The 72,089-nt window shown below is 38.1% G+C and overlaps 1 long non-coding RNA gene across 1 annotated transcript; it reads right to left on the reverse strand.

Moving 5' to 3' along the window:
- Positions 1-21,159: 21,159 nt before the first annotated feature.
- Positions 21,160-36,069, reverse strand: LOC148049739 (uncharacterized). Its single transcript, XR_015698248.1, has 4 exons — positions 35,998-36,069; positions 29,023-29,154; positions 25,875-26,154; positions 21,160-21,989 (listed from the first exon to the last, which is right to left on the reverse strand). It is a non-coding gene; the product is annotated as an uncharacterized LOC148049739 (long non-coding RNA).
- Between the last annotated feature and the right edge of the window lie 36,020 nt (positions 36,070-72,089).

Here is a 72,089-nt window from a genome sequence, read left to right on the forward strand (position 1 = left end):
GTTGCACAGCTGGTCATCAGAACTTTTAAAAAACTTTTTAAAGCATTTTTTTTACTACCAGTTTGGGTGAACCAGTAGTAAAAAATGCTAAAAAAGAGTAAAAAAAAGAACTTCTAATGATCAGCTGTGCGACCATAAGCTATGCCATGCAATCATCAGAACTTTTTTTTAAGTTTCTTTAAAAAAAGTTCCGATGATCACGTCACACAGTTAATCATCAGAACTCTTTTAAAACGTTTTTTAGCACCTGCCTTTTCCTTTACTCCCTTCTCATTGGCTACTATTTTTTTCTTTGCTTTCCCAAATGTCTACACACAGAGATACCTTTACACTCCCTTCCCATGGTCTCTCATTTCAACTAACATCTTCCTCTTTCTTTCTTTTTCTCCCCTATTGAGCCATTTTTACTCTTATTCTACTGTGCTTGTGTTTGTTTCATCATAGATTTATAAAAGTTGGAAGCAATGACAAAATCATGGTTCAAGTATGCAGAGGAATGTCCTGTGAAACACAAATTGGTTTAACATGGTACCAGTAGTGAAAAGCAAGTCCTAACAGTGAGAAGCAGCAACACCTTTTTATAGAATTACACTATAGTATAAATGTGGTTGGATAGAATAACAATGTACCTAATTGGGTATAACACAAAGTGTTTAGCAAGGTCAGTCAGGAGAGGAGGAGGAGGAGGAGGAGGAGGAGGAGGAGGAGGAGGAGGAGGAGGAGGAGGAGGAGGAGGAGGAGGAGGAGGAATGTTTTTCACCAGACATTGAAGTGAATCATGATAGACCACAGTCACTAGGAAAGACTTAAAGTGACTCATGATGGAAAATGGTACTTTTAAAACTGGGGATTAGAGTTGTTTGCATGTCTTCATTCAAAAAATGGGTTAAGAATAAAATATGGATCTGGCCCTTATCACCAGAGGTCAAGTTCAAATCTTTCCCTAATATAATCTCAAGTTGGTGATCATACATTATCTTAATGAGAGATTTAAAATTTTAACATGTAAAGTGCAAATAACATAAACGAATCACTTGCATATCATATCATAATAATTGTTTGGGCATAATATTCAGTGCTCCTCCTTGTGTCCCAATATGATGCTAGAAAGTTGATCAATATTATTTTGTCTTATAACACATGAAACAGCTTTGGTCTGCCTCAGTAGCAATCTTAATGTAGTGGAAGCAGGATGCTCTACTTAAGCAGATGAAATGCTTTGTAGTGGTGAATTGCTAGTGGACCATTTAATGTGGATCAGCCACTTTGATTTTCAAACAGAGGTTTCTGTGGACTTCATCTCAGAAGCCATAAAGCAAAATCCCAATCACAGTTGTAGAGTAACTGAAATGCTTGAAATGATCCTGGTGGGAAGGGTTAAATCTTACATTGACCTTAAAAAAACTTGCAAACATGTTGTAGTTTATGTCAAGCAAACTCTAGTATCCTCTTTTTTAATGCTGTGTCTTCATGATGTTACTATCATATGATCCCAGCCCATAAGTGACACAGCCTTAAGTTATCCTTAATTGTATTGGTTTTAAAATATTTTGTCCCTTATCTTGGCATGGTTTCAATCCTGAAACTGGCCTGACTGAGGCCATTTTGAGATTTCAGTACTGACACATTGTAGCCAATGGACAGGGAGGAGGGAATAAATAGTTGGGGTAACGTAGTTAAAACAAAATACTTTCTCTTGGGAACCAAGGACATTCCTGCAGGTGTTCCGAAGGAGGTGACTAATGTGATTAGAAACTGGACTGTATCCTGATTGGACCATGTGACTGGTTGTTTTGGGAAAGTGACAAGGTTTTAATTTTAGGTGAAAACCACCAGAATATTCAGAGTTGGTTTTCACCAGCCTGTGCCAATATGATATATCCAATAAACTTATTCTTTGAGGAATCTACCTGCCTCACAGTTTTGTTTGCTATGGGTATGTTACTTGGAATCTTGACACATGGGTTTGGACATGCATATAATCTAATGTGCTTCAAGCATTCTGTTTCTCATGCAATCATGTGATTTCTAGTTGGTGAGATTACTACTGGGCACTTAGGCCTGGTTCAGACATATGCTTCCTTGCTTTTGGTCCCTGAGTGCTTTCTTACAGGGTCATTCTGCTTTGAGTTGCAGAAGAGTCTACTTCTGTAAGTTAATCATCAGGCTTCCTTTGTATTTACCTGCACAAAACATTTGGGCACAACATGAACAGTTTTGACAGATAGTTAAACCCATGATTCCAGGCATCTGTCAGAGCTCATCTTGTGTATATTCCCATTCCATGTTAAGTAGAGTGATTGGTGGATATATTTCTGTTAGCTTTGGTGGGAAGGAAAGAAAAGAAAGGCCATGAAATCTGCCAATCTTTGTCCTTAATGAGCACTGTATACTGCAAATGAGGATAGCATTATTTGCCAGCATCAGACATGTACAGAATAGAGATCATCAAATGGGGAAAACCAATTTTATGCTTCGAATAGTTTTCTGCCAACTCAAAGTCTCATGGATAATATTTTTCTCAGTTTTCAGGAAGAGCCTTTATCTTCACATTCAAGTAATTACATCTGGTTGACTTCATGCAATTCTCACTTGAGGAAAGTGTTTTAAACCAGTTTAATTTGTATGCATAAATATATCCCATGTGCCTTAGAAAGTCTGTTTTTAACTTATCTACATGTTAAAAGCATTATCTTAATCCTTCCTTTTAAGAGAAAATAATGCTTAAATCAATAAAAAAATAACGTTACCCAAAACCAGTTACCAATCAGCCAAAACCAGTGCTTCATAACACTTACATAACAGCTTTTATTCATATTGACAATGGGCAGCTAGCTATCTTATGTGGTGATGAATTTCTTAGTTACTGACTGCTGATCTGTTCTCTCTTATTGCTTGAACCAACAAGTAGGTATCAAGAGCAATAGCTTTGCTATTGCATTCCCAAAAGAAAGTCCCTTTGCCAAAATGTAATCTTTGCTTCAAAAGAAAGCTGTCTATGTAACCAAGGATCTGACTGCCAATTATAGCTTGGGCAGTTTAATCCTATGGATTAACTGCAGCTCTTTCCGCATAAATTCTCTGCTGGTTTAATGATGCCAAGACATCCGATCATGTTCACTGGGTTTAAACTCTCAATTACTTTAGGGTAGTGGCAAAACACAGTTATCCAGTTGCAGGATCAATAAACAGCTCAGCATTTGCTGTCTTTGTGGTCTTTACTACTTTTTTCTCCATTGTAAATCATGGATGGGTCATCAAATGAAAAAAAAAATCCCAATGGTTTTGCATCAACCATAATATCAAAAGATTTTGACATAAATGCTTAGGGACATTTGTCCCTTGGCACTAATAGCTATATGTACAATCAATCAGAAAGAGTATCTGTTTTACTGAATCCAAAAGTTTTATCAAAGACACTCAATCACTTTTGATCAAGGAAGTGCAATTCAAAAATCTTTATGCAGCATATGAAGCAACAGTCTGCAAGAAACCCCACAAAACAAAATAAAACCACCCTTTATAGCATTGCCTCCAGCACTTACTTCACTTCACTGTCAAATACCTTTTTATTGCTGTTTTGAGGGCCTTCCCAGGTTGAGCATATATAGACAATCTACTGTGACTGACAATGAAGCACAGTGGCTGTCCATGCACATGGATATAGAAACGGTTTAGCAAAATCTTCAAGTCCTATCCAAAATTCCAGAGTATTTATCTACCATTCAGAATTCCAGTTCTCAGATCTTCTTACTAGATCTCAGAACTAGAATATGATAGCCACACTATTCTCTGTCATCATCAGAAAAGGCTCATCACTTGCACCATTCAGCTATGGCATCAGGTAAGATTTTCAGTGTGTCCTTATATCGATGCATTTTTAGTATTTGACTCCTTGGGATACTTATGAAAAGCTTGAAAATCAGAGAAAAGGGAACAATTAACATATCAGTTTATTTTGACAAGTACATAGCATCCAAATACTGAAAGAAGGAGCTAATTATAAAAAAATGATGGAGGCAATACAAAGAAAAAAAGAATTACAGGAAGAGAATTTATATTTTATTTCTCAAGTTCAGTTCATAGAGGACAAGAACAATGTCCAAAATAGCTTTAAAAGGGTTACCTTAGATTCACAAACTATTTTTACTTTACTCATTTTACATCCTTGTGTAGGATAGCTTTTCCCATTCCTCATATTAATTTATAATTTGGCAGGTGATGTTAGGCAAACCTCAGGTCCTACTGTTTATATAAAAAACAATTTCCTCCAGATTTTGTTTGAATTCCTTTTTTTAATGCTAAGGACCACACAAAGACTTTTGCAAATATATTTATTTTTCCCTCATTTGGTATGCAGTCAAATTTAACTTTTCAACTGTTTTTCCCCAATAAGCTCAATCTTCTACTTCAGGACTTCTAAATAAATGCTGCCTATTGTTGATTTGTGGCTGGAAAGCATTTTGTCCAAATGCCAAGGCTTTTTCAGGTTTGGGTCCTGTTCTGGCAATTGGTCTGGAGGAGACTGACATGCTATTAATACAAATAAATAGGAAATTATGAATAAGAATTAAAAAAGTGATTCCCATTACCCATTCCTTGGCCTCTTTCCTCCAAAAGTTATCATAGTAGGACAAAATATAAGTACAAGTAAACCTGGTTGGCATCATCATTTTTGCAAACAAAATAAAATAAAATCATGGACAAATTTGAGTATTTTTTTAAAGGCTGAAGGATCTATTTCACTTGGCTGCCTGAACAATCCAGAAAGCATCTATCAAGAAAAGAAGTCTATAAAACTCTTAATTCTGCTGTAAAATATTCTCATCTTTTTATAAATTCATAAATTAATGAGGGTAGACAAAAATCCCTTGACAAATTAGCATATTTTAAAAGAGTAAACAACTCACATAGCCATACATCTCTGATAGAGTCAGAAAGAGATTCTTGTAATACTTAACAGTGTTACATTTGTATTCTTACTTATCCAGAGAATCGGAATTCATAGAAACAATTTGTTTCATTTTCTGAAGGAAAAATGTTTAAACCCTTCATGATTATGTATGTATGCATGTATGCATGTAGGATGTGTATGAATGAACACACTCATATATCCAATTTAAATTCTAGCTGGCTGAGATAGGTTTGAATTCCACAAAACTTTATATAAAGATTATGCACTATTCAATTCCCATCCACGTACCTTTGCTTGACCCTTTTTTCATGCATTTTGGTAATTTTCAGTTTGAATGTAATAATCCATTTGGAAACCATCTTCTGTTTGGGGAACAGTTGCTCATTTTGGTTTTTTTTTGTTGGTTTGTTTTTAGTTAGGAATATTCATTAATTCTAGAATTTTTCCATCTACTGCAAAAGCTAAAGCCTATCCTTCTTTTCTATGGCCTGCTTTGATCAGGTCACATATGCTCCATACTTGGTTTATTCATATCTTCATATAAATTACATTGCACAATTTATTTAGAAGCTAAAGAAGTACAAATCAATATAGCTATTCTAGTGACATTGTAATGACAAATGCTGAGTAGTGGAGTTTTATCTGGGAATTCTGATCATGAGCCTTTCTTCCAAATAATATGTATGAGAATGATAATTTGAAACAGAGGAATGATGTTTGCCTTCTAAAAATCCTTACAAAGTAGTCAGACGTGTGCATAATCTGACGACACTGTCAAAATGACAAAACTGTTACACTGTCTTAATGCAAGTGTCATACTGTACACATACAGAAGCGATAGAGGCTGCATTCCTATGATTTGATGCTAATTTTGTCATTTGCTTTCCCTTATTCTCCACATGGACACCTCTGCTAATTATTTTGTCTCTAAACATCAATACTGTAGCAAAAAAATCTAATACTCCCTAGTTGAAACTCTAAATCAATGCACTGGTAGGAAAAGATTCCATCAATGATCAACCTAAAGGAGAAAATATCAAAGGGAAATCAAATCTATGTTTTCTGTATCTTCTTTATGCTCCATTTCAATACAGCACCCTCAAGGATTTCATTTCTCACATTTAATGCATAGTCCACTTTCAGGGTTTTTTTGTGGGGGGGGGTATGAATTTTCATACAATGTTGGGGACAAATTGGAATAAGGAGAGGGAAATCAGCTTCTGTGAGAAACTCTTTTGTTCAGTAGGGCAGTATGAGACTTCAGTTCATTTCTGGGACAGTTTGAGTTGCATTGTGCTTAAATGACACTGTCTATATTGTGATTACATGGCTTTTTAAAAAAATTTGCAGTGACGTCTTCTGCTTATCCAATAGTAATTTAAATATTTACTTGCCTGTCTCTGCTCTTAAATAAAGTGAGGTAAACATACTTGACTAATTTGTTTCAGATGTGTGTTTCTTATACCAAAGGAAAGAGAGAGGGAGAGGGATAAGAGAGGGAGAAAGAGGGAGAGGGAGGAGATGGGGAATTAAATGGTAAATGCAGGGAAGCAACCCAGCTTCATAGAAGAACATGTATGCTAGACTGACACCAGCTGACCTTGACTGATTTTAAAACTAGAACAATAAACCTGAAGCTGGAAGGAGACACAGTGTAAAATTTCTCTTTTAAATATAAAATACCAACCTATAAGACATCAGGAAATTGGGAGAGTCTATTCACACCAGTTTTATGGATGGCTGTGCCTGAACTGTAGGAAAAGGTAATGTAGACATAATGAGATAGATAATTAATTGCTCATATAGTTCCAGATGACTCAACATAAGCTGCTGGTGAAGATGCAGGAGACAAATAGTTCCAAAACTCTGCAGTGTCTTGCTTCTGTTTATTAAAGGAAGCCAACTCAAACAGCAAGGAATCCTTTCATCTTAAAATAAGTGTAGTCAGCAGAACTGAGTCATTAATAACTCATTTTTTCAAAGATTTCCTCATCTGGTGTGAGTCTACACTATTTCATGAGGTATAGAAAATGTAAATAGTGAGGAAAAAATAGAAACAAAGCTGTGTATAATAAAAAATAAAGCTGGTTGATCATAGAGTTGAAAGAAGTATGGTTACTGCAGTCTTCCCCACTGCTGATTTAACTATATAATTGTGGTTGCATCTTGACCCTTGTGAACAGAGCTAAACTCCTGTGCATATTATTTATTTTATTGTATACATATTGCTACCCATCTATCAATATGACCATGGGCAGGCAAAATAATTTTAAAGAACCATCTATTCCAAACAAATGCAAAGCCAGCAACCAATATAAGCAACCAAATGCCTTCAGTACAGTTTGCATAAATAAATAAGCACATTTTTCACTAAAATTCCCAACATCTTCCTGGATTTCATCAGCCCAGAGCATGAGTATGAAGCCAGGAGGTGTTAGTGACAACTAGACCAAAGCAGTATCTAGCATATTTCATACAATTTGAATGTCCTGCAGAGTAAAACTGGAGGTGGGACAGACTTGTGTAATCTCTTTTCATCCTTTAGCCTCAGGTGTGACTGAGGCTTTGGGAAACATTCATATACTTTCCAAAAATAGCTTGAAATGATGCCACCAAAAGTGTTACTTTGAGACGCAGAGAAGCTACATAGGACCTTCCTCACATAATTCAAATCTATAGTTTGAATTACAGTTTATTACAGTACCAAAGAAATACTAATAATAAAAAAAACACACAAACCACAATTGTACTTGATATCTTCAAAATTTAAGCCATACATTGCCTTTGTTTTTAAAATAAAGGGCCCCATAACTGAGGGTTTGTTTACTTATTTTTTTCTGGTAAATATAGTGAATTGGTCCACTTTATCAAATTCAAACATAAAGTAGGCTTCAGAGCTGTACATACTAAATGCCCAAATTGTAAGGTCACAACCACTACCTTTTCACAGAGCATTTCCTTTGTTCGCAAGATCAAGTCTGGGTCAGTCAACAGGACCAGAGGTTTAGTTTCTTTTGCTTGTTTGTTGTATATATAACTAGCTGAGGACCCAGTATTGCCTGGGTATTTATAGGGGAAAAATGTCCGGACCAAATGTAATTTCTAATGTTGGATTTTCCCCCTTACCAGAGGGAGCCCCCTTGTGGAGTACTGTGAAGCCATTACCATGGCAACACCACTTCGATGTACAGAAGAAGCCATTTTAAGGCACAACAGGCTGTATCTTAACAGAACACATACCCCAAAGGGTGTTAGGGGTGACTTACCCCCCACAATATTTCTTTTTCAAGAGAGTAAGTCATCCGTGTACCAAGTTTGGTTGAAATTGCTTGAGGCGTTCAAGAGTTATGCTGGAACATATGCACCAGTGGTGGGTTGCAGGCGGTATGCCCCGGTACGAATGTACTGGAGCCTGCCCAGAGCACCGGATACCATTCCAGTACAGTTTTCCGGAGGGCCTGCCCGCCTGCCTGAGCTCCTTACCATTTTTTAAAGTCTTCTGTGCTTCTGGGCACGTGCATGGTGCATACAGCGCCTGCTGAGCAGCTGGAGCATCGCAAATGCTCCGCTTAGCAGCTGGAGCATTGCGAAGGCTCGCGAAGGCACTAAGATGCATGCGCGTGCACTGCGTGTGCATATGTGGATGTCGCCGGGCCCATTGCAACTGTACCGGTTGGAACGTTATCTGGAAGCCATCACTGATACACACACACACATACGAACACAGTGCCATTTAGATAGGTAGATGGATGGATGGATGGATGGATGGATGGATGGATGCAAGTTATCCAGTCTAAACTTCTTTAGCTTCTCTTGGTTTTTTAGCTGTATGAATAAACAACTGTTAATTAACCCTAGACTGCACATTTTAAGATATTAAGGCAAAATTAACCCCTTACTTTATCACATGCTGTTATTATCAGAGCGATTAAGGCTATAAGAGGAATTCTGCTGTGACAATCCAATCTTCTGTTTCCTATAATGGCCAGAAAGATGCTAAAGGAAGCAGCATCTGAATGAAATAGGAGATGGTCCGTCCACAAATATCAACAATACAGAGTCTTTGTTTTTAGATAACCAGTTGTGTCTAATCCTCAATGAAGATCCATAATCTTCTTTGTATCTCTCAAGTGAGACAAAACTCACCAATTAAAATGTTTTGTTTTGTTTTTAACACGTCTCACAGAAGCAAAATAGTTCAGAAGGAATTGGAGGTACTTAACTATGTGCTATAGTTAGTACAAAGCCAAAGTACCAAAGAGATCTATACCATGGTTTTTCTGCAACTTTAAGACTGGCTTATGTCCCAGGACATTTGAATAACTTGATCAAGTTAAAAGACAAGAAAGAATAAAAATGTAATAAACTGCAATAGAAAACATGTTTCTGTTTTATGCCATGAGGGATTACAATATTATTTTATGTACTTTGCCAACTGGAAAGAAAACACAGGCAAAAAAAACAGAGGGAAAGGATTGGGAAAATATCTGTTTTTATATCTCAAAATATGAAGAGATCTTTTTTTTTGGGGGGGGGGAGAATATTGATTTGAAATGAAGGAAGGCAGCTTTCATGTATTGAACTCATTGAATACCAGAAAACCTCAGCTTTGGCATATGGATTCAAACTGTGGAGTCTTGTTTTAAAAAAGAAAAGGCAAGAGGGAACACTTATCTGTGGCTGTAAATCTAGAAAGCAACTTAAAGACAGCATATTTTTTACACTTATTTTATATGACAGAATCTTGTTTGAAAGCAATTTTCTCTCCCATGACTTTATGCTAACATCCCTGCAAATCTTAGAGATGCTTCTAATAAATATAGTAGAACTGATCAATTAGAGGAATGGAATTATTGGATTTTTTAAAAAAAAAAATTGCAGCATTTCTTGCAATTGTAACAGGATGAGAAGTCTCATCTTTTATACTTTTTCAAAAAGACATGCACTCAAAAGCTAACTTGAGTATTTCCTCTGCTTATAGATGGATGATTATTTCTCAAGCCATTTAATGGAAAGTAAAGTCACTAGCACAGAGATACAGAATACAGTACATGCTACTTGCAAAAAGTCTTAGATTCAATTCCTAGCATTTCCAGGGCTGCATGTAACCTGAGACACTGGATTTTGCAGATAGCACTTAGTAATAGCACTTACACTTTTACACCACCCCATAGTGCTTTACAGCACTCTCTACGTGATTACAGAGTCAGCATATCGTGACCCGTCAAAAGCGCGGACGACAAAAGCGCGATCGACAAAATCGCGCCTTTGACGTCATCACAGCGCGACGAAAAAGATCGAAAAATTCAAATAAAAATTAATAAAAATTAAATTAAAGCAAGCCGATTCACATAAAGGTAAGGGTTAGGGTTAGGGTTAGGGTTAGGGTAAGGGTAAGGGTTAGGGTTAGCTTTAGAGCGTTAGCGTTAGCGTTAGGGTTAGGATAAGGGTTAGCGTTACGTTTTTCGTTACTTTAACGGTTAGGTTTAGGGTTAGGTTTAGGGTTAGGTTAAGAGTTAGGGTTAGGGTTAGGTTTAGGGTTAGGTTTGGGGGGGTTAGGGGAAGGTTTTAGCTTTATTTTTACATTTTTTCGATCTTTTTCGTCGCGCTGTGATGACGTCACAGCGCGCTTTTGTCGAGCGCGATTTTGTCCTACGCGCTTTTGTGGTGGAACCCAGCATATTGCCCCCCAAAATCTGGATCCTCATTTTACTGACCTCGCAAGGAGGGAAGGCTGAGTCAACCTTGAGCCCATCAGTATTGAACTCCTGACAGTGGACAGAGTTAGCCTGCAATACTGCAGTCTACTAACCACTGAATCACTATGGTTCATCTAGATCATCTAGATCATCAAGATAGTCCTACAAATCTATTACTACACATCCCTGATAAATGGCTACCCACCAATGTTTGAACACTTGCAGAAGAAGAGAGTAGACACTTCTTAAATCAATCTACTTCATTCCTGAACAGCTCATAGATCAGTGCTGGATCAGTGCTGAACAGCTCATAGATCAATGCTGGTTTCTTTGTTAACTCATATGAATAAACCAATGAAATCTGCACTTGATAATGAGAAAGATAGAGTCAATATGGATGAATTTTGCATCATTATAGAGTCATCCCAATTCCCAATTCTCACAGGAAGAGAAACTGCTGAACTAAATTAATTTACCACAGTTATTTTAAGGCTCCACCCGTTAAATTTTATTGTAATTAAGATATATTCTTTATAATGTTTTCCTCTTTATCAAACTGGCATGAATACATACATAGGTAACACAGAATAATCTTAATCAGAGATATACATATAGAGCAGATTTGGGTCCTATGTCTCCAGAAAACTTTTCAGGGACCTCTCCCTAAATCAGTTATTCACAAAAACAAAGAATCCAAGTAATTAATTTTCACAGGATATTCCTTTCTATGATCTCTCAACATATATTTAAAATAATTATACTAAAAATACATATTTTCCTGTACATTTATTGTTATATTCTAATTCCACTAATTGTGTGTCATAGCTAATATTGGTTGATTTTCCACTTCATGATTTGAGCTCTACCTAAGGACTTAGAAACTATAAAAGTATCATCTTATTATCTAAGAGCCAAGGTGGCGCAGTGGTTAAATGCAGCACTGCAGGCTACTGCTAGATCAGCAGGTCAGCGGTTCAAATCTCACCGGCTCAGGGTTGACTCAGCCTTCCATCCTTCCGAGGTGGGTAAAATGAGGACCCAGATTGTTGGGGGCAATATGCTGACTCTCTGTAAACCGCTTAGAGAGGCCTGAAAGGCCTATGAAGCGGTATATAAGTCTACTGCTTTTGCTATTGCTATTGCTACTGCTAAGAACTGCTCAGTATTGCTGTTATTTGTAGTTGGGTTATGATAAGGTGGTTTTTTTTTCCAAATTAAGACAATGTATATTTTAGATCTTTGTGCCCCTACATCTATTTGTCCAAAACCAATTGGTCCTACAAGTGAATGATTCCCCCCACCAAATATTTGTGATTTTTACAGTATTTGCACATCTTAATATTTTATATTTTTTTAAGTCCTTTGTCTTCAACATTACTTTATCTTATGGTTATCAATACACTAAACATGGCTGTTTCTAATGCCAGTTGCATTAGTTGTGTTGTATCTGTTCCAAGTGTCAAGCAGTCTGGATTTTAAACTCCTATAAAATATTTATTCTCACTTTCAATGATCACTTTCTGTGATGTCATGTTCCCAGTAATCCTTATTGATTGTGAATCCATATTTTTGACATATATGCCAATATATCTTTACAACTCTATCATGCCATTATCTTGCTTAGATAAACTTAGATAATAAGATGCTAGTTTCCAAGTCCTTAGGTAGAGTTATTACACGATCAACTGTTTCATTTTATCTCAACACAACCCACATTTGCTACACAAAGTAGTATTTTCTATCTTTGCCTTGATGACATTTGATGTAATGCTGGTTCTTGAGCAGCCAAAAAGATTTTTTTTGCTTTATATGTACCATTTTATATGTACCATTTTAAGGAACTGCCATGTTCTCACATAATGTGGTTTTCTTAGAGTATCATTCAAAAAATGTCCATGGAATACTTGATTTTCCAATTTTTAAACCTCTTTTCAAGCTGTTCCTTTTTATTGTCATATTTAGATCACATTTCTGCAAATATCACCTCTTGTAGAGATTTTGTCAATAAAGTTTATTTACTCCTCTTGACATTACTGTTGTTGTAATTGTTGTTATTGTGCTTTACAATGGAATTTAAAAAGAAGGTCTCAGCCAGTGGTGGAATTCAGCCAGTTCACACCTATTCAGGAGAACCGGTTGTTAACTTTTTCAGAGTTTCAGAGACCCAGTTGTTGAAAGAAATTTCATTTTGTTTTTTTTCCACTTTACAGGTCTAATCCTGTAAGGAAGGCAGGAAGGAAACATTATGGTGTTGTTTCTTGCCTAATCTTTATTGCCCTGCTTACAGAAACTGCCTCTTTGGTTAACCCTTATTACTTTGTAACAGCTAAAGCGAAGTGCCAATCGACCTGAGTGACATTGAGTTGGCCATGCCCACACAGTCACAAGACCACTGAGTGAACCTACCCAGCTGGTCATTAGGGCAGAGAACCAGTTGTTAAATTATTTGAATCCCACCACTGATATGAGCCATGGACTCTAGATAATGTCAATCAAAGCATAGTCAATGTTGCTAGGTTTCAGTAATCTTTGGGGATAGAGGGAATACAATAATTTTCAATGATCTTCCAAAACTATAGTTATTAGAGGGCAGAGACAACAACTACAAACCAGAAGGAAGCCCTGCAAAGAGTTGCTGCATCAGGGGGATGAAAGATGTGTATCCAAAGCCTCCAAGACATTGTAATCCTTTCTCTGCTTTGCCTGTTCCTAATAATTATTATTTGGGACTGCCTGGAGGGAGAGAGAATGGGTTTTGAGAGAAATGCACACTTTGAAGAGCTGCAGGTTTTGCAGGCCAAAGCAAAAGATTTGCAACCACCACCACAGCAACAACAAAAAAGAATTGCAGCACCTTATCAATTTGTTTCAGAGTTATCATTTCCTGGAACTTGTCCTGTTTCTGCAGCTGTGTGAAGCACATTCACTTGGATTATCCCAAGTGCAAGCTTATCTTATCCTTATTTTGTTTCAATAAGATGCAAGGGAGTTGTACCAAGAGTTTAGCAACCTGGCAGTGATCTCTGCACCAGGTGCTGCTTTTTTTCTCTCACCCCCTGCTCAGAAATGAAGGACAAAACCCTCAAAATGTATACATTTCAAAAATCTTGAAATAGCTTGGAAGCTGCTGCTTTTATATGTTTGCTATTGTGACCAATGTGAGTTCTTGGGAAGCATTAATGTGCCACAAGAAACCTTTCAGATTATTCCTATTTTCCCTTTCTGAATTGCTGATAGTTCAACAGTACAATAAAAGCAATTCTCAGCATGTAATAACCTTGAAAGTTCTCTATGTGCACATTTTTTTAAAAAAATAATTGATCTTTTCCACCTCCAAGCAGGATACGTTTCTAAGGAGTTTTTTTCACTTTTAGAAAGGTGACAATTGTCTTTTGCATGTTCAGGAATAACTTCATATTTAAGATGAAAGCCTAGGAGAGCAAGTAATGACCCTTTGTGACCCACATGGGGCCCCTTTTCCCCACAGCCTTCAATGAACCATCTTTGTGTAGCAGGAAAAAAATAATTCTCCTGTGACCATTGAATTTCTCCCCAGTCATTCTTGTGCAGCCAATACCTCTATTTTTGTGTTCCTAATAGTTATCTTAGCTGTACCAAGAGCAAAGTTAAACAGCATAACTCTACTAATAACAAATAGGCATAACAATCACTGGAACAGTGATTTTGGCTGTATTGAGAAGGTTCTAGAGAGAATTAAGCTTCAATGACCTGCAGTTCATCCTGGTTATCTCTGTTTTGATGGAAGTCAAGTAAAGAGAATCTTAGAAAGTCCATGTTTTAAAGGTTTTTCTTTAATGCTCTTGGATGGATAGCAGACCAGGGGTGAAATGCTACCGATTCAGACCGGTTCGTCTGAACCAGTAGTAAAAAAATGCTTTTAAAAGGTTTTTAAAAGTTCCAAAAATCACATGGTACGGCTGATTGTCACACAGCTGATCATCGAAACTTTTAAAAAACTTTTAAAGCATTTTTTTTACTATCTGTTCGCCCAAACCAGTGATAAAAAATGCTTTAAAAGGGTAAAAAAAAAGTTCCAAGGATCAGCCATTTAACAATCAGCTGTACCATGCGATTTGTATTTGCTAGAAATCAGGAAACCCTGCTTTCTAGCTAATCTAAATCAGGTGGCACAGCTGTTTTCCCTCTCGCTGTTCTACTTACCTTTGCAAACTCAGAAAAGGCTTCTTAGGAGCTGCGGTGTGCATGTGTGCAAAGCGAACCAGTAACAGACTTCAGAGCATTTGACCCCTGTAGCAGACTCTTGCTCATCATCCAAGTATGGGAAGCCTTTGAAAGGCAGAAACATTTTGTTTTGTCACTATAATCCTTATTTTCAAAAATATTATAGTACACCAAGAGAGAGGCTTAAGTCTTACCTTCACCGTAAACGTTCTGGAGGGAGGAATCTGTATAGCTGGAATTGAGTCTGGGTACCCTCAGGTAAGAAATGGGGAAGGGAATTTTTGCTTTCAGTGAAATACATAAAAACTAACTGAAACATATGCTATAAAATAATGAAAATAATCTGCCTAGAACAAATGTAATATGTAATTGCATGAAACAGTATAATTCAGCAGAACATTTTAAAGCATATTCCTATTAGCATATTTAAATAGGATGCAACATGGACATAGAAGCCTTCAGTGACCCCAGAACCATTAGAGGTAATGGGGTGTAAGTTTTAGTCTATGAATAACAGAAAACAAATTCCTGGTCAAAGCTGAAGCTGGAACATTTCCATTACTGCATCAGTATCAATAGAGGAAACATAACTAATACCACTTCTCATTTGCATAATAGATGAGAGAGCAGCAGCAGCTCCAGATGGCAGATCTGCACCTGGAGCCAAAAGGTTTTTCACTGAAATGTTGATGAGCACATGCATATATAAAGAGCATTTCAGTACAAAAAGATGGTGTGATAACTACTTTCAACAGGTCACAATTCAGAACCTCAGCAGATTCGTACACAGAAAGACTTTGGTTCAGTCTCTATGTACAACTTTAGGTAGAAAGTCTAAGAAATGTCTTTAATAGCTGATTATAGTGGACTGAACTAGATAGACCAGTGGTTTGTTCAATGAAATACAACAAACAGAATACAGAAGTAGAGATGAGGACTGGTTACCTTCAGTTTTATAAATAGTAGGAAAGCTCAAATATACACTATTATCATATGAATTAGGAATGACATATGCTTATTTACACAGACAAATTTGCCAAGTTCATTATTATTTGTGAACTACACATTGAATTGGACATGTCAATTTTGGCTTTTTATCTCCCCATTATTTGTTATGTTGTGCTACCCTCATGATTTCTTTCTTTTTTAAAACTAAAATCTATCTTGTTAGCAACAGCAGGGTAAATATAAGGACAATACTAGCTGACTAGCTGAGTTAAAGCAGTCATATACCTCATCCGATGGATGAAGAATTGAGACTGACAGATTATCCAAATCCAGAAAGTGAGATCTGAATAGGAAATCCTTATATTTTATCTGGTATTCACCAGATTTGTTATGTTCTTTGCCCATTTCAATTATTTTTATCTGCCTTCTTGCTCAAAAATAACCCTCAAAAGAGAGTTCACTTAATCTGCCAAAAACACACAGGTAAAAACTCTTATCATTTGTCTGTCTCCCTACTTCTCTCTCTGGTTCTCCCTCTCTCTCCCCCCAACCATCTGTCTAAAATATAGAATGCACAAACAGAAGATCAATGAGCTAATTATTGTCATCTGTATGTTTACTGGAACAATATGGTCATAACTTGAATTTGGAAGATCACCAGCAGTAGATTGTAACACTATAGCAATAGTTTTCTCCATCTCTTTCTTATTTGGAAACCAATCTTCCCAGAAGATTATCTACAAGATATCCAGCATATATCTCACAATGTTTTAACCTACTACATTTCAATTACTTTTTCAACTATATATTGCCATCAGTTATTATTATATTATTTTTTGTCACACAATCAGCCCACTGTTTAAATTGGGTTATACATTTTTGTCTCCCTATTGAGTCATTTTCAAGGACTCAAGATAAATAGATGTTGCTTGATGATCTTAAAGATATTTTTGCATGGTGTAAGCTGTTCCATGTGTGTGGCCAATGCTAAGTCCCCAGTAGGGCTATTTGATTTGATACACTGCTGTTTGTCATGGTGGTGAAACTAAAGAGGCAATATGACTGCATCTTATCATTGTCACCCATTTAGCACAGCCTAAGGAGCAAGTGTAGCTTAAAGAGTGAATTGAATTGAATTGAATTTATTGCACTTATATGCCGCCCTTTTCCCTGGAAGGGACTCAGGGCGGCTCACAATCCAAGTCAGGGAAGGGGATACAGATAAGGGATAAAAAGACAAACAAAACAATACACAATTTAAAAGCACACAACAACCATACCATTCGAGGGGGGGGGCAAAAGCTCTTTAGCCCCAGGCCTGTTGGAACAGCCAGGTTTTAAGGGCTTTGCGGAAGGCCTGGAGGGTGGTGAGGGTTCGAATCTCCACGGGGAGCTCGTTTCAGAGGGTTGGAGCAGCCACAGAGAAGGCTCTCCTCTGGGTAGTCGCCAGTCGGCATTGGCCGGCGGATGGAATTCGGAGGAGGCCTTATCTGTGGGATCTAATCGGTCTATTGGAGGTAATTGGCAGCACGCGGTCTCTCAAGTACCCAGGTCCAATACCATGAAGGGCTTTATAAGTGACGACTAGCGCCTTGAAGCGTACCCAAAGATCAATAGGCAGCCAGTGCAGCTCGCGGAGGATAGGTGTTACGTGGGTGAACCGAGGTGTACCCACGATCGCTCGCGCGGCTGCATTCTGGACAAGCTGAAGTCTCTGAATGCTCTTCAAGGGCTGCCCCATGTAGAGCACATTGCAGAGTGCTATGGATATGGGTATTCACTCCCCCCAAAACTATTCTAAGTAAAATTGCCTTGTGCAATTGACTATAGTAATTTTGTCACAACTAATAATGGTATCCAAATAGTGCTGACATTGGTATTACCTTTGCTTTCTTTTGCTATAGAATTTCTGCTTCAAATTTCAGGTCTTTATGTTTTGTGATTCTCTCCCCCCCCCCCCCCCCAATACCAGTTCTTCCTTTTATTCTGCTATTTTCAGAAAATGAATGTCCACTATTTGGATTTTATTTTATTTAATTATTTTTATTTTATTTATTTTTATATATTTTAATCAACAGCTGTAACTAGGAAACTATGAGTTATAATTTAGCTTTAGGCATTAAAGCTAAGCAGCTGATCTTGGACCATTCTTAGCTCAAGGAAACAATAGCAAATCTCTTCTGAGAAACTTTCCCAAGAAAACTGCAGGGACTTGTCTTGGTAATCTCTGAGAATCAGAACCCGATTGAATGGGAGAAAAAATAATTATTATTAACACATGTATTTCATACACAAACATTTTGTAGTTGGCATTCAAAAGTATCTGACATTTGATGTATAACCGGAAGTAATGTTTCCTATTGTAGTGATACTGAAAAGCAGTATCTAACAGATGCCATCAAACAATGCAACATTCACATTAAAACATGTTTTCATGGCTTTTTCAAAACTGGATTATATTTTGAATCATTACCCCAAATCCATAAGATATAGGATCCAAGGTGGCGCAGTGGCTAGGGTGCAGTACTGCAGGCCACTTCAGCTGACTGTTATCTGCAGTTCAGCGGTTCTAATCTCACCAGCTCAAGGTTGACTCAGCCTTCATCCTTCCGAGGTGGGTGAAATGAGGACCCATACTGTGGGGGCAATATGCTGACTCTGAAAACCGCTTAGAGAGGGCTGAAAGCCCTATGAAGCGGTATATGTCTAACTGCTATTGCTATAGGGCAGGCTATAAATATTGTTGAATAAATAAAAAAGAGTGAAAAATATAAATATTGTTGAATAAATAAATATTTTAAATACCTTTAATTAAGTCATTTAACATTTCTAATCCCTTTTCTGCTTTTCCTTACAAATTTGAACATCAGATTTAGGGGTAAAATCCAAATTTTTATTATTGTGTTCCTTAAAAATGAATAAAATAAAGCATGGCATAATGGAAGATAATTACATATATTATCCAAATTTTAAAAGTATAATATTCATGACTGCCTTTAAAAAGTAAATAAAGAAGGGGTCAAAATATTTTTTTTATTCAAAAAGATATAGAATTACTTTCTTCTGAAACTTCAAGCTTATTATTAGTAATTATTATTTTTATTATTTATGTTTATTTCTTCTATGTATATGTTTTTAATATTTATTTTAGGACCAAATGCAAGGGTTTCAGATGTTCAAAGTCCTTTCATGTGAAGCATATGAATCTTCTGATAATCTGATCCAAGATCTGATTATTAAGGCAATATTTGCCTTCTGACTTAATGTAAATACTAAAAAAACATTCACTTTTGTCTCTCCCTGCACACATACTTCTGCATAGATTGTCCAGTATTACTGTTATCTCTATCTCTAGTCTACACTAGCCAAGTAGTATAACCCTTTCTGGAACAAACTGTTTTCCCCCTGGCCCACAATGTTTCCATCTTCCATTAATTTCAGTTTGTATGTTTACAACCACCATAACAGTATTCCATATATCTCTTCAAAATTCCCTTTCCTTCTTTAGGAATAAAATATGGAAAAGAGAAAAAGAGAATCTGCAAGTAATGAGGCTGTCATTCTGTACTGCAGATGGCTTTGCACAATGATTTCATCCATATATAACAGAGCAAATGTTAATAGCATCTGAGGGAACAAAATCCCATAGCATTTACTTTGATATTATATGTATAAAATAAAACTGGATATATTATGTCATAGTGCCCACAACTACATCCTATAGAGATGGCCAAAACTTTATGAGAGAGTTGCACTTATATAGAGTTATACTTCCATTAACCATTACTTGATTGGAGTAATTTCTATTAAGGAAATAGAGAATCCATCCATGGATGAGCGTTAAAAAATTTAAGATGACAACCATGCTATAGAAACCTGCCCCTTGTTTATAAGTGTCACACATGCAACACATAAAGAGAGGAAGAGCTTCTATTGCATGGTTGGGTATACATATCTTGACTTTTTGATCCCCTTCTAATCATATCCATGCAGAAAAACCAGGCAATATTTTGCCTCTGTTTGAATGGACCTTAATAAAAGTTTCTTCAAAGACTAATTGAAGTCTTTGTTCTTAAACCTTCTTTAACAATGATGAGAAAGGAAATATTAAATATTAAATCAAATCATAAATACCATTTATGAAAAAAGAAGATCCTTAAGAATATCTATATATGGCCTGTCTATGATGGATGATTCAAATAATAAAAATGATAGGTTTTCTTATTTAACAGTGAATCCATTCTAGTCTGTCAAAAGCCTCAGTGAAGCCACCCTTCGGTTGATTTCTGAGACTAAGCAGAGATGGAGATTAGTTTAGTATGAAAGAATTTGCTTTATAGCAATGTGTATCTTCTGGGTACTGTAAGTAGGGATTTGCCTGTTTCCAATTATTCCTGCTGTCTTCTTACTCCACCTTGTTGTAATAGCTGTAAGGGTTCCTGAAATTAAAATAACATCATTTGAATTCAGATTTTAAAATAATAGCCTAGTTTTCAAGTGTTCTGCAACAGACTGACCCAATGAACTAAATTTGGAAAATCCAGGAAATCAGCAAAAATCAGGAAACTTTCCCAAAGTAAGACTAATAAGCTCAGAAAGCTGCTGCATCTAAAAACAACAGCCTATCATTTAGTCATTTAGAAAATGTTCTACAATTGTTCTTCCCATCAAAAAATGAATATGGGTTTGGTCTCATGAATGTGGATTCTATCTTGTCTTTTTTTAACCTTTACGGATGTCTCTCACATTCTGATCCATATTCAAGAAATTCAGGGGAGGGAGGGAGGGAAGGAGGAAGGAAGGAAGGAAGGAAGGAAGGAAGGAAGGATGGAAGGAAGGAAGGAAGGACCTTCCCTTTTCCCAAGAAGTAAAGGTGTGGAGGTCTTAACAGTGTTAGTTTTCAATATATATTTAGAAAAGAAGCATTCAATTTCAATTAGCTCTTTGGTATTATTAAGAAATAAATCCTGCATGGCAGAATTTATTCCCTTCATTCTAGGTTTGTTTTGTTATACCACATATTATTGCATCAAGTCAAGAACAAATTTTTCACTCTGCCTTTTACATAATTGCGAGAATGTTCCCATTGCTTCTTAGGAATTATGAGATCAGGAACCAATTTCTCTCAGTTGGCTGGCCAATCATTTAAATTTATACCTAAAATAGAAAGTTCTCTCTCACAATGGTAGAGTTCTTGGGTATTGTGGCCTATTGTTGTGGCAACACAACAAAACTTGTTTTAAATGATTTTTTTTTTAATTTTTAACTCAAGAAAAAAACTACTTCATTTATTTTACAAATTTTTAAGACACATTCTTGAAAAAAATCATGAAAAAAATGCAAGAAACATGCTCACTTGTATAAAAATATTAACTTCAATGATCTAGTCATTATAATGTTGATTTTTCTATGTGAATGATTTAATTCTCAGTGTAGGTTAGACTGGGAAGTTAAAAAAACAAATCCCAAAACAAGGCAAGGATGAGCCTCTTCTGTTTTCCTGTCAATAAAACTACAGGTCACAAAGTCATGAGGAGCTTTACAGTGGAAATTATTGATTATTTGTCCATTTATTGATATGCTGTCTTCTTCAAAGAGTTCAGAGTATGCCAAGTATGTTGCTAGGCAGCTATCCCAGCAAAGACATATGTCACAAATAATCAAGTGTATAATGGTAATTAGTACAAATAATTTAAAAATGCTTCTGCTACCCACAAACCAGAAAATCAACTCATTTTGTGTTGGAGGGATAAATTCCATAGGGGGGATGTACTGCTTAACATGTCTTTTGTAATTGTGATTCAAAGGAAAAATTGTGGATTTCCACTTCGACATTCTTATGCAGAGATCAAGTAGGTTTGAGTCATTATGGAGTTTTGTTACCGTAACCACATGCTGTATTTTATGTCAGCTCTGATCTCTGTTGACAGGGAGATTTTGCTATTTCAAACCTCCAAAATTATTTGAGGGTAAAATGTTAAAGCAAAATAGATTGTATGGTATCTCCTGGGATCATAGAGAGAAATTCCATCTCCAATACTAAGGAGTTTTCTCCCCCTTCTACTTTTTACTTACATGCTACCCCAAACCACCTAATAAATTTTTCATTCACACACTTTCCTTCCAAGCCAAACAGAAACATATCAAAGCATTCTTCAAGTGACCAGCTAATCATTGCTGCTGTGAATCTTCATCCTTTCATGATTATGAAATTCTCTTTTTCCCTATAGCAACAAGAGATAAAAATAAGGGACAACAATATAGCAATGTACCATTGATTGTTATTTTGAAACTATTGAAACAGATGGTATCAATAAAATTATACAAAGTTGCTGCCTGTTCCAGTGACAATTTCAAGCTAGGGATATTGGGAAGATAGAAAAGATGGTCATGAACTCTTTGAATATATGGTAGGTGACTTTGTGCCAGTCACTTTCTCTCAGTCCTAGAAAGAAGCAATGACAAACCACTTCTGAAAATTGTTGAAAAGCAAACTGTAGAAACTTGTTCAGGCCAAGAGTCAAGATTGACTTGAAGGCATGAAATATAACAAAGAGAAGAGACATCAGCCAGATGATCCCAGAAGAAGATGCAGCTACATCTTCCCAATAGGTGTCATTAGTTGATCCCTACAAGACTACAAAGTCTTCAGACAACATTGGCTAAGAAACAGAGATGAGTATTATCCTCTAGAATTGGATATGATTAAATAAGATAAACCTTTACCTTTATATTGGAATATTATCTGTTGGCCATGTATGATTGGACATACAAGGAATTTGTCTCCCATGCATAAGTTCTCAGTGTACACATGAACAACGAAATGATAGTCATAGATCATAAATCATAAGATATAATCACGAATCATAACATACAAGCAACAAGTGATAAATCATAAGATACCAATAGTAGGAAAGATGAGAAGATAAGAAGGATAATACATCCCTATACTACTAAAGGAGGAAATATCTTTAGGCATAAGACAGTGCTGTGGGAGTTAGGTGTTTAGCAGAGTGATGGCATGTGGAGGAAACTATCTTTATGTCTAATTGTTTTGATGCAAAGGAACTAGATGTTTACATGTTCTAAAATACCATTCCCCCACTCAAATATAAAGTAATGCTGAGTCTTTCTGGTTATTCAGTCTCATAATGGAGCCAGCATCATGGCCTTTTCTTTTAAGATAGCATAACAGTATAATATTCATGGATATAAAGAACAAAAAAAAATGCTTCTAAGCCTATGAAGTACCTGCATTCAGTAATATATTAGTAGTAAATCGGCTACTTCAGATAAATTACCAAGATAAAACAAATAGAAGAGAAATTAAAGTTTTCCCCTTTTAGCTTCAAAAGAGCCCATGTTGATAGGATGCTCTAGGCATTAAGCTTTACTGAGAAAGCTATCAGTATATCTTATTCATCTGCTCCCAGAATAGCATGATGAACCTGAAATTGCTCTGAACCAATAATGGCCTTTTGAATGTTATCTCTGTCAGTTTGATGCTGGGTGACCAAACTGATAGGATGTTTTATTCAATTTTAGTGAAATTGAACTTGCCTTGAAATTAGTTCTTGATTATAATTCTGTTTTTTTTAAAAAAAATCAATGAGAAACTACTGAGTATCATGTTTTCCCCAGAGGCTTTATGCTGTAGACAATTGCCATATTCTCCTTGTATGTGCAGTCCATTTCAATATAATGTATGCTGTAAAGAATAGCCTAATGCTAGGTTGAGTGATGCAAACAGTTGATGATTGCTTTTGAAATATCATACAGTAGGCACAGGACAGGGCTACTTTGATTATGATTGTACTGATAAAGCCATGGTTTGCTGAATATCTCTGAAGTGAATTAAAGGCAATGTAGAAAATAGTACAAGTTGAATCAATCAACCAACATACGTTAGGATGGACTAAGTCTGAGATAAGCAATGTTGCTCTAAAAAGAATTAATCTCTAATGGACAAGATATGACAATGATGTCAATAAAACAGCAGGGCTGAAATTTGGGGAGTACTTTTTGTTATTGTCTGGATTTGGTTTTAATTACTATTTGGAAGATTACTGTGGGATTGATCTGCATTTCAGCCCTTCTCTTTATGAAATCACCTAGATGAAAACTAGCAAATTGATGCCCAATTTCAGCACAAGATATTGGGGAGGGGAGGTGGACAAGATATGACCAGAAGGTACAAAATTCAGGCAACACTGCATGAAGCCCAGACTAATTGGTTGTCTACCCATGTTTTAAAACAATGTTAAATTAATGGAGTCTAAGCCAATGCCTGCTAATGCTGATGATACTCTGCTCACATTATTCTAAAGAAATTGGGAAAACAGCTATTTCAGTCCATGTGGATTCTGCTTCTGTAGACAACAGCATGTTGGAATTGATAGATCAGGGCCCTTGATCAAATAGAGTTTTGCTCTTAAATACAAGAAGTTGGAATATAACTTATATCAAGATACCATAAGACTGCACAAAGTTTTGGCTGTAGATCTCAGAACTTCTCCATGAATTGTGATTTTGAATGTGATTGATAAGGAATCATTAAATACCATTCAATTTATATAGATTCAGTGCATTTAATTTTTTAAAAAACTAAAAATTAAGGGTTTTTTTCTTTGCTCATCCAATTGTTCTCACCCACCATACTTTTTTTTTTTTGCGATGAAGTTCAGGATGCTCAAAATTTATTTTTACTATATCCTCTTGGAAGTGTTTGGAAGCTTCCTTTATTGTTGGAAGTGGCAGAGAAGAAAATTGCTAATGTTATTCTCCATTACACAATTTTGTATCATTCCCTGGTTGCCTCCTCTTTCCAGTTTGAAAATTGGAATGAAAAGAGTACCCTTGGAATTTAATTAATGCATGGAAAGCTAAGCATATTGTCTTGTAAATAAGTAAATGTAAAAAAAAACCATGTGCCGTGAAAATTAAATCAAAATGTACTTTGAAATTTTACAAGGAAATTATTGTCAGCAAACTGAATAAATAAAAAATACAGGATTATTTTTCAGGGTGTGATGTGGAACACCAATAGTGGACATTAGAAACTGTAAAGCTCAAATGACACAAAAAAATTCTACACTTGGAATGTGAACTTGAATCTTGCACAAAGGCAAAACATCCTTTTGAAAGGTCAGCCTCCTTAGCCTAATAGCCATTTCTCTTGCTTCTCACATAATGCCTTAGTACTAAAAGCCTTTCAAAGGAAAATGAGTTGCCTCCTTCATAAGTTTATTGTGCACACTTTGCAATCATGACTATGACACATTGTGTTCTCTGGGGCAATTGGTAAGCAAATTGCACTGTTGAACTAAAAGCACTGAATCACTTTTATGACACAACTGCACATAAATCCTACTGAGTAGTGGCTGAGATAGTTAGCAAAAAGTGGTGGTAAAAGTCAATGCACCACAGGGAATATACAATCTTTGTAAGCCCATTCTTTTGTGAAAGAAAAGATGACAAAGATGTACTTTTCTTAGAAGACAGAAGATTCCCGGCCTTCTGAAAACAAGAAAAGGACCTTTAGCATTCAATTTTTCATTTTGCAAAGTAATCTTCATCTGTAAATCTCAGAGTGGACACCTAATACAGCAGGAATTAATTGTTAAGCAACGCAATCTTTTATCAATGCTTAGATTAAAGTGTTTTGTTTTAATGGCAAGAGACTGCCTTCTTTATGTCTCTTATACACTGGTTATAAATTCTGCATTTATGCCTGTAACACCAGTTATGTCTTTCTAGAGTGATAATGGAAATGCATGGTTGCATTATTTCTCTTTCATGAAGAAGTAATTTGAGAAATTGAGTAATTAATTGAATTAATTAATTGAATCAGATTGAGTAATTTGAGCTGAAGAAACTTCTTGGATGAGAGACAAAATGTCTTCAAAGAAAAAACAGAAAGTCCAGTTGCATCTTGAAAGAGCACCTTTGGGACAACCATAACCTGGATGACTGAGAATCTCCATAGACATTGAGAAAAGAAGGTTAAACGAACAAAGTTGCATATAACAGAATCTTATAACTATAACAAAATATTATTCAAGATATTTTTCATAGAGATGAATTTTCAGATGCTAACATTTTAATCTTACCTGCATATTTTATGCATTTATTTCAGCCATTCAATCAATTTCTACCTCAGGTACCCAACTAAATCCCAGTACTGATAATAAATAGGCATTGAGACATATATTAGAGATATGAATGCTTTTGTCCATCGAGTGATATTTTAGTCTGAGGACATCCTATGCTTTCTTGTCCTATGATGATAGAGATCTTTCCTAGGTAAGATGGAGGCTGCAATTGAGAAGTGATAGTATTCACGACTGGTCTCTCAGCAAATGGCAAGTGTGTCTTAGTTTCAGTGACTGACTGTAAGAAAACAAAAAAGGAAAAGCACTGACATATTGACATGTAAGTAAAATAATCTCACTTTACTTAAAGGAAATTCCATTTTAAAGCTTTATGATTATATACTGATAATGTTGGCTAGAAACCAGGATTTGGTTGCTACCTGTGGCTTTTTGTTTAATAAATAAAATCCAGTCTTAGAACTCTATTTATTTCCCCCAGAATAAGTCTTCAATTAAGGCCTGTGAGAGCCTTTGTTCTTGGTCAGTTCCTTCCAATTCCAATGCAGTTGCTCCCTGACTACCAGTATAACCGTTCCAGTATATATCAAATAGTGAGTTGGAACTGTTCCATCTTTGCTGTTTTTCTATGCCAGTCATTCTATATGTCATTCCATATGCAAGATGGGAAGTGCAAAGAAGGAAGCCTCCTTGATCTTAGAGGAGTAACACTACTGAGACTGTAATTGTGGGAAGGAAATATCTATAGTGTTGTCTAAATTAGGCTACATCAGTTATAGCATTAATTCTACAATGGTTCCTAAAGGGGTTAGCCCCTCTCCCCATTGATTTTTTTAAAATTATTTTGAAGCAAATATTATGGTGAGATATTTGGCATAAGCAGAAGTGTTTAATAGTGTAATGGTAGAAGATGAATAACAGAGTTGGAAGGGACCTCAAGCAGAAGACCTTATACCATTTCAGACAAATAGTTGTCCAATCTCTTCTTTAAAATCTCCAGTGTTGCAGCACCCATAATGTCTTAAGGCGAGTCCTGTTGTCGACATTAGGAACTATAATAACCAATATTAGGAATTTTGGTTACAGAAATAACAATGGTTATTTACTTACTGTAAATAACTGCTATTGCTGTAACCATAGTTCCAATATTATTTATTCCTCATTTATAAATAGAAGAGATCCTTGACACCAACTCTGCCCAGTATATTGCCCAGTATATTTCTCATTATTAAATGGATAAATGTTCTTGATTAGATTTGCCCTTATTTTTTTTCCTCACTATATTATGAGGATCCAACAGTATGATTTGCTTATTTTTCAATATATTCTACAAATGGTAAAAACTGATCATTTAAAATAACAAAATGTTATGAGAGCAAATGCAAACAGAGAAGCTTATTTTTTTCTCTGGTGAAGAGTCATGCCATCTGCCCTTCAATTCAATCTAAGATCTTTTCGCTTATTTCCCCCACTGATTGAAAATGTCAGTTCTTGCACCCATTGAGAATCTGGAAAGCGGAACTCAGAACTACAGCTACTAGAAAAGGAGTATTATGGTGCTTTGTAATGCTTTTCAGGAGACAGGGATGGTGGGAAGATGATGTGGGTCACCTGTACAGAACAATGTAGTGAGGGCTCACATAGGCTCATGCCTTCATCTGGCCTCTTTCTGGCTGGACCAGTGGTGGGTTACGACTGGTACTCCCCAGTACAGAGGTACCAGTGCCTGCCGGGAACACCAGCTACTGTTCCAGTACGGTGTTCCGGAGGGCCCCCTGCCCATGCTCCTTACCGCTATTTGAGGTTTTCAGGGCTCCTGCACACAGGATGTACGGCACCTGCGCAATGCTCCACCAAGCATCTGGAGCATCACTGAGGCATCACAAGCGTTAAGTATGCATGCACACACTGCATGTGTGTGCGCATGTGCTGCATGCGTTCATGTGGCGAACGCCCAGGTCCGTTGCACTGTACCGGTTACAATGGGATCTGGAACCCACCACTGGGCTGGACCCTGTGCAAACTCTTACTTAAAATGTTTAAATACTAATAATGTGCATATCTGTATCAAGCAAGTCACCCTGCTATTACATTAAATCAGAAATAATATATAAGTTTAAAAATGCAAGAATAAGAAAGACTACTTGGTAACAGCAAATAACGTGCTTTTTGTGTCTCTTTACTGACATCCATGATTGTGTGTATTTTTGTAACCCAGATCTGGTAATTTAACCAAAGGGACTTTATTAGAGCCGAGGTGGCGCAGTGGTTAAATGCAGCACTGCAGGCTACTTCAGCTGACTGCAGTTCTGCAATTCGGCTGTTCAAATCTCACTGGCTCAGGGTTGACTCAGCCTTCCATCCTTCCGAGGTGGGTAAAATGAGGACCCGGATTGTTGTTGGGGGCAATATGCTGACTCTGTAAACCGCTTAGAGAGGGCTGAAAGCCCTATGAAGCGGTATATAAGTCTAACTGCTATTGCTATTAGGAGAGAGCAGTATTTTCAAAGTTAAGAAATGCTCCTATAAACTTACAAGCAGGTTAATTTTTTTGGGGGGGGGGCGACTCTACACAGTTGGAATGGGAGAATCCCTCTTTCCCTTTATTTTACTTTTCCAATACCTGCCATTTTTCTCCACAAATGTATTGACCACCTGTACTGAATAATAGGCAAAATGTCCTAATGTGACAGTGTCATTTGCTACTGACAACCTTGTAATTAAACATATGTATTATTCAACTTGACATTGCTATGTTCATTTTTGGCTATCATAGCTATCATCTAAATCCACTCCCATATTTTTATTCATAATCTTGTCAATACTATTTCAGATATTAAATTCATCAGTTACAACAACGGCAGCATAAGAATTTACAAATGTTCCATTAAGCACTCAAGAAAAGGCCAATATCTGTCAGAATAACATTTAGAATTATATGCAGGAAGAGAATCATTAATTACTGTTAAAGTCATTCTAGTTGTTGCTGTAATCTTAATGAGAAAGGTTGGGAGTGATTCCAACCTATTTAAATATTCTAAGTGAATGTTCGATTTCATGGAGACAACTATAACAAGACTGCAGGTCTGTCTTAATATTAGCATGTTTTCCAAGAAAAAAGGAGAGAAGAACTTATTTAAATACTTACCATCTGCTAAAATGTATAAAATAAATCTGGATTGATAGGAATTGATATTTTTGTAAAATCTTTGATTAAATATCCTCAGTTTGTATACTTGAGTCGAATGATAGTTCCACCAATATTTTAGAAATGAGATACCTATAATTATAGATATTAATTTGATAAAAAAATATGGAGAAAATACATGTAAAATTTATTTTAATAAAAACAGGGGCTTAAGCAGAGACTGATAAATATTTTTGGAAAAGAAGGCAAGATTTAAGTGTGGATAACTTGTATCTTAAATCATTTGGTTCATAAATCCACACAATTTAACAAGGGAGGTTTGCTTGTTTTCCTTACTGATCTTGATTCAATTGACAGAAAACTTCTTTGGAAGAATTCTGGATTTTCTGTTCATACATCAGCTTTAATATTTCACCTGTGTCTTATTACTGAACACAGAAATTTGATTGAAATTTATTTCTTATAATACCAGAAGTGGTATTCAGCAGGTTCTGACCAGTTCTGAAGAACTGGTAGTGGAAATTCTGGGTATTTCAGAGAACCGGTAAATACCACTTCTCACTGGCCCCACCCCCATCTATTCTCTGCCTCCCAAATCCCAGATGATCGGAAGGAATGGGGATTTTGCAGTATCCTTCCCCTGTCGTGCCCACTAAGCCATGCCCACCAAGCCACACCATGTCCACCAAGCCACATCACATCCACCAAGCCACACCCACAGAACCGGTAGTAAAAAAAATTGAATCCCACCATTGTATAATATCCTTTTTAAACCAACATTACCCAATGGAGGAATGAAACAAGATTATTCATCTATCCAGACCAAATGTTAGTTAATTACATTACACATGGTCCTCACTTAACAACCACTCATTCACCATTTGAACTTGGGATGGAAGTGAACAAGTGGTACAGGTTCTCAAGGTTCCACTTATCACAGCATTCTCATGGTCACATTGTCAAAACACGGGTCATGGTGCCTGGCTTGAGATGATGACATTGCAGCATCCCATGGCCACATGGTCACCATTTTCAGGTTTCTTTGCTGATTTTCTCCAACTAAAATCAATGGGAAGAAAGTAGGAAGTTGCAAATGGCAACCATGTGACATCCTCAGTAAACAGCTTGCAGTGATTTGCAAACAACAGCAACCTAGAAGTAGCAGAACAACCATAAGCAATGTGATCACATGATGTGACACTTTACCACTTTGCAATGGAAATTGTGGACCTAATTGCGGTTGTACATTTTAGTTGATGGGCTACAGACAGTATATGTTGTCTTGCCAGATGGTCTCTGCAGAGCTTAGCTTGTGAATGAGCACAATTGGCAAAGCTAGATCTTCATGCTCTTTCAGAAGGATAAGAGGGTGGTGCAGATCTCACTCTGGGTGAGATATAACCATTGATAAAATTTATAGATTAATTTATATATTCTCTATCTTTGTAAAATGCCCTGAGTGAACAAAGCCACAATAAGCACTGAAGGTGCTAATCTTCAATATCTACGGGACCATCTGGTAAAACCAGAGTTTCCTTTTTCATTTGATTTTTAATTTTTTAATCATTTTTGTGCTCTTTGTAACATTGCTTAGCCTGAAAGGGAAGTGCAATGATGGATATATATGACAATGTGCATATATGTATGCATTATTTTATTAATCATTTGGCTCAGGAACTAAGTGAGCTACATTTCTTTCTTCAAATAAGAAATATTTCTCTTTTACTCTATGCATAAATGATAAAAAACAGGTGAATGTAAGTGGCAAGTACAAAGTATTCAGCTGTGGGAAACAAAGATTTTCTAGATCCATAAACAAGTTGCCAGTAAACTTATTCACTGGAGATTGAAATGAGTCTACATGAATCTGTTTGTTCTATGCAGTTAACTTAGAATTCCTGGCCTCCAAATAAGAAATGAAATGACATGCTGCTACTCTTAAAGAAAACAAGGAAAAAAGGGGTAAATGGATGGCTACATTTTTACTGCCCTCCAACTCAGAAAGAACATAGGGAGATGATAAAACTTTAAAAGATTTTTACCCAATTTATAACACTGTTTCAAATTTATTTTTCCCATAAAAACATGTAATAAAAAAGCTCCACCTATTTCTAAGAAAAGCATTCTCACAGGAGGCCAGCTAGTATGCTGCATAACATATAGACACTAAGCATATACTTGTGTTCACAGATAGGATAGGAAATGCAGATGGGACTGAAATGAAAGTCCTCTCTGTAGTACCATAGTAGTAGTAGTAGTAGTCGTAGTAGTAGTATTACTTGCATTACTTGCATTACTTGGCGGTGGGAGGAGTAACATCACGCCGGCTGCAACGGTGGTGGCTTTTGGCTTTTCTACCTGGCTTATCTACCTGGCTTATCGAACTTTTTCTACCTGGCTTGTCGAACTGCCTCATTGGGGCTGTGTGAGACCATCATCATCTCGGAGGGAGAGAGAACGTATCGGAGCAGTGTGGGGACTGAGCAGAGTGGATGGGTGGCTTCCCCCGACGCTGCATCAGCCCCTCCGGATGGCCCCTTTTTCCATCCAGCCTTACTTCCCTCCCAGCATTGCCTCCTCCCTTCTTTATCCCTGCCCAGTCAGGTGGCTCCCTGGACGCATTTTACTTCCTGCCTCCCTTTGCTGCGGTGAGGCTCTGCCTTGTGTCTTCCACGTACCATCTGGCGCCCCCTTATGGTGGGTTTTCAACTTCCAGCCACATCTGATTGTGGTGTTTGGTTACCCAGACTTGCTAGCTAAGTTCCATCTGCCTTTGGTCCTGCTATCTCAGTTTCATCTGGTTCCAGACCTGCTAGCTCAGCTTTATCTGGCTTCGAGTACCATCAGCATCACTACCTACCATTATTATTCTGGGAACTCTATTTGGAGCAGCACTGGTGGAAGAAGGCCTCCTATCACCTTTATTTATTCCGGACTCTTTGGACTTATCCAGACCAACAGAAGAGGGGAATACGAACTACCACACCCCCCCCCCCGCATACCTTCTCCGGACTATAACTGGACGCTAATCACAACACCTATTTTAATTACTTCAATTATGGAGAGCCATTTGGCCCTATCTGGACTCGCTTTTTAACAACGTAATAAGTGCGCAATTCTATTTTTTCTTCCTTTTCCTATCTCTTTTTCTTACTGTGTTTGGGATATGTTAGGAGTATGTATGAGATTGAATGAATGATCCCACTTTTTATCATTATTATTGTTGTATTTCTGTGTTTTAATCACCATGTGGGGACTGTTTGAGTGAGTGAATGAGTATGTATGATTCGGAGGACCTGGTGGGATCTGCGGGGGCCACCGGGGTGGTTGGGGGAACTACATCCACGGGAGAGGGTCGGAGCATTGCGGTCATAACAGGGAGAGGCAGATACGGCGGGGACTTTAGGGCTGGCCATTACCGGGGAAGGAGGGCTCGCTATATCACCACGCTGAAGGCGGCGGTGGTGAGACCCCTCCTGAAGAAACCGTCCTTGGATCCAGCAGTTCTTAATAACTACCGTCCAGTCTCCAACCTCCCCTTTGTGGGGAAGGTTGTTGGGAAGGTGGTGGCCTTCCAGCTTCAGCGTACCTTGGAGGAAGCTAACTATCTTGACCCCTTCCAGTCTGGCTTCAGGCCCGGTTACAGCACAGAAACCGCTTTGGTCGCATTGACCGATGATCTCTGGAGAGCCAGAGATGGAGGCCATGCGTCCATCCTGGTTCTCCTTGACCTCTCAGCGGCTTTCGATACCATCGACCATGGTATCCTTCTGCGACGACTGCGGGAGGTGGGGGTGGGCGGCACTGTTTTGCAGTGGTTCTCCTCCTACCTCTCGGACAGGTCGCAGTTGGTGTTGGTGGGGGGGCAGAGATCGTCCCCGAGGCCCCTTACTTATGGGATGCCACAGGGCTCGGTCTTATCCCCCCTACTATTTAACATATACATGAAACCGCTGGGCGAGATCATTCGGAGGCACGGGATAAAATACCATCAATATGCAGACGATACACAGTTGTATCTGTCCGCCCTGTGCCAACTCAATGAAGCGGTGGAAGTGATGAACCGGGGCCTTGAGGCTGTTAAAGACTGGATGAGAGCTAACAAACTGGTGCTCAACCCGGAAAAGACCGAGTGGCTGTTGTGTTTTCCTCCCAATAATTTGGCTAATGTTCCATCAATCAGGCTGGGGGGACAAAATTTATACTCCTCAGACAGGGTCCGCAACTTGGGAGTCCTCCTGGACCCACAGCTGAGTTTTGACCATCATTTGTCAGCTGTGACCAGGGGGGCATTTGCTCAGGTTCGCCTGATGCGCCAGTTGCGGCCCTACCTGAACCGGGAGGCCCTCACAACAGTCACTCGAGCCCTTGTGATCTCTAGGCTGGAATACTGCAATGTGCTCTACATGGGGCTGCCCTTGAAGAGCATCCGGCGACTTCAGCTAGTCCAGAATGCGGCCGTGCGAGTGATCGTGGGCGCACCACGGTTCGCCCACATAACACCCATCCTCCGTGAGCTGCGCTGGCTACCTGTTGATCTCCGGGTGCACTTCAAGGTCCTACTTACCACTCACAAAGCGCTCCATGGTAGTGGATCTGGCTATTTGAGAGACCGCCTTCTGCCAATTACCTCCCTGCGTCCCATCAGATCGCACAGGGTAGGCCGACTGGCGACTACGCGGAGGAGAGCCTTCTCAGTCGCAGCTCCGACGCTATGGAACAATCTCCCCATGGAGATCCGCACCCTCACCACCGCCCAGGCCTTCCACACGGCCCTCAAGATCTGGCTATCCCGTCAGGCCTGGGGATAAAAATCTTAGTTTGTCCCCTCCCGAATGATGAATGAATGTTGTGCTTTATTTTTAATATTATGTATTGTCTTATGTTTTTTGTCTTTGTACCCCCCTCCCCGTGTTTTGTAAGCCGCCCTGAGTCCCCTCAGGGAAAAGGGCGGCCTATAAATTATAATAAACACTCTAAACACTCTAGTAGTAGTAAGTGGTAGTAGCAGCAGCAGCAGCAGTTGTAGTAGTGGTAATTTGGAAGTTAAAACCTGGAAGAATCAGGATAAAGAAAAGAAAAATTGTTTTGCATAACTTGTAATGGAACTTTGAAATTTTCTACCATGAGATAATGGGCTGTTCACTATCTTAACTGGCTTTAAAAAAGTATTGGAGCAATAAATGGAAATCATAGGGATCAACAGTTATTGGCATTGATGGACTTATAACTGCCTCTGAAGTCTTCTGCTGGGAGAGTAGTAGATTTATTTGTGCAATTGTAGAATTTTGTCAACTCTACAGGATATCCCAAACTGGGAAACCAATATCATGTAGATCAGGACTATGTTTCCTGGAACAGCTAAAGTAACAGAATCTTCCAAGTCTGAATATGCTCCTCTCCCCTTTCTTTTATCTTCATGTGTATCTCAACTAGTTTTTTGGCCCAGACTCAAGAATGGCTTATCTGATCATTGCCACGGTAGTAGCTCTTTTCCTGTCCTTTCAGGCCATTTTGTACACCCTCCACAATTGCCACTGTGAAACCAGACTGCCAAACTAGATGAATCACGGATCTGATCCAGCAGGGATCTTAGGTATGCATCAGATCTTCACTAAAATGTCTTCACTTTTGAAAGAAATATCAAAAGCATTTTTTCCTTCAACAAATTGAATGAGAAAACTTAATTGAGAAAAGTGCAAGGGAACTTTTCAGCAAAGTTGAGGTTTGCACTTATGATGAAGATTTATAAGATTCCTATGATCTTTAATGGCAGTATCAGATAAGTCTTCTCTGCTGACAGTAGGTTTCTGTCAGTGGACAGAAAGGGTAGAAGATGATCAATTATCCCCACTCTGTCCTTGTAGCCTACTGTGGCTTCTCATTTTAGAAGGAAAAAGAAAAATGGTTGAAAAATCAGTCCTCTTCCTGTTTTATACATTGTATTTCTCCTTAGATCATCTCATAAACTTTTGATACAATTTTATTTTTAATAAAGATTAAATTAATACCATAGATTGTGAGGACCCTCTTATCCTAATGGTATCAATATATTGGCACAAATTTTGCCTTATGTTATGAAATGTGAATTCTAATTTCTGAACATTTATTTACTTACTGCTCACTTGTTCCTATCTGTCTGCTTGACTAATTTTCTTATTAACCCTAATCTTTTTTCACCAAGATATACAAATCCAACAGGGGAGGTGATAGACAAACAAAGCGACCTACATAATCTGAAATCTTAATTTGAAAATGAAACTCGAGGAGGTTTAGCTAATTTTAAATTATTCCTGTCGACAGTCTTAACTAATGGCACAATAAGCATCAATAGTAAGCTAAATGGTGAACTGCCATTTAATTTCCTAAAAGTATCCCCAATGTGATATTATTGTGGGAAATATAAATTGTACTTCAACTAAAATTAAAACCCAAGTGCTTTGGGGTTTAGGAGCATACCCACATTAGGCCTCTGAAGTTAGGTATAGACAATGATGGTCCATGCTAAAATTTATCCAGAAACCTTTAATGATTTGAAATCGGTATGAAGTATAATTAATCATCTGAACAAATGAATTATTCAACTTCTTCTTTTCTTTAGATGTTGATCAAGTTCATTGAACACAATCTGACCAAGGACAGTTCTGGGAATGCAGCCTAGCAAGTTTAACACCCAGAATTTTTTTGGAGCCTAAGTCTTTTCTTTTTGGATCAAATTTTGTGTCTATGTTCTCACATTCACTCAGTTCTTGATTCATTAGTAAAAATAGTTCAGATTCTTTCGTGTATTGAATGCACAGAGTGAACTGGAGAGAAGTGTGAAATGAAAGAAAAGTTTTAAAGAATCTTCTGAACAGACACTTGGACGTTGCCAACAAAAACAAAAGAACATTAGAGCACTAAAAGAATTTTTTTAAAATGCTATCTGTCCAAGGACAACAATATATCAAGGGAAAATAATTCTCTTTGTCCTACCTTGGGGTTAAATGCTCACGGTGCCTGGATAAGCTTGCATTTCTTTTGTGCTTGGTATGTCTGTGAATGTTTTATGAATGTAATTGAGCTTAGGAATCAAGTTTCTGAGACAGACACAATTTATTCTGAAGAATAAAAATACCAGCAGAAAGTTATTGATTTTGGAAGAATCTACACCTTGTGAAAAATTAACCAGACATTCCTTCCAAATCAATACGATTATCCCTGCTGCTTCAGGACTACTTAATCGGATCCAAAGAAAGCTCCCAGTGCTTAGTCTGTATATTATTGCCTTGGAAGTAGCATTAGAAACTATTCTGACTCTCATTTGCACTTGTCACCAAGTCTTTTTTTATTATTATTCATCCTTTAAAACAGATCTGAGATGCATATTTTGAAATATGCTAATTTTCTGAAGTTTGAGTCTGTGGGAATTCTCCAAAGTAAGCTGATTGATCATGTGCCACCAAGTTGTTTTTGACTGCTACTCACAACATAGATAGATTTCCTCCATCTATCCATAACCTGTTCTTTCAAGTTTTCTATAAGTAGCTGATAGATAATTCGTACAACTAGCAATAGAGTTTTTCATGGGCTAATGATGTGGCTGTACTTTGCAATACAGCTGTTATTTATCCTTCCTTTGATTAATGATTTATCTACCTGATAAGTCCCTATCCAGGACTACTGGTCAAAAGCAAGAATATATGGCCCCACTGAATCCTAGGCAAATATTCATGTTCACTTTTCACGTTAGAAAGTCAGCACTGGTTTTCTATTTTTTTTATATGACCATATCTTCAGAAGTTTAATATTCAGGATTTCTTTACAAAAGTCTTAGCAATTTCAATAAAGGTGCCCATTTAGAATAAAGGTTCATTATCCAAAAAATGACTTTTTCATTTAAAATATTACTGTGAAGACTAATGTTATTCCTTTATCCATACTGGATGCTAAAGACATTAGTGTTTTACCCCTACAAATTAAAGCTCCTGGAACTGTTGGAACTACTAAAAATGGATGGCGAGGGTGCACAGGGGAGTATCATGCACAGAACATATGTGCAAAGGTTGTCTAATTTAAAAGGAAGCTCTGTCTACTGAAGGTTCTACACGAGTTCCAATGCTAAATTATGGACAGCATCCTACTTTTTCTCTCTTTTTAATTTATCAGTAAGACTAATTTTCGATTGCCTGTCTCAAAGTATCTGAATCACATCTTTCTTTTATAGGTCTACTGAGGCACAGGTTTGCAGGTCTGTGGTACTAGTTCCAAATCCCTTTATGTGCAATCAGCAGTAAATCAGATTGCTATGTCATGTCCCCTTCTTTTTAATTTTTTTTTCACAATATTATAGAAATTGCAATAGTTTCTTATAGCTCCCTTGGATAATGTGATAACAGCTAAATATTATAAGTAAATTTCATGATTAATGACCATACTCCTTTACTCAATTGAGAAAATCAGCACAGCCCCATTCCCAACTGGGAACTTAAAGACATTGTAATTGGCACCCTTTTTATGACCATTTTCTGCTTGATTTCAGCAGCAAATGGTTTGCCAGTTCACAGTTTGATGTTTTCATGGATAAAGCAATAGTGGTAAAATAGCTGCATGAAAACTATGTGGTTAAAGTAAAAATCCCTGAATGCCTAAAGAGTGACAAAGAACATTCTGAAGTAGGGGTAGCTTCTACCTTTTAGGAACAATCACCAACAGCAGTACAAGCAGCCAAGAAATACACCACAGACTAGCACTTGACAGAGCAGCCATGACATCCTTGGAATCAAAATGTCATGATGTGTGTAAAGATCGGAATCATACAAGACATCTGGTCTTTGATCAGGAGTTGTGATTTCAAGAGGACCAGTGGTGGATTCCTACCAATTCAGACCGGTTTGACCAAACCGGTAGTAGCTTGGCGGCCTGGGTTGCTGGAACCGGCGGTGACCCAAGCCTGCCACACCCCTAACCCAGTTCTCCCAACGGCACCATAGGTGCCAGCATCTTATTTTTTGCTTCTGCCTATGCACATACAGCCATTTTTATTGCTCTGTGCATGAGCGCACAGCACACAAGTGCTTGCAACACACCCATGAGCAAACCAGCAGTAGTGATTGCCAGAACGCACCCCTGAAAAGGATCATCACAGTACCACAATTCCTGCTGGGGAGTATGACTGCATCCGAGTGCAAAAGTGGAAATTCCAGGCCCCAGGAAGGCAAAGCACAAAACCATTTGGTTTTGATACAATTGAGCAAGTGTCAGTTTTTCCCCATACAGGATTCTCAGCTGTAGTTTCTGCTCCCTGGAACACTGTCCTCATCAGAGATTACAATATCACCAACTCTGTTGACCTTTAATCAGGCCTTGAAGATCTGATTTCATAAAGCCTTGAAGATCCAAGGGTATTAAGGGCCCCATTTCTTGGTTATACTGATAATTATAATCATTTATAAACTTTTTTGCATGTGTATATAAATGATTATAATTATAAATGATTATAAATATCAACACACACACACACACACACACACACACACACACACACACACACCTGTATTGATGTGTTATTGGAAGACTTGAAGGTGCAGGCTAGGGACATACCATAATGGGGATCTATGTGGTTGCTAAGAGTCAACATTGAGTTGATGTTGAATAACCAATCAGTCAAAAATCAGATTTCCATTTTTCACGAACATTTCCTAATACCTTGCCATTTTCACAAGTTGGAAATCCAGCATATAGACTTTATCAATGCTTTGGTCTCCTTGATTTTTTCTGAAGGATTCCCCTCTACAGCAGAAAAGATTTACAACAGAGTATCCATGAGATGTCAATTCACACATTTACCGGTAGCTGTTGCCATTATCTAGAATGTATTTTAAGTACTTCGCAAATATTATCTCAGTCAGTAAGCTACACATTAGCTTATAAAAAGCGCATTTCATTATCTCTTCATGTACAGATCTATGAAAGCAAATTATTAATGCATTATGGTTTTTACTCTTCTGCCCCCTTCTTAACATTTATGGAAGAAGAGAAAATGAAAGAGAAACAAGGATATTTTCCTTTTTACCCCCACTCTTTCATCACTTATTCAGAAATAGACTTACAAGGATACCCATTGTGAGTTAAAGCAGTAAATTATAGGGATTTAATGAACTAGAGGCACATGGTATGCATATCAAAACTGCAAGAGATGTTGGTGCAGGAATCCTAGAATTATAAAATTGTTTAGGTAGAAGGAACCACAAGGATTATATAGTTCAACCCTCTGCGAACTACATGGAGACCAGTTAAGCTATCCTTTGGAAGTTGCTATTCAGCCTCTTTTTAAATACCTCCTCCAGACATGGATAACCCACATCCTACATATGTAGCCTGTACCAGTATTGCACAGCTGTTACTCTCAAGAAGTTTTTTTACTCATTATTTCTCATCCTATTTTTTCAATGAAGAAGAATCTTCTCCATTGAATACTGAGATCCTGATTCTCCTCAATCTTCTTTTCTGCAGGCTGAACATTCACTTCAAAATTTCCTTTAAACTGATCTCATAAGGTATGGTATCAAATCTTTGTATTGCTTCTGCCATCCTCTTCCAGACTCATTCTAATTTACATTTACATTCTGTAAATGTAATGTACAAAATTACACATATATGATCTTTCCAGTGCAGAGTTGTAATGGCAGGTAGGAAACCGTTTTGGAGACTATACAGAGATGCTACCAAGAAAACAGTCAGTCAGAGATAAGTGGTCCACAATTGGATAGTGGAAGGGCAAGAGATTCAGAAGAGACCCTCCCTTGTTTCTCAGGAGGACAAGAGGAAAATATACTTTCGAATTTGCAACATTCTATCCATGTAGATTTACAGTAAATTCCAATTAACTCATCTGGTTGTGGTTCTTATCGAGTTTACCACATGAAGTTGACAAGAGTAAAGTGAAATAAGCATTCTACAATGCTTCTTCTACCACTGATTCATTTGCCCTCAATGATCACTCCCAAATCCTTTTTCAATGTTATTCTTCCAAATAATGAATTCCGCTTCTTATATGCATGCCCTACATTTTTCCTGCCTAAATATAATATTTACCCATCTTGCTGAACTCAGTCTTTGAATTTATCCAGATTATATTGCAGAATCATTCTGCCACCCTATGTTGGACAGACTTCTTGATGTTGGTATCATCTGTACATAAAACAGTAAACAGTCCTTTAAACCCCTTACTATGGTAATTAATTTTTCAAAATGAAAAATATTGATCTCGAGATCCCTACTGGGGATCCAGTGACTATTACGCTCCAAGGTGATTACAGCTCATCCTCATCCAACTAGCTAATAAACTTTTTATGTGCAAGCAGTCTTTTTGGATACAACCACTAGGCTGTGCCTAGTGCTTTGGGATTATCCATCACTAGAGACAAATCTTTCAAGGCAAATAAGAAGGATCATACCTGAATGATACTTTAGAATTTACTCAAAGGCTGGTTCAATATGATTAGAAAGTATTTTACTTTTCCACCATAAACCAGATTACATTTATGCTTAAAACATGCTTCCACTAGATTGATGGCGATTGTATAATTATCATCAGCATAATGACCTCAACTGGAAAATGGCTAGCTGCTTCATGTAGATAGATATTACATGAAGTGGTATTAGATATGGTATTGTCTCGGAGCAGTGGATGTGTGATCTTGGTCTGAGGGGGAGTGACATCATACCCCTGTCGTGGTCAGACCATTGCCTACTGAGGCTCGACTTCCGGAGGCCAAACCCCCACTGTAGGGAGGAGGAACCGACCAGGTGGTTCCGCCCCAGGCGCCTTATGGAACCAGCAAGGTTCCAGACAGAGCTTGGGGTTATTCCTGACACTTTCGCCCACAGTCCGGCGGAGACTCTGGCTGCTGCGTGGCACTCGGCAGCGTCAGAGGCCCTCGACCGGATTGCGCCACTGCGGCTCCTCCGAGGCGGCGGATCCCGGAGACCCCCTTGGTTTACCGAGGAGCTCCGGGAGATGAAGCGCCGGAGGAGATGCCTAGAGCACCGTTGGAGGTCCGATAAGTCCGCATCGAACCGAGCAATGGTAACCACCTGCACCAGGGAATATACTAGGGCACTTAGGGCAGCTAAAAGATCACACATAGCCTCCCTGGTCGCATCCGCTGAGTCCCGCCCAGCCGCCCTGTTTAGGATAACCCGCTCCCTATTGAACAGAAGGGAGACGGGGGAACCCTTGCAGGGCAGAGCTGAAGAATATGCCCAATTCTTAGCGGACAAAATTGCTCGGTTTCGGGCGGACTTGGACTCCACACCTGCAGTTCCAGCCGAGGCACAGGGGGACCAAGTAGAACAGCTCTGGGTTGAGTTTCAAGAAGTTACCCCCGGGGATGTGGACAAGGCCATGAGAGCTGTAAGTTCCTCCACCTGTGTTTTGGATCCGTGTCCCTCATGGCTGGTTACTAACTGCAGTGAGGTGACACGAGGCTGGATCCAGGCGGTTGTAACCGCCTCCCTTCGGGAGGGGAACTTCCCCGCCGCACTGAAAGCGGCGGTGGTGAGACCCCTCCTGAAGAAACCATCCTTGGATCCAGCTGCCCTTAACAACTATCGCCCGGTCTCCAACCTCCCCTTTTTGGGGAAGGTTGTTGAGAAGGTGGTGGCCTTTCAGCTCCAACGGTCCTTGGAGGAAGCAAACTATCTAGACCCCTTCCAGTCAGGCTTCAGACCCGGTTACAGCACAGAAACCGCTTTGGTCGCATTGATGGATGATCTTTGGAGAGCCAGAGATGAAGGATATCCCTCCATCCTGGTCCTCCTTGACCTCTCAGCGGCTTTCGATACCATCGACCATGGTATCCTTCTGCGACGACTGCGGGAGGTGGGAGTGGGAGGCACCGTATTACGGTGGTTCTCCTCCTACCTCTCGGACAGGTCGCAGTCGGTGTTAGTGGGAGGGCAGAGATCGTCCCCAAGGCCCCTAAAATATGGGGTGCCGCAAGGTTCGGTCTTATCCCCCCTACTATTCAACATCTACATGAAACCGCTGGGGGAGATCATCCGCAGGCACGGGATCAGATACCATCAATATGCGGACGATACTCAATTGTATCTGTCCGCCCCGTGCCAAATCAATGAAGCGGTGGACGTGATGGGCCGGGGGCTTGAAGCCGTTATGGACTGGATGAGGATTAACAAGCTTGTGCTCAACCCGGAAAAGACCGAGTGGCTGTTGTGTTTTCCTCCCAAAGATTTGACCAATAATCCAACACTCAGGCTGGGGGGTCAAATTTTACACCCCTCAGAGAGGGTTCGCAACTTGGGAGTCCTCCTGGATCCACAGCTGTCATTCGACCACCATATAGCGGCTGTGACCAGGGGGGCATTCGCCCAGGTACGCCTGGTGCGCCAGTTGCGACCCTACCTGAATCGGGAGGCCCTCACAACAGTCACTCGGGCCCTTGTGACCTCTAGGCTGGAATACTGCAACGTGCTCTACATGGGGCTGCCCTTGAGGAGCATCCGGCGACTTCAGTTAGTGCAGAACGCAGCCGCGCGAGTGATTGCGGGTGTACCTCGATTCACCCGCATTACACCTATCCTCCGCGAGCTGCGCTGGCTACCTGTCGATCTCCGGATGCGCTTCAAGGTGCTATTGATCACCCATAAAGCCCTACATGGCAGTGGATCTGGATACTTGAGAGACCGCCTTCTGCCAATTACCTCCCTACGACCTATAAGATCTCATAGATTAGGCCTCCTCCGTATTCCATCGGCCAGCCAGTGTCGGCTGGCAACCACAAGGAGGAGGGCCTTCTCAGCAGTGGCCCCGACCCTTTGGAACGAGCTCCCCATAGAGATTCGTACTCTCTCCACCGTCCAGGCCTTCCGCATAGCCTTGAAGAACTGGCTCGCCCGTCAGGCCTGGGGATAAGGACTGTTACCCCGCCCGAATGTAGTATGCATGTTGTTTGCTATTTTATTATGTGTTGTAACCTCAATGTTGTATTCCCCCCTCCCTTGGTTTTCTGTGAGCCGCCCTGAGTCCCCTCAGGGAAAAGGGCGGCCTACAAATACAAATAAAACCATATAAAACCATTGTTGTTATTCCAATAATAATACCCAATACCCTCTGCCCATTGATGTATGTTTGTGTCTGTGTGTCTGTCTCTGTCTCTCTGTGTGTAGAGAGGGATTTTGGCTTTGACTTAATGTTCAATATTCATACTCTAGAAAAATGAAAATTTAGAAATGCAATCTCTCAATAATTATTCTTATCATCTTGTCTTTAAAAAACATTTAAATTGCATGTGCACAGGGATTAAGTACTCAACTTTTTTACAATTTTTTACATGCCACTAAACTAATAATTTTGCATACAATTACTAAGATGGTGACATGTAAGCACCAAAGATGCAATGGGGTATTGTAATTAGGGTGTTGGGTTATATCTGGGAGTTTCGATTCTTGTCCATTCTCAGCCACAAAAACTCACAAAAGTTGCCTTTGGATCAGTCATTCTCTCTTAGTCCAATTTACAGCACAGGGTTGCTGATCTGGTGAAGTGATTGAAATCAGAGGAGAAAGTATTATTACCAACCTGATGTTTTAGAGGAAATACAAAATAAAAAAACTCACAAATAAATGAACAATCAGCTTTGTTTAAAGACCTCAAATCACATATGTTGCTTTCTGCTTGGGTTTTACTTCTGTTCTTCTTGTTATTCAGTGGGATCCACTTTGTAGCTGATATTCTGAACATGACTTTCACTGATTGCTTTCATTTTTATTATTTTTGTGTTCTATTTTGCTTTTGGTCTTATGTGCAGATCAAAGAGATCTATAACATAGCTTTCAGAATCTCTGAGTTTAATTAAACCCTTAAAGTCCCTATAAACTTATGACTCAGCTGTTAAAATATTTTTGATGACAAATGGCTATATCTTTTTAGCACTCTTTATGCAATGCATAACTGAGTGATGATGTCCCAGGTTAGACATAAAACGAAGACAGCCTGAGGCTTTGAAAAATAGATGGATTAAAACTCTAGAGTAAAAAGCATTTTCTTTTTTTCAAGCCCCAGGAATCTTATTTCTTTTCTTGTTACAAATTATCTGTAGTATGAACTTCCCTGTTCTTGCCCTTTACTTTGTGTAATAAATAAATCCTATTTATGGATCTGCTTGTACTCTCAATGGCATAATGTGCATTATTTCAATGAGCCAAAGATTAGGTCTTAAATCATAGATTTTTTTCTGTGGCAGAAAAAAAAATGCAACAAATAGCTTTCTACTGATGAAATGGAGAAGGGAAACTGAAATTCTGTTACATGGAAATGTATTACATTCTCTTGGATATAATAGCGTGCCCAGTCATAAGCATGCTGGATTATGCACTAGGGCAAACAGTACTTTAGAAGGTCACCTTTTAAAATGAATCTGATGGTCTCACTGTATTTAAGTTTTCTTAGCAAGAAATTACCCAAGCTTGCTCCAAAACAGATATGAACAGAGTAGAAACCTAAGAATAAGTCTCTTATCTCTGAAATGGCACATTCAGTATTAGAAATATCTTAGATGATTATATTTTTCCCAAGGACAGATTGACATAAAAAGAAAAATACAGCTAATCTACCTTTGCATTTGTAACCTTACTTAAAATAGAGGACATTGCAGTTGGTTGGTTGCTTTAGAATATGCATGGCTTTGTTTATGACAGCCCTGTAATTCTATTTTATAGAATATAAAGGGTAGAGAGAGAATGTATTTTATTATAATTAAATTGTCCTTAATATTTACATAATATATTTCAAATAAAACAATTTCAACAAGTTGGATGGTATAGTCAATTAAATGCTTGCCCTTTTATCCATACACTATAAAACTAAAATCAGGAGAACACATAGTACAAATGGAAATAGTAAGAAAAAGAATTGCCATTTCCATTCAAATTATGCATTTTGCTGATTTTCCTCTAATGTTGCTTTAATTTGTAGCAGGTTCTTGGGTTCTATTATTCTCTTTGACATTCCTGAAGTCATCTTTTTTTACATTTCATCAGGCTTCTGTGAACTCATATTATTGTTGGTCACACAGTCAGCCAGAGGATGGGCATTTCTATCCACTTATCAAGTCCTTCCCTGGGGATAAGCAGATGGTGGTGGCGGCACAGTGGTTAGAATACAGTACTGCAGGCTACTACTGCTATTTGCAAAGTTCAACAGTTCGATTCTCACCTGTTCAATGTTGACTCAGTCTTCTGAGGTGGGTAAAATGAGGACCCAAATTGTTGGGGGCAATATTCTGACTCTGTAAACTTCCTAGAAAGGGCTATAAATCACTGTGAAGCAGTATATAAGTCTAAATGCTGTTACTATTGTTGTTTGATGGTGTTAAATGTATCCTTGAAGGATGTAAGCTGTTTCAAGAAATGCAGTGTTTGGCAATTGACTCATTGTAATTTTGTCAATGTCAATGATGTTCAAGTGATGCTCCAAGGATTTTGGGCTGGCCTCAAGGTACCTATTACTATTGGTATTATCTTTGTTTTGGTTTGCTTCAGACATTCTATTTGCAGGTCTTCATATTTTGTGATTTTCTCTATTTCTTTCTCTTCACTTCTGCTGCCTGAAGATACTGCAATTTTTGTATTTTCTTATAAGCAATTGTTAAGTTTCAGATGTTATGTGGCAGGTTCTTGTCTGTTTCACTTCTAAAGACCAAGAATACTTTAGCTTCTTCAATTTCTATTAGCTATTTTGTGGTTTCACCAGTTTTTGCTTGCAGGCAAATGGTATCCATATCTATATTGGAGAGAATCCAACCCTTTACATACTAATGCATTTATGATTTCAACTTTTTACAATACCTATAGTTATTACAAGTCAGTTCTATAACTAGATAATTATTCAATATTCAAACTAAATTCTGAATATTATTTTTTTCTATTTCAAGCATAAAAACCAAATGCAATATCTCAATAGAAACAAGACCAGATAAAATATCTTTGTTTAAAACAGTTGACATAACCATTTTAACCAAATCCATTTTCTTTTTTCCCCCATTATGGGAAGTAATATATATTTCCATTTCCATTTCTTAATCTTTCTAAAGTCATCATTCTCATTAAAGAAAAATTACTATATGCTTTCAGCTTTTTTCATCTAAAATGGAAAACTCCATTTTACTTCATATTTATTTTAAGGCTATAAACTTTTCTTTAAAATGTTCATCTTTATAATTAAAACCTATTAATCCTAATGCATCTTTTTAAACTTCCTATCAACATAATACTTTCAAATTCACTTTCACTAATACATTGCAAACTTTAAGAATTACTCTAATATTACATACCAAAAAGAAAAAAAAATCAAATACTTATTTTCTTTCCATCTTTCTCTTGAACATAAATGCTGTATCACATTTTCAACCTCACTTTATAAACCCAAAACTATGTAATGGAACGTTCTTTTAATTACATATGTCAAACCACTACAAAATCCCTCCAATCAACCTATTAAATCTATCACTCCCTCCAGCTTATGCTCATAAAATAAGCCCTTTTTTCTTCTTTGGAATGGCTATTAAATAAATATAAACTTCTTGTCAAGAGATTATCCAATATGATTTTTAAAACAAATATGTCAACATTGTCAATTTACATTTCAGTTTTGAACTGGAGATCTCAAACATGTTCTCTAGAAGATTATTGATTTACTTGCAACTTTTGTTCATTCAATTGCACTGTGGGACCTGTAATTAAACCATCTTCATCGCTAACATTTGGTGTCAGATTTATATTCCCAAATTGCAGTTATAATAGGTCCTTTGTATTGTCAAATATTTGTGCAATAATTTCAGTGGTCTACATTTGGTTGCATCTCTGTGTTACTCATCTTTCTTACAATTATTTGAATAATTTTTTACTCTTGCTCCTCTTTTGTGATATCTTTGAAATACAGTTGATGTATAAAGTGAATTGTTTTGTTTAAATATTCGTCCAAAATATTTTTTGCATTTTCTGTCTGGTTTAGATGTGGTCTACATTGCTTCATCTTATATTCTTTACCTCCCTCCTGTGGTCAAAAATTAATCTTTAAAAAGAGCTTTTTATAGAATAGCTGGTATCCCCTGGCCAACCAAAATTCATAAAATTTAGAAGATTGTAGGCTCCCACAACAAACAATAGAAAAGCGCAAATTATAATTCACAATGTCAAACAAAGGTAGCCAATCTATGAAAATCATTAAATAAAATCACAACTTTTTAAATCCTTACATTCCACTATCAAAATAAGAAATAAAAGAGTTGTCTACGATTCCTTCTTTTAACTCACTTCTAGCAATCTTCTTCATCATTCAACAATAATGATATCCAATAAGTGATATAGATCTTCAAAAAGAAGTAACAGGCAATGATTCAAAAGAGCCTCTTTTAGCTTAGTAAAAATAAAAATAAAAAAACTTTAAGAAGTGATAATTACAAAATAGTGTATATTTGAAAAATAAATTCCAAAATGACTGAGTTGTCAAGAACAAGGTGATTGTAACCCTGCCTGCCAGGTAGACAACTCATCCAGCTACTTTGGAGCACTACTCCAAATCAGCACTGTATGGAAGAACTTGTGGGATGATTCCAGGACTCTTTCAAACTCAGAAGCCTTATATAAACTTAGGAAATGCAGTAACCTTGCTTGTAAATTGAAAATGCTTCAATCTGGAAAAAGCTTTCATTGTTTGATGATTGATCATGATTATTAATTACTTCAAATAATTAACAATCCTGAACTATAATATTTTAAAATGTTAAATAAAAATAGCCCAAGTTTTAAATATCAGAATTGGTGCATATTGTGCCAAAGGTGTTTATATGTTTATTTAACTAAAAGTGTTACTAACTAAAAGTGTAGCTACTAGCCACAGAGCCTTAAAAAGGAAAAAAGAAGTTTTATTATCATTCCACATTTGCACTAATTCTCTACAGTCTTCAAGTGACTTTAATCACTTAATTTGTACTGGACATAAAATTAATTGTACTTGGCTCCATATGTACTCATAGCCACCTATTCTCAGGGCCCTTGTAAACATAATTAAGCTGTCCAGGAAAAACTGTATTCCTTTTGGTGGGAAGAGTAGCAGTAGGGAGGAAGTTCTGATGGATTAATAGAACTGAGTGAAAAAAATACAGTCTAGAAAGTTATAAAAATAAAGTGGACTAGCTCTTTCATGTCAGAATTTTCTTAAATATATCCTTGTGGGTGAAGAATTTGCGACCTTCAAAATGGTAGAAAATTCAGTCATACCATCATCCTAATGGCTGCTAAATCAATATTTTCATTTTCTAATTTATCTCCATTCAGTCTACCCATCCACAAACCAAGAGTAAAGAAAAACAATTTATAAATAAAGTGGGGGGAGTCCTGTGCATTGCTCAGCCTCCCCAACCCTTAAATCTCATCCTGGAGATCTTCCATTCATAAATCATTCCCATACACAGAAACATAGTACATGTACAAATATTTGCCTTCCTTTTTCTTGCAGAAAGAAGAAGGAAGTAAATCCATGAACAAACACTCAAAGATGGCCAATTTGTTAATGCACATTTTTTTAAAAAGTTGTGGCTTTCATTATATCATTGTATATATAATCTTGGTCTCTACCCACCCCAGCACTTGAAGATTTTGTACAATGGATTGATCTTGAAGTCTTGGAGAAAAGGCGGGAGAAGGAGGGGGAGGAAGGAAGGCACATTAGATTGACAAATGCTCCATCCAATTGATTTTCAAATTTTCATACGTTTGTATCTTTCATGCTTTCATTCTTTACCTGTAACAAAAGTAGATATGCCTATCTTCATTTTCTTCTAGTATTACTTGTAATGCATGGTAGTAACAAAAGCTTTAAAAATTGTTTTCCCCCCTCCCCCACTAATTTTAGGATCTGAACTGGAAGTTGACATCACAATATAGGATGAGTACAAAATTATTATATTTAAATATGTTATTTTCAACAAATTATCAAGCTTAAATGGAGATAAGAAGCTCATCAATTACATCTTTTCAGTTGTTAATAGTGAAACTGACATTTTAATGTATAATTGATTAAATTAACATAAAGAGGATAAATACTTGTGTGAAAGGCTATAAATATGTCCAGCCTTACTTAAATGTTTTCAAACTCAGAGCTAAATTAAAGTCTCAAGACAAATAATCTGAAATAGCTTGCCAAGTGTATAAAAAAATGCTTAGCAAATGTTCAATAAAACTAATTTATCTAATGCAATCTTGTTCCTAGAAGTATATGCCTCTAATGCTTTGTTTATTGCATATTCTTCAGGGGTCTTTTGCTCCATTCTTTACAATAGGAAGTGCTACCACTACTTAGTCTTTCTTTCAGTCTGTTCTGTTTTAATTTTCTTTTATTCCTTTGTTTTCTTTTCCATCATTAAACTACAGGTTATCAGTCTACAGTGCTTTGTGTGCAATTTCTCAAGGGTGTGGGAGATGGTATTCAATCATCCAGTAATAATTAATATACTTTTATCCCCACAACCCACTCAACCTTGACTTGGAAACTGCCAGTCTTCTTTTTTTGACATTTCGCCCTGTATTAAGGGAGCATGGTGTGGGGTATGTTTAGCTTACTTCTTCCAAGTCTAATTATTTTATAATTCACACAAATGGAATTTTAAATCTTCAGAGGAGATTTAAAAGAGAGAGAAAGAGGCAAGACTACAATGAAGCTTTGTTTACTTTACAGGCAGATAAAAGGCTAGAGCAAGCCTTCTTCATTAAATCTGCATAAACAAACAGACATGTGCTGGTTACTCAAGAGAATAGAAAATCAAATCCCCAAATCTTTGAAAGTGAATGCTAGATTTTATTTCCTAGCAAACCAGACACAGGATATATTCAAGTATGTTTCTTGGGGTGAGGACCCTATCATCACAGCAGCACCTGTCTCTCAACCCGCTCCAGAAAGTCTGCCCCTTTGTTTTCACAAGATTGGAGTCTGACTAAATTAAAGTCTTTAAAAGATTGATTTTTTTAAGAAAAAAAGAAAGAAAAAGAAATCAGATGTATTCAGTCACTTCCTGTGCAGCTAGAGTTCTAGTGCCACTTCTCCAATCATACATGTACAGTATATGGTTACCATCCCACCCTTTAGGCAAAGATAGATTTTCAGCCTGGATTCAGCCTTGCAGGATAGGGACATGAAGCAATTCTCTTTCACCCAATTCCAAACTTTTTGCCAAAGGCTGCTTGCTGTACCTCTTAGTTTGCAGATTCTTTGCTATTAACTTCTCCAGATCTAGCAAACTGTGAATGGGGAACATGACCTACCTGTTTTATTTTCTATAGTATTCATAGTTTATTAAGCATTATTTCATCCCCTTACTCTTTTCCCAAAGGTGCTTTTTTTTAAAGAGGCAACTGGATTTTCTGGTTTTTTTCTTTGAAGATGTTTTTCTTCTCATCCAAAAGCTTCTTCAGCTCTGACTGGATGGTAGGAAAGCAGGCACAGCTACTATGCCTACAGACTGAGAGGTCTAGAAAATCTGGATTACAGGAAAGGAATCCATTGGAGTAACAGGTCATGAATAAAATTTCCCCCTCAATAAAAGTTATTTCATGTAATCTAGTACTTGTGTGCCTTTTATAATAAAGCTTTTTGGATCAGATCATTCTAGCCTCCACTGCAAGTCCAACTCACCAGAAATGTTTGAATTTGTCTAGAATAGGCACAAAAAGTGAAGATGTTAAGCATCTGGGTCTGATAGAAAGACAGAGACTTCATACGTTTCTTTTTTAGGCAGCGTAATAAGGGTAAACAAGGCCAGGTAGGGTGCCATAATGCTAAATGGATAGTCTATTCTCATCCTATCTGGCAACCCTCTTCTTTTTATCTTCCAGCAAGGGAATCTCTTAAATGTTACGTTAATGCCTGTAATTCTATACAATATTATGCTGTAAATTAGAATTAGTAGGCCAGAGTCCTGATACACTTAGCTAGATGAGAAGGGCTTGTAGCCCTCGAACATGCAGCCCTGGAAAAATGAGCTTAAATGTAAAGGAATAGCTTCCCCCATGTGATGATTGCATAGCAGCATATGGTCTCTTCACATGAAGACTCTTATAAGTTACCAGAACTAGTGGAATTCCAAACATTTCTTTAGGATTCATGTTTGCAAGCAATCATGTAATTAGGAAGGCATTGAATTTAGAACCTAATCCAACACTGCAGCAAATTTTATATTTGATATAACCAATATATTCTCCTTATCTTTAAAGATTTTTTATGCATTTTCTTGTTATCACTTTGGTGCCCCATACTCTACATGCTGCTCTGTTTGTAGCATATCAAGGTTCTTTTGGAGTCAGAAGTATGAGCATTTAAGACTTTATTCCAAGGCAATATAAAAAAATAACATAATAATAACATAATAATATACCATATTATAGAAATCAAAGACATACTGACAAATAAAATATAACCCGACACTAATCTAAGAATGTTTTTTTTTTAAAAAAACCACCACAAGAATGCCGTAAGACAAAGAAAAAAACATTTCAGTCCCTTCAGCTATCTCATGAAGAGAGATGATTTCAGGTAGACGCCTTCAATGCTAGCAAGCATGCACCACTCTTCCTCAATGTTCCATCCCATGGGAATTTAGACTAACATATATAGGCTCTGAACCACCACTTCTCACATACATTTCATTGGTCTCATCTTATTGAAGTTTGTCAAGGACAAGTTCATCTTATCTTATTCCAGGAATGCTTTGTTTAATGCCTTGTTAACTCTGCCAAAAAAAAAGAATATTTGCTTATATCAGGTGGCAATGACATCTTTTCAAGGTTAAGAAAAAAATGTATATGTCAGGTGGTGATGAAACATTTCAATTAAGAAGAATTTGTTTCAAAGGCCTTTGGATTGAGAACAGGATAGCCTACTCTAGTCTACACAGGTGTTCCATGAAGGACAGGACAAAACAATGCATAAACCAAGTATAACCTTTCAGTGAGTAAAATAAATGCTTGCTTAATTCTGTATTATATACTAAACCATAACATAACATAGGAATATAGAGTTTGATATGCCATGCAAGTTGCCAGTTAAGGCAACAAGTTAGAAATAGTGAGTTCTAGTCCTGCTTTCGCACAAAGCCCCTAGGAATATTCGCTTCCTCTCAACCCTAGGAAAGATTACAGGGACTTATCTAGGCAGTCTCCATGAATCATACATGAATGAAGAGAAGGGGAAAAAATGTACCATACACTTTAAAGCAGGGGGGTCAAACTCAAGGCCTGTGGGCCAGATCTGAATGGGAGGGGGGCTCAGATCTGGCCTAGAAATAGCAAAGGACCAGCCTGTAGTGCCTCTGCTAGAGAAAATGGGACAAAGTATATAGACATATACTGCTTCATAGTGCTTTACAGCACTCCCTAAGCTGTACAGAGCTTAGGGAGTGCTGTAAAGCACCTTACAGAGTTAGCATATTCCTCCAACAATCTGGGTTGACAACATTGACTCAGCCTTCCATCCTTCCAAGATCAGTAAAATGAGTACACAGATTGCTGGGGAAAATATGCTGACTTTGTAAACTACTGAAAGAGTGCTGTAAAGTACTATGAAGCAGTATATAAGTCTAAGTGCTATTGCTATTGCTATAGTCTGTGCAACATTTAGCTAATGGAAGGCACCTCCTAGGAAAATAAGAGGTAGCTTTTTGCTGATTTTCTCTCCCATCAACAATCGGTTAGCTAAATATATTATGCAGATCTATTAATCTAGACATAATCACTTTGTGTCCTTTTATAAAAGAGTTAGCATTTGCAACTTCCACCTTTCCATGTTTATCACAGCTCTTAGGGAAATATGAATTCACAATGAAATCATCCTGAGCACTGAAGCATTAATTAGACTTCACAGTGCCAGTTGTCAAAAAACAAACACAATTTATAGGTCAATTTGAAGTCATTTTCTATTAAAATTTGTATATTTCCCCCTCTACCTCTTTTCTGTCCCAAAAAGTCTTTCTTTTTTTCTTTTGGAAAGCCTATCAGGACAGAAAGGCGGCATTTTCATGAACTTTCCTCTACAGATGTGAGGGAGGGTAAAGCAAAATGTGACAGAGATTTGTGGAAGTATTTAACGTAACATTGTCACTTCCCATCCTTTTAATGATGGGAATTGATTTAAAAAATCATATATTCAGAGGTCCCTTGTGGTCTCTATATTTCTTAGTTTTACTGCCTATTCTATAAATAAAGTAATTGCAGAGAATTTTACAAGTGGATCTGAAAATGACCTGAACACTTCACTTACAGTAAAAGCTGCTTAGCATTTCATGACCTACTACTTTTCAGTTCTTTTTTTCCTGTACCTTTTCCCATTTCTCCCTCCTTTTTCACATTTAGTGCTTTCTCCTGTTTAATATCTACATGAAGCCAGTGAGTGAGATAAGGTAACATCATTATGCTGGTAATGCTCAACTTAATATTTCAACTCCAGTTCATCTGTGGCTGGTGATTGGAGCTGCTGGCTGGAAGCGGGGAAGCATAGAGAAAAAGAGGAGTAGGTAGTGACCCTTTAACACCATTTTATTTGAACTTTCTTGTGGCTGGTGTTTGGAGCTGCTGGCTGGAAGGCGGGGAAACAGAGAGAAAAAGAGGAGTCTCTACACCAATGCACAGAGTATGAGGAATAAACAGGGTGAATTAGAAATTCAAGTAAAAGAGGGCAGATACGATATTGTTGCCATTACAGAAACTTGGTGGGATAAAACTGAAAAATGGAACAGACAGCTAGAAGGATTTAAATTATTTAAAAGAAATAGACCAAATAAAAGAGGAAGTGGAGTTGGACTATATATAAGAAATAATTACTTCTCTACAGAAATAGAGCACAACGATGATGAGAACTATCTTGAATGCATTTGGGCCAATAGTAAAGGTTGGGAGGGGGGAAATGACATTGCCATAGGTCTATACTACAGGCCACCCAACCAAACAGAGGAAGTAGATGAACTTTTTGCTAGTCAGCTAACTAAGGTATGTAGGAAGCACACCACAATAGTAGTGGGGGATTTTAACTATCCTGACATCAACTGGGAAACAAACTCTGCACCAAGTGGAGGATCCAACAGGTTCCTAACAAACCTAGCAGACAACTTTGTTTCCCAAAAAATAGAGAAGGAAACAAGGGGATCAGCCATATTAGACTTAATTCTCATTAACAAAGAGGAAATGATAGAAGGTATTGAAACCACAAGAACCCTGGGGGCAAGTGACCATGCAATATTGGAATTCAACATTATGCAAACAAAAGTAGTAGAGCAAAGTGAAACTAGAGTCTTGGACTTTAAGAGAACTAATATCAATAAACTTAGAGAGAGCTTGGGAAAAATTCCATGGATGAGAATCCTCAAGGGGAGAACAACTCAAGAAGCTTGGGAAATTTTGAAAAATGAGATTACAAAAGCCTAGTTTAGCAGAATACCAATGAAGAAGAAAAATAATAGCTCCCAAAAGAAACCAGCATGGCTGCATAAAGAACTCTCTGATGAATTGAAAGGCAAAAAAGATAAGTATAAAAAGTGGAAAAGGGGGGGACATAACTAAGGCAGAATATAAGTAAATAGCCTGAGCATGTAAAGATGAAGTGAGGAATGCTAAAGCTCACAATGAAGAAAGGCTTGCCACAAAAGCTTCTTCCAACATGTTAAAAACAAGAAAAAGTTAAGGAAACAATTGGTCCATTGCTGGGAGAAAGTGGCAAGAAGGTGACAAAAAACAGGGAAAAAGCAGAACTATTTAATTCATGTTTTACATCTGTCTTTACACAAAGGGATAAAACAGTCCAACCTATCAAAAACAGCACCACAAAAATCAGACTAGGAACACAAGTTGAAATAGGGAAGAAAATGGTAAGTGAGCACCTGTATACCCTAGACGAGTTCAAATCACCAGGACCGGATGGATTACACCCCAGGGTTCTGAAGGAACTGGCAGACGAGATCTCAGAACCAATGAACTAGATCTTTCAGAGATCCTGGAGCACCGGGGAACTACCAAAGATTGGAAAAGAGCTGATGTGGTTCCCATCTTTAAAAAAGGGAAAAAAACAGATCCAGGAAGTTACAGACCTATCAGCCTGACCTCAACACCAGGAAAGATTCTGGAAAAGATATTCAAGAAACGAATTAGCGAACACCTAAAAGCAAACAAACTAATAGCCAAAAGCCAACATGGGCTTGTCAAAAAGAGATTATGCCAGACTAATCTTATTGCATTCTTTGATAATGTGACAAAATTAGTGGACCAGAGGAATACCGTCAATGTAGTTTACTTGGACTTCAGTAAGACATTTGATAAGGTAGACCATAACATACTAATAGATAAAGTAGAAGAATGTGGGTTAGACAGCATCACTACCAGATGGATTTGTAACTGGCTGACCAACCACACTCAATGTGTAGTCCTCAATGGAACTGCATCTTCATGGAGGGAAGCATGCAGTGGAGTACCCCAAGGCTCTGTTTTGGGCCCAGTACTCTTCAGCATCTTCATCAATGATTTGGATGATGGAATAAATGGGAAACTCATCAAATTTGCAGATGACACCAAGCTGGCAGGAATAGTCAATACTCCAGAAGACAGGCTTAAGATACAGAAGGATCTTGACAAACTTGAACATTGGGCACTATCTAATAAAATGAAAGGGCCGAGGTGGCACAGTGGTTAAATGCAACACTGCAGGCTACTTCAGCTGACTGCACTTCTGCAGTTCGGCTGTTCAAATCTCACAGGCTCAGGGTTGACTCAGCCTTCCATCCTTCCGAGGTGGGTAAAATGAGGACCCGGATTGTTGTTGGGGGCAATATGCTGACTCTGTAAACCGCTTAGAGAGGGCTGAAAGCCCTATGAAGCGGTATATAAATCGAACTGCTAATTCAATGGTGAAAAGAGTAAGGTTCCACATGTAGGCAACACAAACGAAATGCACAGGTACAGTATATTGGTACCTTGCTCAACAGTGGTAACTGTGAGAGGGATCTTGGAGTCCTAGTGGACAACCATTTAAATATGAGCCAGCAGTGTGCAGCAGCTGCCAAAAAAGCCAACACAGTTCTAGGCTGCAGAAACAGAGCGATAGAATCAAGATCACGTGAAGTGTTAATACCACTTTATAATGCCTTGGTAAGGTCACACTTGGAATACTGCATTCAGTTTTGGTCACCATGATGTAGAAAAGATGTGGAGACTCTAGAAAGAGTGCAGAGAAGAGCAACAAAGATGATTAGGGGACTGGAGACTAAAACAAATGAAGAATGGTTGCAGGAACTGGGGGTGTCTAGTTTAATGAAAAGAAGGACTAGGGGAGACATGATAGCAATAGCAATAGCAATAGCAGTTAGACTTATATACCGCTTCATAAGGCTTTCAGCCCTCTCTAAGCAGTTTACAGAGTCAGCATATCGCCCCCACAGTCTGGGTCCTCATTTTACCTACCTCGGAAGGATGGAAGGCTGAGTCAACCCTGAGCCGGTGAGATTTGAACCGCCGAACTGCAGATAACAGTCAGCTGAAGTGGCTGCAGTACAGCACTTTAACCACTGCGCCACCTTGCAGTGTTCCAATATCTCAGGGGTTGCCACAAAAGAAGAGGGAGTCAAACTATTTTCCAAGGTACCTGGGGGTAGAACAAGAAGCAATGGGTGGAAACTAATCAAGGAGAGAAGCAAATTAGAACCGAGGAGAAATTTCCTGACAGTTAGAACAATTAATCAGTGGAACAGCTTGCCTCCAGAAGTTGTGAATGCCCCAACACTGGAAGTCTTTAAGAAGATGTTGGATAGCTATTTGTATGAAATGGTATAGGGTTTCCTGCCTAGGCAGGGGGTTGGTCTAGAAGACCTCCAAGGTCCCTTCCAACTCTGCTATTGTATTGTACTGTATTGTATTGTATTGTATTGTATTGTATTGTAATCTAAATGATAATGTGGATGTTCTGTTACAATTCCTGGAAGTTATGGGTGGGGGGAAATTGGATGGGGTACAACAGGCTTTAGATGAACCCAAATAGGACCAAATGGCCCTCTGTTTTTGGATTTCTAGGTTCTGGGGATCTTCTCAGATGATTCTGGATAAAAAGGTACTGTTCCAGACAGACTCCATTTGCAACTGGGGAGGTCCTCCTGTCTGAGGCCTTTTTATAGCTTCAGACTGTGCATCAATTGGCATGGCACCTGCTCTTTGAAGGATCATTCCCTCTAATATTAGCTTAGTACCAATCCTTCTTAGAGCCTGAATATTTGGTTTTGTAGCTAGGCTGGGACCCTGGGTGTGGAACAGAGCTTGTCACTTGGCTTTGTTGGTTATTTTGTGAGGCTCATCTGCTATAGGTTTTTATATTATGTATTTTCTGTTTTATTGTAATCTGGACAGAATCAAATATGCGAGATGGCCAGCTATATTAATCAATAAGTAAATAAATAAAATATTAAGAGTGGCATTGTGAATTCACAGAGTTTTGCTTTGATGCAGTGGAGATGTTAGCATTTGTTGAATCCACTTTAATTTTGGCCTTTAAATTTGTTTTTTCTAAATCATTCAATCTGTATGAAAACAGAGCATAGAAATCAGCTCATGAAAACTAAAGCATATCTTATTAGAAAGATAGATATTACACACTGTCAAAGTACTTGGGAAGAACAATTCAAAGTTTTGAATGGAAATGAATACAAAGATATATTTGCATCTCTTCCTCAGCATTTAAATAAATGTATTCCATTAAAAAAAAAATGGAAGAGAAATAATTTAGGTCTGTTCACCAACCGATCTCAAGCTTTTGTTTGCTTTCTTGATACATTGATATGGGTGGGGATTTGGTAAAGATATGGTTCTAATAGATATACAGACTCCCCCTGCCCAAATCTTCCTGCCTTTGCTTCCCAGCATTTGATTCTTTATTTTCTTAGCTTCCAGGTTTCTCTCACTCATTCTCACTGATCTTGGAGAGCAAAATCCTGATTAATCCCATAGCCTCTAGGTTGAGCTGATTGTAGCTTTAAATATTCTGTTCTATTTGATAGAGATGACTCATTATGAGCATCCATTGAGGCTCTTAAGTTTAATAACTCATATTGACTCCATTCATGCAGTTTCCTTGGAAATGTTACAGGAATGATTTGTCTTCTTTTGGGATCTTTTTGTGACTTTCCAATCTGATCTGGGATTCTCAAGCAGTGCCCCATCCAATACCAATTTCTGAGATAACCTAGGTTGAATGCATGCTGCCATTTGCTGTGCATCTCTAGTTGATCAAAGTAGCTGCGAGGTCTCCTGCATGGATGATATTTTCAATTCTAATCAGCATTGAGACTGCAACTCTACTGCCGTTTGCAATAAATATTTGTGAAGTTAGAGTTGTTTCAGGAACTCATGTTCTAGCCTTGTTAGATAATAATATTCTGACAATCTGAACTCTATACTGAACAAGTTTCTCTGGCTTTGCGGCTGAGATATGGGGAAACCACTTTGTCACTTTGCGATACAATATTTCAATTTCAAATTTCAAAGCCTTTATTGTCATTGTACATCATGTATACAACAAAATTGGTTTAGCCTCTACTGGTGCAGTCCATACAAGAATACAAGACAACATGAATAATATAAAGAATAATCCTAATACAAGTAGTTAGGGGGGGAGGTATCCCAAATGTTATCTAATCTCTTTCCTAAAGTTCATGAAAAACAATAGTAGAACTAACAAACTTGAATTAAGGGGACTTCTTTCATGGTAAAGATAAAACTAATGCATACATTTCAATAGCAATTGACTTTCTCTGAACTTGCTGCAGAACCTTGTCAGTTTCACAGATGCACCTTGCAACTTTTTTGCATACATCGCTAAATTGCACAAGATGTGTCAAATCACATTTAATGCTGTTGCCATATAAATATTTGGAAATGCATATTTAATTACACACACATACAGAGAGAGAATTAAATATAATTAAATGGACATTAGGAAGTTTTGAGATATTTAACTACTTCAGTGGAATAACAATATATGGAGTGGAAATTATTTTATTGTCTTTTAGTATGGCGAGTTATTTTCAGGATTATTTCCCCCTTCTTCTTTTAAGTACGTTTAATACGTGGTGTGCATGTACCTTCAAATTAGCATTGACTCCTGGTGACTACAATGACAAGTTTTCCTGGCAAAATTTCAGAAGTGGTTTGCCATTGCCTGTTTCCTAAAGACTGAGAGATAGCAATTCTCTCAATTGCCAAAGCAACTAGTGAACTTCGTAGGCTTGGGCTAAACCTATGTTTCATGTGGCTGCACTAGAGTTGAGACACCTAGAGCCCAGGTATCTCAATCACAAATCACCATGAGGGCCACCTGAGCAATAGCCAATTAACAAGAGTGCGGCAACACTGAATCTTTTTCATGCACACACACATGTCTCAACAGTATAGGGTTACAAAAATGAAGAGTAGCATTACTTTAAACATAACCTTTATTAAATAAAAAGGGTTTGTAACAGAGATGGGTTTCACATAATTTTACAACCAGTTCACTGCACACCAAAACTGTGTGAGAGCATGGCTTGCATGCATGTGCATGGCTTAAGAGCCGAGGTGGCACAGGGGTTAGGGTGCAGTACTGCAGGCCACTTCAGCTGACTGTTATCTGCAGTTCAGCGGTTCTAATCTCACCGGCTCAAGGTTGACTTAGCCTTCCATTCTTCCGAGGTGGGTGAAATGAGGATCCAGACTGTGGGGGCGATATGCTGACTCTGTAAACCACTTAGTGAGGGCTGAAAGCCCTATGAAGTGGTATATAAGTTTAACCGCTACTGCTATTGCTATTGCTTAGAAAACGTGCAAAAATAGAATGGTATAGCATCGGGGCGTGTGAACCAGGTGGGGATGGGGGCAAGCCAACCCGCAGGTTGCTACTACCAGTTCACCCAAACCGGTCCAAACTGGCAGAATACCACCACTGGTTTGTAAACACATATGTCTTTATGTACAGGAAAGAGTATTTGGATCTTGTTAAACCCAGAAAATAAGAGCATAGCTAATTTAAGATATTATAGCTGACGGTTTGAGCTGAGGTATCATCATATGACGATGATACCTAGCTTTATATCTCCATCCCAGGCTGTCTAAGAAATGTCATGGATGTCCTATCCTCATGCCCAGAGGCTGTAAGAGCCTGGATGGGACCAGGCTCAATGGACCTTGGTTCAACCAGAACAAGGAGGAGACTGCCTTTGGATATTTGGTCCTGATGGTGTCAAGGGTTTTGCACCTTTGGGCCTGGATGGGGTGAGTGTCCTAGATGAACCCATTGTACAATGTGTCAAAGTGCACACAGCATGACCACTATTTTGAGACAACCCAGGAGTAAAATAGAGTACACAGAGGTTTTTGTCTTTTAAACAGTGGTTTATATACAGGATATATATACATAAATGTGTCAGGCAAATACTAGGCAATCAATCAATCTTCAACTCTACATAGAAAACCACAATGGAGATAGATACATGAGGAGCGAGAGATGCCTTCACATGGCATCCCTTATATATACAGCTTCTTAAAGTGGCAGTAACCCTGCTGACTCATCCTCATGTCATCATCTCGATTACAGCCTTACAGCAGCTGATCAACTATTAAATTGTCATTACCCTGACACAATGTGAGTATTATCTTTATGACTCCTGTTTGAAGAGAGAATGGCAGCTGTACATACCAAGGCCTTTGTGCACCTTCAGGTTCTGCTCCAGTTGCTCCAATTCATGGATTGGAAGGCTCTGATCAAAACCATTTATGCTCTTATGATCTCCCACTTGGATTACTGCAACCCACCCTACATGGGACTTGAAGAGGTTTTGAAAGCTTTAACCAGTGAAAAATGCAGCTACACAGGTAGTAAATGGTGTTGAATATTTGACACAAGTAACATCACTGCTTTGGGAACTGCATTAGTTATCAGTGTTTCCAGGTGCAATTCAAGGTACTGGTTGTCACCTTTGAAACCCTTCATAGCTTGGGTCTTTTCCCAGATGTTTCAACCCATCCAATTTGGTCTTGCAGGTTGGGAATGCTATATATGCCATGAAGGAATGTCAACTGTCAGGCGTAGGAGACAGGCCTTTTGTGCCATAAACCCCACTCTTTGAACATTCTCCCTCTAGCTATGAGGATGGCCAGGCCATGTTGGCCTTTCACAAGGCCTTGAAGACCTAGTTATGTGCCCAGGCCATGCTTCCTGGCCATTACCATCTATGGTTATGATTATTCTCAGTTGCTAAATATATTTATTTGTTGTCATGTTTGTATATGGTTTTAGTTGATTTTATGATTATCTGCTGGACAGGACAGGACATCCTCTCTGAGAGAAATGGCTACAGAATGAATGAATGAATGAATGAACAAATAGACATACTGTACATACATACAAAATATTTCTAAGCAGTAACAATTCAAAAACAGAAGATTAAAATAGAATAACAAAAGCTTGAGAAAACTTCATAAAAGTTATTTTAAATGAAAATCCTGTGTTGTCAATATACAAAACTGGGTCATATGCATAGCTTGCATTAAGAATTTACCCTTAACTGATATCATTTCTGGATAAGCAGTATTGTTTTAATCCTGTACCAGTATCTTTAATCATTGGATGACAATGCCCCGTGTTTGTATGAGCAGACAATCTGCATATTGAAAATAGATGCATGCAATAACCCCTTCTCAAAATTGAAAAGAATTTGACGTGAAAAGCAGTTGCAATGAGCAAAAATCCCAAACATGCTGACAAGTGGCACATTAGACTTGCTATTGCAGTCCATCAATACAAGAAGCTCCATGAGTTTCATTTGCTTTAATTTGTTCTCTTGACACTTTCTCTCATATACGGCATTAGACTGATTGTTGGAACTAAAACAGCAGTTTGGCAATTTGTCAAATCTTTCCAGCACTTATAGCAATTCCATGCATGGACAGGATGACTATGTTTCTAGTGCTTCATCAAGGCACTATCACAATTCAGACTGAATCCACCATTTGCCTTGGAATCCACCATCCCTTCCTCTGGATGCAGATCAGTTGCAACCGGTACGGTGCAACGAGGTTGGGGGTCCACCACATGCACGCATGAATACTTATCACCTGCATCTCTCCATGTCACCTCTGTGATGCTCCAGCTGCTCGGCGGAGCATCGCACAAGCGCTGTGCACTCTGTGAGCCTGCACGAAAGCCCCAAAAACGTCAAATACCAGTAAGGAGCATGGGCGGGCAGGCCGGCCATCTGGAGCAGCGTACCGGTATGGTACCTGGTGCTCCCAGCAGGCACCAGTACGCCCATACTGGGGCATACCGGTCATAACCACCACTGATGCAGATATTGATTTATATACTAACAAGGAAAATGTATAAAATGGAAGTTGAGCAGGCCCCAGTTGTTGATGACACTTCTGTGTAGACACTCCTTGGCTTGGCCCAGATCCAGAGCTACTTTCTTTTAGCAGCCTAAGTGAGCTCATCAAGTTACTGTCTACTAATGCCGTTCTATATTATGGCATAGGCAACCCAAAAGCACATGGGCTACAAATATGAGGGCCCTGACTTTCCTTCTGTTCTAGAGAAAAGAAGAGAAAATTAGCATATTGTTCCTTGTTCACAAGACACAACTGACGTGAGAAAGCAAATTTAGCCCAGTCAACTTCAGCATTGATTAGAGCTAAAAGTAATTCCCTCAAAACCCTATGTTCAAGGCAGACATTTTATCTAAATTAACTAACAACTGGTCCCAATGTTGATAGCCTTCTACAATTAGAAATTTTTGAAAAGAGTTAATAGTTGGAACATATCAGCTAGTCTTTAAAAAGCTGCAATATTTCCACAGAGATAAAAAGGGGGGGGCTCATAGTAACACTAATAAAACAGGCTCTCAAAGTTTGCAATGTCAGAAAACCCTAAATTTCAGACAGAACTGATCTTTCCTATCACCCTGAGATCACAAATTCTAAATCAATTTAACCAAAGTTATATTGGACACTCTGAGAAATGTAGTGTTTTTGGAATGTAAAAATAATAGAAAAATCCATATAAGGATTTATTTGAACTGCTTTGTTCAGAGAATTAAAGAGATAAGGAAAAATGGTTCAATATCCCTCATGAGTATGGATGATGAAACTATGAATGCTTAGGATTTTTTCTAATTTATACCCCCCACCCTTTTAAAAATGTTTTGGCAAAGTACACAGTTTGATGATTACAACAATTTTGAATGCTTAACTTACAATCCTAAATACACAGGCATTGTAATGATGTGTATATTTTATGGTATATGTAAGCACATCAGCATGCTACTCACAACCTGACCATAATTTTACTGATGATCAGACAGTGGTAACTTTCTCTTGCTATGGTCAAGCTATTAAACCAAAAATATGGAAAGACTTTGTATCATATTAGATCTTTTATACTTAAGAAGAGATATGTAATGATGTGTATGTTTTATGCTATATTACAAGTTCAATTGTTATGCCTAACTCTTTAAGAAGGTTAGGAAACAGTTAACTTTTTTAATGACATCATCTGGGGCAGAAGGTAGTTTTAAGATGGCTGCCGCTGAATAAAGACAAGCCTCTAGTTCAAGCTCCTCGCTGTCTGCCTTTATTTTATGCCAAATCATCACAGGCCACACTTGTGATTACAACAGGTCATGCAATTTTGTGCCCAGAGTCCTACCAAACTAAATAAGTATATGTATATACAAAAAAGTAATAAAAATTGACAACCCTAAATCACAATTATGTACATCAAGTTTTATTAACCTACTCAACTCCAACTCAATACAATTACTGTAAGAGATAAGCCTGCTTTTTTTCTGTGGTCTGCTTGACAAGCCAGAAAACATGGAATGCAGTTGGAGCTTAGCAGATGGACTCCAGGCATGATTCCCTGCAATGTTTGGTCAAGCCAGTTTCTCCAAGCATAACAGGGTTTGTGAGGGTTTGGCTTAGTTGTAATACATATGACAGCTTAAACATTAGTTTTCAGGAAGACAACAGCTCTGGGAATTAGGTGGTTAAGTGATTGAACCTGGCTGGAGAGATTTGGGTTCAAGTTTCTACTAGACCTTTGGTTCATTTAGTAATTTAAGGGGAATCACATTCTCTCTGCCCAACCTATTTTGCAGAGGGTTTTTTTTTAGGGGGGAGATAAAATTAGATGAGGCCCCCCATGTAAGCATCCTCCAGTGATCAGAGATATAAATATCAGAGTTATATCCTTGGGATAGATCTGACATTCTACTGGCAGTCTAATGATTTCTAGAACTCCCTGGCACTAGCCATAAAAATACCAGAAACTTTCTGGCCCCAAGAAAAAAAGGGGAAAACCTGGAGGCCTCTTTGGGTTTAAAAGGAGAGGGAGTGAAGATTTCATTGTGAATCAATAGTCAAGCCTTTAAAAGGGAGTGATATATAATATGAATAAGAAGGAGCTGAAGAAGACTATGAGGGAAAGAAATGGTATTAAGGATATATTGACAGCGTCTATACGTGTTCCGCACCTCAGCATGGTGCCTATTTATACAGATTAAGCTATTAATATGGATTACATCCTCCTAACTGACAGGGGTACGAAAGAGCCTATAAAAGAAAATAGACTCCTTCCTAACAATTTATGGTAGCCAGTGTCAAAATAAGGAACAACTATAAAGGGAAATCTATTGCCTCACCAAACAGGCAATCAAAATGACTGCAAAGCACAATAGAAACAGTAATAGCTCTGTATATGAATGTAAAACTGAACTAACCAGCAAGAACAAGTTAGATATATATTTGTGGCTTTATATGTGACAGAATATTAATACTGAGATAAAAGAAGCAATTCAACGAATAGTAAGGGAATTAAAAAGTACTACAGGTACTTCTTGACTTGCAACCATTCATTTAATGACCATTCAAAGTTACAATGGCATTGGGAAAAAGTGATTTATCACCAGTTTTCACACATACAAGCATTGCACCGTCCACACAGTCATATGATCAAAATCTGGATGCTTGGCAACTGACATGTATTTATGACAGTTGTACTGTTACAGAATCTTGTAATCACCATTTTATAATCTTCCCAGCCAAGAAGAAAAATCAATGGGGGAAGCCCGATTCACTTCATGACCTCAAGAATCACTTAACATCTACAGTGATTCGCTTAACAACTGTGGCAAAAAAGTAAAATGGAGTAATACCACCTTGCTTAGCAATGGAAATTTTGACTTAATTGTGGTCGCAAGTTGAGGACTACCTCTATTCGGTTGTTGCGTGGAAAGTTCTGCTCTTGTAGAACAACATAATAATCTCTCTGAATTTTCTACTAAATCATAGGCTCTTAACCCATACATACTATATATAGCATTGCATCAGATGGCCACAGAATTTAGAGACAAGAAGAATTATGGAAAGCCAAAAAACAAAGAAGAAATAGAAAACAAATATATTTCAAGGCATGAAATAAGAGAAAATACTAGAAAATAAAGCTAAATCTAGTTTATATCAGCACCATTCACCTCATTTTCCATTCTTTCGTCTCATGGAAAATCATATTTTTTTTACATGATATCCCTACCCTGATTCATAGATTGATTTTTTTTCCCTTTCAACTTCTCACTTCCCCAATATTCTTCTATTCTCTCATAAATAAGTCAAATTAGTTGTCCGAAAGCTAGCTTACCTTCTTTTCTAAAGTTTGGCTTTGGAAGTCCCTATTAACAAATTCTCTAAATTGCTTATTTGTCAGTTTGTATGTCTCATCAGTGTCCAAATGCTTTTCGCGCAAGGACTGCAAGCAGGCAAAGAAGTCATGGCAGAGAGACTGGAATGGAGACAACTCGCTAGATTTTCACAAGGTAAGTGACCCAGCATGGCAGGAGGTGGGAGCAATTGTAGGAACCCCAGGAGAGGGAGCATGAGTTATCTCAGTGGGTAAGTGGAGGCCTTGGGTTGTCTGAAGCAGGTTGGCTGTTCCATCCCCATGGCCTTCCCTGTGGCACGACAAAACTGCACTCGTCAAAATAGCGGTGATAAAACCGTGTCGCTAAAGCCACGATGTCATCACCGCGCGTCATCACCGCCGCGACAACAGCGCGGCAACAGAAGGGCGCTTTAAAACAGCACGGCGGCAAAAAGCCAATTTTAAATTAAGGTAAGGGTTAGGATTAGGTTTAGGGGTTTGCTTTAGAGTTATGTTTAGGGTTATGTTTAGGGTTATGTTTAGGGTTAGTTTTAGGGTTAGTTTTAGGGTTAGGTTTAGGGTTAGGTTTAGGTTTAGGGTTAGGTTTAGGTTTAGGGTGCTGAGTGCTTCGGAAGGCCCGGATTTGCCCTCCGCGGTTATGTCATCGCGGTAGAGTCGTGTTTTTCTTAGCGCTTCGGATGGCGCGGATTTGCCTCCGCACTTATGTCGGCGCGGATAAGGGCTTCACGGTTTTGTGGTGGAACTGGCCTTCCCCACCCTGAGATACCTCATGTGCACCAACAAACTGCGTATTCAATTAGCAAATGCGTGGGCGAAAGCAGGGTGTGATCACATTTGTTTCCTGTGATTCATTGCAACAAATCCATAGGTTACAAATGTAATTCACATTCTCCATTACATTCGTCAGTCACGGATTACCTGTATTTCTAGCACCAATTTTTATTTTCTTGGTTTCAAGTTAGCTTTCCTTCCATGAACAGTGAAGCAAAGCCACTGCAAATTGGATGTGTAATGATGTCATTGAGGAAATCTGGCAAAGTCATTTTGGCTGGGGAGAAGGCTATTAGCCAATGGGGTCATGAAGGCCTTCACAGTTGAAGGAATGTGTATCATCTGCAATTGTGACTTACCCCTGTTTCAGCTCCTCCTTTTCCTTACAAACAAGCAGAAGAACATTTTAATGCAGTAAGAGAATCTCCATAGTAGTTTACATATTTCTCAATACTACTTTTTACTGATCTGTGTTAATCCTAGGGTTGGATGTGTGTGTGACAGAGGTAAGTCATGAAAAAGAAATTATAGTTGTGTCTTTTGAGCATTAGGAGGATTTTAAACAACTTGCTAAAGACAGAACACTTTCTCTTTCTGCTTCAATCTATTCCCAGGAGCTTCTCTCTCTCTCAACCTCATAAGCCGAAATTACTGATGAAGCATGACTAGAAGGAAGGTTTCTGCTTGTAATGCCATCTGGGTCACTTCAATATTGACTTTGTGGCAGACTTGAAATAAATAATATTTAGAGCTCAGAAAAGACCATGGTGAAAGAAAGAAGAAAACCATCTTTCTTTGAGATTTCATTCGAGGGTAACTTAACAGGAACATTCCAGAATAGAAAACAAAAATATATTCCTCATAACTATGAAAATTCGTATTTAAATGAAGTAGAATAGCAATAGCACTTAGACTGATATACCTCTTCACAGTGCTTTCCAGCTCCCTCTCTTAGTGGTTTACAGTATCAGCATGCGCCCAACAAGCTAGGTGCTCATTTTACCCACCTTGGAAGGATGGAAGGCTGAGTCAACCTTGAGCCTGGTGAGATTTGAACTGCCAAACTGCTGGCAATCAGCAGTCAGCAGAACTAGCCTGCAGTACTGTATTCTAACCTCTGCACCACCATGGCTCTTAATATAAGTAATATAAGTACCATAGCTGGACTGAGGTTTGAAAATCACCAAATAAATGATGCTATAAATATTTTACCTAGATATTAACTCGCATAAAGCTACCTAGGAGAAAATTTGGGTCTCTACCAGTAGAGTCCTGATTTCAGAATTTTTTCAAATAGCCAGCTCCCATCTGGAAAGCCAGTAATTAAAAAAGCACCCCAGATATCCACAAGCATTTATTGATATACATTAAATATTTTCATAATGTCTGGACAAAAAAAAATCAGCAAATTAAAGTGGGTTGTACAGAATAGTAGACTGTCTTGCACTTGCTTAGTGGAGTCTCTCTCTTCCTCCCCCCACCCCGTGTGTGTGTGTGTGTGTGTATGTGTGTTTAAAAACAAAATCAAACCAATGCAGCATCTCAAACATTAGAAGCCATTCAGTTCTGGTTATTGCATTTGTGCATTAAATGATTTCTCTCAACCCTGCAGAAATGGCCCAAAGCACTGTAGGGAATCCACACAGGCAACCCACTTTAAATTGTTGATTATAGTTTTTGGAAATGTGCTACATCCAATATGAATGCCTAACTAAGCTGCCAGTTCTCGGTGAAAATGGTGATTTATCACCATGTAAGAAGCTGTGGAAGTAAAAGTAAAATTCAAGGTAGTTACCATTTATTTTCTAAAAGCATAGCTGGGCTTATTTTCCCATCACCAGTTAAGCAACACTGTCCTTCAACATTTTTTCTCCTTTTAAAACTCTATTTCCCTAACTTAATGTTATAAATGCCTGCATTCAGCTGTGACAAGACTGAATAAGTACTGCAAGGTCAGATTAGCAGCAATCATGTAGTCAGTGTGAAAATCTGCAGGAATGTGACAGTAAGTTCCAAAGTAATAAGTAATTAATTTCCTTGTTACCTGGAAGTCTTATCTAATCACTTGTTCCTACTGATCTATTAGCTATGGTCATACAAGTACTATCACATTCCACTGCACATCCATGGGCATTTATTCCCTCCAAACTATAAAACTAAAAATATTCAAGATTTTGAAACCATATTCACAAACTTCAGTATGTCCATAGGAAAATGGAAAAATAGTGGCAAAGATTCTGTTTTAAAAAACCTTTTTATTATTTTATTTAATTTCATCTGAATAAATACAATGGCTTCCTTTCCCAGGCTTGTAATTGTAATTATCTAACATATAATATTACTCAACAAGTTTGTGTGCATTTTACTTTCCAGATTAGTGTGTCATCCTTTCCAGATTAGCATGTCATCCTAGCATGTAAATGGGAAATAGTGAAATAGGCTAGACGTTTTTAAAAATCTATTTTTGAGAGAAATATGGGAATATATGGGAATAATATATATGGGAATAAGGGAAATATGGAGTAATTTTGATCTGCTCTGTTTCTTGGTCTTTGTTCTTTGATATTCTCTTTCACATTATTCTTTAACAACTGGTTTGATTTTGTTCCATAATTATACTGGCTCTCTATCACTGATTTTTAAAGTTCAATGTGATTCCTGATATCCTCCAAGAAAAATGATGAATGCACACTCGGGATCATTTCTCAGAAACTGGTTGGTTTTTTTGAGCTTGTCTTAGAACTTGCACATGAGCACCAAAAGGCAAGACAAGAAACAATGGATGGAAACTAATCAAGGAGAGAAGCAACCTGGAACTAAGGAGAAATTTCCAAACAAGAGCCAGGGGAATGGCCTGCATCCAGAAGTTGTGGGTGCTCCATTACTGTACACTTTAAAGAACAAACTGGACAGCTACTTGTCTGGAATGGTATAAGATCTCCTGCTTGATTAGAGACTTGGACTAGACACTCTCCAAGATCCCTTCCAATACGACTATTATGTTCTGTTCTGTTAAATATATATCTTCCACAGTCAACCCATGGTCATGTCTTTGATGCTATGTAACAGAGTTCTTTCAGCTCCTTGTACAAGTATATAGACAATTTGATTTCTGTGTGCTCCATCTGGTGATGTTTCAGGCATTGTTTTTGTTGTTTAAAGACTATGTCAGCAATGAATAAATAATCAGATTGCCTGAATTGACCAGTCATTTTCTTTATTTCTGTTTCCTTGACTATAGAGTCCAACTATTTCCTCAATAGTAACTCCTGCAGCATTCTACATGTTCTGCATGTTCTGTCAGTTTTATATTAAAGTTAACCGTATCATTTGTTGATGTGCTGTTCTTTTGCATCACTGGATTGAGTATAAACATGAAAAACTGTAATATTAAATAATTGCCCACCAAATGTAACTGATATTATTTAGTCGCTGGCTACATTGTACCAAAGTATGTCTTGCTATACTCTTTCTAATTATAAAAGGAATGCTGTTCCATCCACATAATATGAAATGACGCCCTGTAGTTATCACTAGACTGATAACTGTCTCCTATATTACTGCTGCTCAGTATACTGTAGGTGCAGGCTTTAGCTGGGTAGTAGGGTTACTCAAGGCATGAAGGAATTATATAGTTTTGGTCTATGCACCTAATGATGTTCATGCTTCCTTCCCAGGATCCCATATAGAGGTTTAGGTAGCAATTAGCACCTTGAATTGTACTCAGAAACTTAGAAACAGTCAGTGCAGTTCTATAGCAAATGTATAACAGGACAGTATCATGACTGACTACTGAGTGCTACTATATTCTGAATCAATACCAATTTCCTGGTAGTCTTTTAACAGTTGTACCTTTAAAGCAAGATATCGTAAGCTAGATGCTCAAAGCATGAGCAAGCATCCTCACTGCATTTGGTAAGGCACAACTGCTATACTAGCAAAAGCTACTGGGCCCAGCCTCCACCTTCTCTTTGAGCAGGAGTGTGATCCAAGAACCCTAGATTGCAAATCTGCTTTCTTTGGGGAAATATAACACTACCAAGAACCAAATATGGTTCTGTTCTGGAATCAATAAAGCTCTGAATCAACATCCATTCCATCATATTTGAGTTGATATGAGCCTGTTTTTTTCCTGCCCAGATCCTGACAGTTTCCAGACACTAGGTCAAGACTTCCATTGCATTTCAAATGGGGCACATAGGTATAATTGAGTGTAATCTGCATATTAACGATACCTCCCTCCCCTGGAACAGACTGAGGTTTCACATAGATACTGAATAGGGTAAGAGAAGAATGAAGGGATTTCTACACCCCAACTTTCATCTGGATCTGGCTGCTCAGATAGTATTTAGTATTTAGTATTTAGTGTTTTATTAGGATTTATAGGTCGCCCTTTTCCCTGAGGGGACTCAGGGCGGCTTACAATCATTAGGGAGGGGGTGCAATTCAAAATAAACAATATGTGAGCAAAATAAAATAATAAAAACACAACTTGCATTCAACATTCAACACTCGGGTGGGGCAAATTAGAGGCTTATCCCCAGGCCTGTTGGGATAGTCAGGTCTTGAGGGCTGCGCGGAAGGCCTGGATGGTGGTGAGGGTGCATATCTCGACGGGGAGATCGTTCCACAGGGTCGGAGCTGCAACAGAAAAGGCTCTCCTCCATGTAGTCACCAGTCGCCAGCCACTTCAATACCATGCTCCTAACCCTTACAGGGAGTCCAGAAAAACACGGTGGTTGATGGTATTAAACCTACTGAAAAATAGAGAACATTGATGGTTGTAGAACATCTAACAAAGTCCCACCCAGGACAACTATGAAAACAACTAATACATTTTTCATCCCACGTCCAGATCTGAACCAGATTGCCAAGAATCTAGACCATCCATACTCTCCAGAGCCTTCTGCAATTCGAGCCCCACTTCTTTCTCAATAATCTTTACCCCAAAAAAGTTAGAGCTGGGGTGTTAGTTCTCCAATTTTGCTGGATCCAGATCTTGGGAAGTGAATGGACCAGTGCCTCTTTAAGGGCCTCTAGTATTTCTTCTTTCTTCAAAATGGCATTGACTACATTATGATTCTAATATTAGATCCCTTCTGGTTCCAAATCTTCATGTGTCGTTAGCAAAGCTTGGCTATCTGATTTTTCCGATATAATCACAAAACTGAAAATAAACTACTTATTCTATTTAGTAAGTAGCATCCACTTAAAACAGGTAGTGGTATTCTACCTACAAAGAATGAAGTTGCTGCATCAGTAGGCCATCCCAGATATCTACAATCTCTGAAGTGGGACAGTTTATAAATCTTATGAATGAATAAATTTGCTTAGTAAAAGGAACTTGGAACTGAAGAGGACAAGACCAGGACAGTTCACAGGAGGGTGTCAAAATTAGCAAGATGGCTGGGAGAGCCCTCTGTAGGCACTTCTGGATAAGATTCTCTCCAAACTTCCTACCATGAATGGGAAAAAAGCAATCAGTAGAATCTGAGAAGGCAATATCAGTAAAGATGACCCTTTACAATAT

This window comes from Thamnophis sirtalis, unplaced genomic scaffold (assembly GCF_051295495.1).
Source record: "Thamnophis sirtalis isolate CommonGarterSnake01/CBP01778 unplaced genomic scaffold, rThaSir2_p1.2 scaffold_1, whole genome shotgun sequence".
Classification (NCBI taxonomy): Eukaryota; Metazoa; Chordata; class Lepidosauria; order Squamata; family Natricidae; genus Thamnophis; species Thamnophis sirtalis.